The 68632-nt window shown below is 58.0% G+C and overlaps 3 protein-coding genes across 6 annotated transcripts in view; 1 reads left to right on the forward strand and 2 right to left on the reverse strand.

Annotated features, from left to right (window-relative positions):
- The first annotated feature begins 9039 nt into the window (after positions 1 to 9039).
- PRXL2B (peroxiredoxin like 2B) lies at positions 9040 to 15236 on the forward strand. Its single transcript, XM_032262007.1, is given in 12 exon segments — positions 9040 to 9110; positions 9376 to 9517; positions 10788 to 10824; positions 10827 to 10920; positions 10922 to 10989; positions 11418 to 11469; positions 12050 to 12113; positions 12209 to 12239; positions 12242 to 12298; positions 12634 to 12742; positions 13196 to 13422; positions 14984 to 15236. Coding segments are annotated over 11 exon segments (798 nt in total). The 3' UTR covers positions 13269 to 13422; positions 14984 to 15236.
- MMEL1 (membrane metalloendopeptidase like 1) lies at positions 14082 to 46620 on the reverse strand. Of its 4 annotated transcripts, none has more exons than XM_032262188.1 (23): positions 46056 to 46620; positions 33721 to 33798; positions 32868 to 32927; positions 32101 to 32262; positions 31773 to 31853; positions 29660 to 29749; positions 28943 to 29067; positions 28335 to 28400; positions 27613 to 27747; positions 27217 to 27306; positions 22034 to 22170; positions 21607 to 21700; positions 20052 to 20180; positions 19552 to 19650; positions 18906 to 18989; positions 18393 to 18496; positions 18009 to 18067; positions 17462 to 17581; positions 16443 to 16576; positions 16267 to 16332; positions 15702 to 15797; positions 15339 to 15415; positions 14082 to 14838 (listed from the first exon to the last, which is right to left on the reverse strand). In XM_032262188.1, exons 1-23 carry the CDS (start codon positions 46174 to 46176, stop codon positions 14739 to 14741), a joined length of 2307 nt encoding a protein of 768 aa, XP_032118079.1. In that variant the 5' UTR covers positions 46177 to 46620; the 3' UTR covers positions 14082 to 14738. The 4 variants fall into 4 exon arrangements, 3 of the variants coding, with proteins under 3 accessions (XP_032118079.1, XP_032118080.1, XP_032118078.1); XM_032262189.1 differs by lacking the exon at positions 46056 to 46620 and adding an exon at positions 45635 to 45750; XM_032262187.1 differs by lacking the exon at positions 15702 to 15797 and having other exon boundaries at positions 46056 to 46259.
- An 11176-nt stretch (positions 46621 to 57796) lies between these two features.
- The window catches only part of TTC34 (tetratricopeptide repeat domain 34), a 25535-nt gene continuing 14699 nt past the window's right edge, over positions 57797 to 68632 (reverse strand). Inside the window, exons 5-8 of the mRNA XM_032262190.1 lie at positions 67742 to 67908; positions 62660 to 62930; positions 61664 to 61878; positions 57797 to 59469 (exon numbers count right to left, since the gene is read on the reverse strand). Of these exons, the coding sequence (XP_032118081.1) occupies positions 58942 to 59469; positions 61664 to 61878; positions 62660 to 62930; positions 67742 to 67908 (1181 nt within the window). The 3' untranslated portion in view covers positions 57797 to 58941. The remainder of the gene's footprint in view (positions 59470 to 61663; positions 61879 to 62659; positions 62931 to 67741; positions 67909 to 68632) is intronic.

Consider the following 68632-nt stretch of genomic DNA (forward strand, 5'->3'; position numbering starts at 1 on the left):
AGCCTCATGTCCCCAGCGAGGGGCCTGTCTGCGGGAGCGACGCAGATGGTTCCCTTTTTTTTTTTTTTTGAGAGGGGGTTTCGCTCTTGTTCCCCGGGCTGGAGGCAAATGGCGCGATCTCGGCTCACCGCAACCTCCGCCTCCAGGGTTCAGGCAATTCTCCTGCCTCAGCCTCCTGAGTAGCTGGGATTACAGGCACACGCCACCATGCCCAGCTAATTTTTTGTAGTTTTAGTGGAGACGGGGTTTAACCATGTTGACCAGGATGGTCTCGATCTCTTGACCTCGTGATCCACCCGCCTCGGCCTCCCAAAGTACTAGGATTACAGGCATGAGCCACCGCGCCCGGCGGTGGTTCCTTTTTAAACGCAGGAGCCGCTGTCCTCTTTTTTCACCGAATGGTCATCGTGGAAAGTGAGAAGGATGGTGGGGCCCCGCCCACGGAGGAGACAAAGTCACAGGTGGGGAAGCCAGACCCTCGAGCATGAAGTGGGGGGCATAGCCCCATCCTGTCCTAGACACCCCCAGATAGGCCAGCATGGGAGAAGGGGCATCCATCCCTGGCTCTGGGTGGCCATGGCCCGGTGAAGGGTCTCCGCTCCCATCAAAGGAAGTGGAGGCCCCCAGGGGCAGGTTCTGTTCAGCCCACATTTATGGAGCTGTATGTTGGGCAAGGTGAGGGGGCAGGCAGGCTCTGTTCAGCTCACATTTCTGAGGCACTTACTGTATGCCTGGCAGTGAAGGGATACAGGGGCAAGCTCTAGTCACATCCTATCTGTGAGGCACCTGCTGTATGCTGGGCAGTGGGCAGAGGTTGGCTGCTTGGGCTGGCCCCTCCCATGGAGGAGAGACAGGCTCACGGGGGGAAGCCAGAACTCTGAGTGTGAAGTGGGGGGCACAGGATGGGGGTGGCCCGGACCCAGTGAACTGGAGCTGCGCCAGGTGCAGAAGGAGCAGGGGCAGTGACTCACGGCTTCGGGCCGCCCAGGTCCTGCCCAGCGCTGCCTATGCCATCTGCAGGAAAAAACAAGGACTTCCGCCTCCCTGTGCTCCCTACCCCACGCCCATGTGGTCAGGATGTGACTGTCAGCACGGGGACTTCCGCAGGGCTTTCCCAGACAGGTGGCTGCCTGTCTGGTCTCAGCCTCCCCTAAGCAACTTTCCAGGATCTTGCAGAAAGACCCTCCCAGGACCGGGCCTTTCCTGGTCTGTGCAGGGCTGAGGCCGGATGCTGGGCTGTGACCCCAGATGGCAGGCGGGAATGCTGGGGCCACTCTGCCGGAGCCCGGGCTTGTTTGAAACCTACAATCTAAAATTCTAAAACCCTCAAGAAAACACAAGCCTCTTGATGTTGGATTTGGTAGGGAGTTCGTGTAGAAATAGATATACGGGACTTTATAAAAATGAATTCATGTAATGAAAGTCAACACACGGAACAGGAGAAAATGTGTCAGATCAGGCATTCCGTCTAGAATATGTAAAGAGTCCTTACACCCAGCAGCATCAGAAACAACCACTGGATTAAATTGAATAGGAGAATGGACCCGACACACAAATGGCCACCATACCCATGAAACGAGGCTCCACTGAGCATTAGGGAACTGGGAAATGCAAATCAGAACAGTGGGGAGGCCGCCTCAGGCCCCCCGTACAGATAGTAATAAATTTTTTTTGAGACAGTCTCACCGTGTCACCCAGGCTGGAGTGCAGTGGCGAGATCTCTGCTCACTGCAACCTCCGCCTCCTGGGTTCAAGCGATTCTCCTGCCTCAGCCTCCTGAGTAGCTGGGATTACAGGTGCCCACCACCATGCCTGGCTAATTTTTGTATTTTTAGTAGAGACAGGATTTCACCACGTTGGCCAGGCTGGTCTTGAACTCCTGACCTCAGGTGATCCACCCACCTTGGCCTCCCACAGTGCTGAGATTCCAGGCGTGAGCCACCGCGCCTGACCTGGAGAATAGAAATTGCTGAAGAGGAAGGGGAGAGGTTAGAATTCTCCTGTGTGGGGCTGTTGGGCCCCACAGGGTCGTGGGGTGTCCCTTATGCTGTGCTGAGGTGCAGGATCCAAGGAGTAAGGAGACAGGACACTGAAGAACTGGTGAAGAGCATCTGGACTCGGGGGGCCACGCGACCTGTGAGGGGAGATCAGCGAGAGCCCCAAATGCCCAGAAGCATCTGTATTTGTTAGGTGCAGGCAAGGAGAAAGGTCGTGAGTGAGGCCATCATCTATAGGCTTAGTAATTGGGCACATGTAATCATGTGAGTAGCAAGCAAAGGGGCCACCCCATTATGTCACCTGGGCAGAGAGGTGGGCCGTGAGCAGTAGGTGGCCGTGCCATGCGCAGTAGTACAGGGTTGTGTACAGAAAAGGGGTCCACCCCCATTGGGTCACCGAGGCAAGGAGGCGGGCTGTGTGCAGCAGGTGTTGTGCGCAACACTTCTTACCTGGGGGCTAGAGGCTTCAAAGGGTTTCTAATAGAAGGATGCTGTAAGCCAGTGCAGTGGGAGCTGACAGACGTGTGCTCTTCTCTAAGATATTTATGGGAGGATGATTTGAGCCAGCACAGAAGCGAGAAAAGACTGACAGGGTGCACAGCTGCCGTGACTGGTCACACCAGAGGGGTTCTTCTCCCTCGGTTACTTCCAGGATCTCAGGCCTGAGGCCGACTTTCCGCAGGAACTGGATGCAAGGTGCTACAACTCCTTTATCAGGAGGAGAGGCTCCTGCTCCAAGCCTGCCATACGGTGTTTGCCCTTTCAGGCAGGGACGCCACCGCCTGGGTCTTTGGTTCTCGTCCTGGTCTGGCTGTTCTCCCATGAACTGCTTCTGTTCTGTGACTGCTCCGGGCATTCCTCCTAGTACAAACTACTATACGGTTGTATGGAAGGATTCTATAAATCAGCACTAAATGTGTCGGTACAGCTCCGACTACGATACCTGTATGATTAAATAGAAAGATTATATGGAACTAAGTAGATATAAGTATTAAGTATGATTACATAAACTAGATATATGTAAGCAGTAAGTTACACTTCAGGCACTAATTGTTCCGACTATAAACTAATACGTGATTATCTATAAAGAATTATATAAAGGAAATAGCTCACTAATAACACTGTCAACTAAGATATTCTTCAGGCACTAATTGTGCCTGGGGTCTGGACAGTTCTCCTTCCTAGGTGCCCATGGCGGTGTCACCCACACTCCTGTACTCCTGGCGGCAATGTGACATGGAGCAGCCATTGTGGAAACATGAGGGCAGTTCCCTGAGAAATTAAAACTGCAGTTTCCCTGTGATCCAGCCCTTCCACCCTGGGTACAGATCCCAAAGAACTGAAAACATGGATCTGAGCATGTATTTGCACACCCAGGTTCACAGCCGCAGCGTTCACAAGTGCTCCACTGTGGATCCCAGGCAAAAGTTCATCAACAGGTGCGGGAATCAGGCAAATGCGGCCGATAGGTCCAGGGGAAAGTGCTCAGCCTTGAGTAGATTCGGACACAGCTGTACCATCGACGAATGTCGAGGAATTTATGCCACGTGACGTAAGCCATTCATAAAAGGCAAGTGCCAGCATGACACCACGTCTATGAGGGGCCTGCAGCCGTCAAGGTTACAGAGAGGAGGTGGAGCGGAGCGTGCAGGGGCTGGGAGGCTGTTAGCGCTTCACAGGTGCGGGGCTCCAGTCTAGGATCATCAAAAAAACTCAGGAGCTAAATGCTGGTGCTGGCCGCAGCAGTGTGAATGTACCTAAGGCCACTGAACTGACTCTAAAAATGCTCCACATGGCAAATTTTATGTTATGTATATCTTACCACAATTACAAAATAATTTTTAGGCCAGGTGCAGTGGCTCATGCTTGTAATCCCAGCACTTTGGGAGGTCGAGGCAGGTGGATCGCTTGAAGTCAGGAGTTCAAGATCAGCCTGGCCAACATGGTGAAACCATCTCTACTAAAAATACAAAAATTAGCCAGGCGGAACACATCTGTAGCTCCAGGTAATCCGGGGGCCTGAGGTGGGAGGATCATTTGAGCCTGAGTGGTAGAGATTGCAGTTAGCTGAGATTGCACCACTGCACTACAGCCTGGGTGACAGAGCCAGATCCTGCCTCAAAAAGAAAAAAAAAGAAAGGGAAGAGAAAGAAAGAAACTAAAAGAAAGAAAGAAAGAAAGAAAGAAAGAAAGAAAGAAAGAAAGAAAGAGAAAGAAAGAAGGCGTCGATCAAATCCCTGTATATAGGGTGGGACTTGGGGAAACCCAGCTGCCTTTCCCCAGGGGTCCTCTGCACCTGCCCACCTAGTTGGAGTCCCCGAGGTTCTCATGGGGACATCTCGGGCCTTGCAGGAGGGGGATGGGCAGGATGGCAGGGCCAGGGGCCATGTGGGATGGAGCTGGAGCGCTTGGGCATCCTCTCAGCCACAGTGGGGTTGTGATTCCTGTCACTCAGAAGCAAGGTGAGCCGGCTCAGAGTGGCTGACAACCGACTGTCTGGTTGGCAAAGGCGGTTACCAGGGTCTATTTTACAGATGAGGAAACCGAGGGTGAGACAGGGCGGTGACTTTCCCGTGGTGATCAGCTGGGTGGTGCCAGAGCCAGCGTCTGACCAAGCCCCAGTCTGTTTCAGGTCCTGTGATCTCCCCACGTCCTCACAGTGACCCATCTGTGCCTACACACGTGCACTTCTGTCCTGGGCACAGCCCCCCCAACCTCTGCAGGGCCCAGGGCTAGAATCAAGATGTAGACATAAGAAGAGGCAGGAAGGTGTGTACAATCATCAACACAGATGCTGGTTGGGTGCGGTGGCTCACGCCTGTAACCCCAGCACTTCAGGAGGCCATGGCATGGGATCACCTGAGGTCAAGAGTTCAAGACCAGCCTGGCCAACATGATGAAACCCTGTCTCTACTAAAAATACAAAAAATTAGCCAGGCATGGTGGCAGATGCCTATAGTCCCAGCTACCTGGGAGGCTGAGGCTTGAGAATCGCTTGAACCAAGGAGGTGGAGGTTGCAGTGAGCCGAGATCACAACACTGTAATCCAGCCTGGGTTACAGAGCAAGAATCTGTCTCAAAAAAAAAAAAAAAAAAAAGAAAACAGGCTGGGCACAGTGACTGACGCCTGTAATCCCAGCACTTTGGGAGACCAAGGCGGGCAGATCACCTGAGGTTGGGAGTTCGAGACCAGCCTGACCAACATGGTGAAATCCAGTCTCTGCTAAAAATACAAAAATAGCCGGGCTGGTGGCACATGCCTGTCATCCCAGCTGAGGCACGAGAATGGCTTGAACCTGGGAGGCAGAAGTTGCAGTGAGCTGAGATCGCACCATTGCACTCCAACCTGGGCAACAAGAGCAACGCTCCCTCTCAAAACAAAACAAAAAAACAAAACAAAACAAAACAGAAAAAGAAAACAGAGGCAACAGAAGCAGAACCTCAGATGTCAAGATGTGGGTGTCAGCAGAGAGATGACTTAAAAATAACTCATCAACATGTTACTAAAAACAGGAAATGCTGTCTAAAGGGCCGTCTACAACTCCTGTATCAGAGGAGAGGCTCCTGCTCCAGGCCTGCCATACGGCGTTTGCCCTTTCAGGCAGGGACGCCACCGCCTGGGTCTTTGGTTCTCGTCCTGGTCTGGCTGTTCTCCCATGAACTGCGTCTGTTCTGTGACTGCTCCGGGCATTCCTCCTAGTACAAACTACTATACGGTTGTATGGAAGGATTCTATAAATCAGCACTAAATGTGTCGGTACAGCTCCGACTACGATACCTGTGTGATTATATAGAACTAAGTAGCTATAAGTATTAAGTATGATTATATAAACTAGATATATGTAAGCAATAAGTTATACTTTAAGCACTAATTCTATAAACGAATAGATGATTACATACGAAGGATGATATAAAGGAAACAGCTGAGTAATAACACTATAAACTAAGATATTCTTCAGGCACTAATTGTGCCTGGGGTCTGGACAGTTCTCCTTCCTTGGTGCCCATGGGGGGTGTCACCCACAGACCTGGAATACGCCGGTGCCTTGATTTCTCCAGAAATGTGAGAAGTCTTTAGAAGCCACCTAGTCTATGGTAGTTTTTTTTTTTAATAGCAACCTTAATAGACTAAGACACCCTCCCACCTTCAACAGCTGCTGAGTGGACAAGCTTAAATGAGATGACTGTTTTCACGTATGAGGCACCAGGCAGCCCAGGGGTGCCGGCGAAATCTCAGGGCGAATCCCTTTGGCTTCTCATAGGCGCAGCACCTCCTGTGTATGAGGCAATCCTCCACGAGCGTCGCGTGGCCCCCACCTCTCACAGGGCGTGCCAGGAATGCAGGCCCTGAGCACCCCCCCCATTTCGCAGGGCGGTTTTCCCTGAGTGCCCCAGGGACAAAGAGCAGCTTGCTCATTGCTTGCTGCAAACAGCCGAGTCCCCCCCGCAGGGCTCCTCCGTGGCCATGCAAACCCACTGACTGCGCAGTGCCCGCCCAGCCCCACCCACGTGGTACCTGTGGAACCTGGGGGCAAAGAGAGAAGACCAAACACACAGGTGAGCACCTGCCTGCCGTGCCATGAATGACAAAGTCCTTTGTCTCTGACCCTGGAGTTTCATATCTTCTGTCAGCTCCCTGACGCAGTAACAGGCCAGCTCTTCCCTTGTAAGAAAGCTAAAACCCAGTCCCAGAGCTGACACCACCCCCCGAGAGGGAAGCACTCTTTCCTGCCCCTCAGACAGCCTCCTTGGGCACATGACATGCTCTGGCCAGCGGCATGCGAGTGGAAGTGACACATCCCAGCTCTGGGTGGCCCCTGGGAGAGCGTGGCGTGGTTTACCCATCTCCCCTCACGTCCTCCCTGTCAGGAGAATGCCATGTTCCAGACAGCCAAAGCTCGCTCAGCCTGGACCCCAGAATGAAGGAGGCATCAGGAGCTGAGCCAGCCTGTGGCCAACGAGAAACATGAGTGGGAGGTGAAACTTGGTTGCTGTGACTGACAGAGGCTTGCGGGAGAGCTGACCACCACGTCACCGATGACAGAACGCCGACGGGTGTAGGAGCTGTCTCCTGAGGATGTCTGCACTGAATTGTGTTACACCTGAGAAGAAACCTGTCTATTTACTTTAAATTGTGTGGGCCGGATACGTACAGTACGTGGAGCTAGGATGCCACCCCAAAATAGGCTGTTTTGGCATATTCACTATTCGGAGTTCGAGGAGGTTAAAGAAATAACAGGTGCGAAAAGATCGTTCTGATTTCTTTTCTGTTTCTTAAAAGCAGAAGATGGAAATTCCCATGGGAAAGATGCTCTCCCTACACTAGAAAGCTCTGATGCTCAAGGATGAGAAGCTGAGACCAGCGAGCGCTGTGCGGCCCCTGATTAAACGACTCACCTTTCCAGCCTGCCCATGTCATCTAGCAGCTTCCTCAAACCTCACTGCTCTCTGTCCAGTTCAGTACCTCAGTGACTGAGTCTGCTTCTCTGGGTCTTCATTTCCTCCTGAGGGCTCCCGAGCCACACCCGACTTGAATCAAATACACTGGCATGATGACCTGTCTTATCTGGATTTAACTCTTGGGCCCAGCCAGGACCCCAAAAGGATGGAGGTGGAGTTTTTCAGCTCCTACATATGCAAACACATACACGGCTTCCCAGCGTCCTGACCCCTCTGCTCTGCAGCACTGGTGCCCGGAGGCTGCAAGCTTCTTCCCACTCTCCTCTGCCCGGCTTCCTGGGAGGCTCCTGCAACCGACGGCATTGGTGGGAGATGCCAAGAGAGCTGATCTCACATTCTTGTTTCTGGAGATGTCTCTGAAAACGGCTGAATCCCATCGGGGATCCCAGCTTCCCAGGAGGTGGCAGCCCCTCCTGCATAGCCCGAGACAGCAGGGGGCTCTTCCTGAACACCTGGGGAAGGTAGAGGAGTCCCCTCCTGCTCAGCCCCAGACGGCAGAGGGGCCCCTTCCTGCACGGCACGGTCGAGGAGCAGCTCAGGTCTCCGGGGGCTGCACTCCTGGGCTCTGGAGCTGCCACGGGTCCTCACTCCTCGTGCCTCCGCTTCCTTGTTTTGCTTTCTGCCCTTTCTGACATAGTAACACTTCTGTCTGGACCCTCACCACTCCAGCAACCTCTCCCAGGGTGAGGGCACAGGTGGAGGCAGCAGCACCCCTCCTGGGCCCCCGTTTATTTGGGGTCCTGTGGAATACAGTGTGGGGTCTCCCCCTTCCTTCTCCAGCCCGTCCAGGCACCCGGAGCTGTCCTGGAGCCTGGGGAGTGAGGCCTAGTGCCAGATCAGACTCTGCCAGGCTGGGCCCACCCAGGTGGGAGCCCAGGCTGGGTGAAGCTGTGACTCGGCCCTCGCCCCGCCTCGGCGATAAAAGCTATCACAGGGCTGCAGTGGGAGGAGCAGGACGCCTGTGCCGGGTGCTGGACCGCGGCGCCCTTCTGGGAGCTGTGCTTATCTCTCTGGGTCCATTTTGCCCTAGTTTGGGGGTGAAAGCTGATATGCAAGCCACATGAAACGAACAGCATTTTATGATTAAAGACAACTCGTGCATGTATAATTGAGATACCGCTGCATTTGCGGGGACTTTGAAGCCAAAATCAGACCACATGGAAAGGCTAAGCCCTCGAACCCCCACTGCTGGGATCCCCGCCCCGCAGTCACCCACGCTCGCCCCTTCCCCTCAACCCTGAATCCAGCTCAGTCACACGCGAGCCTGCAGGGAGACCCCCACCGCTCCCGGGACCACCCCTGGTCCCGCCCCCCCCCCCCCCCCCCCCCCCCCAAGCCTGCTGCCCGCCCCCCGCCCCCCCCCCGATCACCCCTCCCCCCGCTGCCCGCCCTCCCTCCCCCCCCGCGCCCCTCCCCCGCGCGCCCCTCCCCCCCTGCGCCCCTCCCCCGCGCACCCCTCCGCCGCCTTCCGCCCAGCTCTGCTCCCCGCCGAGGGCGGGCCAGGCTCGCATATGGAATGAGGTGGGCGTTTCCTTCCAACTCTGGGCCCCAAAGGGGAGGCGGGGCTGGGGGCGGGACCGGGATGCAGACGCGGGACAGCCCGGCCGGGAGTGAGGAGGCGGGAGGGATGCGAGCGGGCGGCGGCGGGATTTGGCGCTGCGATCTGCGGGCTTGGCCTGGAGCGGGCGGGAAGACCAGGCGGGACTAGGGGCGAATCCCACGGGCGGAGCGGGGCTTGGGTTGCGGGCCAGGGTTGGGACCCGGCGAGCTGCGGCCATCTTGGGGGCGGGGCCTGGGGCGGAGACTAGCACCTCCCCAAAGGGCGGGGCCTCTGCGGCAGCAAGAGGCGGGGCCAGGTCATCTCAGGGAGGGGGTGGGGGGTAGGGGGGCGGGGCAGGTCATCTCGGGGCGGGGCCAGGTCATCTTGGGGCGGGGCCTGGAGCTGGATCTGGGAACCAGGAGCTGGGAACCATGAAACGGGGTGGGTCGCGGGTGCCCTGAGCACTGTGGACCTTGCCCGCGTGGGCACATGTGTCCTGAAGCATGTGGTGACCGGGGAGGTGAGGCTGGGTGGACGCAGGACATGGTCGCCCTGGCAGCGAGGGGGTGGTGGGGCCACGTGTGGGTAACCCCCCATGTAGGCACCAAGGAATGAGAGCTAAGCAGAGCCCTGGCACAGTTAGGGCTTGAGGAATATCTCACTTTATAGTGTTACTACTCGGGTATTTCCTTTTATATAATCCTTTACATAATCATATGTTAGTTTACAGAAATAGGGCTTGAAGTCTCCCTTTATATAATCCTCTATACATAATCATTAATAGTTGATAGTATGAGTGCCTGAAGAATACTTCCCTACATATTTACCTATAATTATATCTTAGTTCATAATCGGCGTAATGCCTAGAGTGGACACAGTACAGAGCATGAATTAAAGAATAAGTAGCTTATAATTGGAGGAACGCCTAGATCAGACACCGTGCAGAGCATGATTTAAGGGAAAACAGTTATACCAGGACAAGAATCCATGGCCCAGGCGGCAGCGTTCAGTATCGTAAAGATACCCGCTGTATGGCAGGCTGGGGGCGAGAGCCACTCCTCCTGATAAAGGAGTTGTGGGACCTTGCTCCAGTTCTTGTGGAAGGTGCCCTCGGACCGGCAATCCACCTTGGTGACTGTGAACTTTATCAGCTCCTGCTACTGTGCTGCTTGAAAAGCATCTTCCCATAGAACCCATTGGAAGCTGCCAGGAGGTGGCGGTAACCCTGACAGCTCTGTCACTGCTGTGTGACTTAAAGCATCCCCCATAAATCTTAGAAGTAGTTTTCCCATAGATAGAAGTATTGCACACTGCACCCTCTTCACTGCGCACGGCCCACCTTCAAGCCTCGGTGACCTAATGGGGGTGGACCCCTTACTGCACACGGCTCTTGCCTTCACTGGAACGGGCCCCTTGCTGCGCGCTGTCCATCTCCTGGCCTAGGTGCCTAATGGGGACGGACCCCATGTTTTATTGCTCACGACCCTATCACTGTCCTTAAAGATGACTTCACTCACTGCCCTGCCCCCTAACCTATACACAATAAATACTCACGCTTCTGGAGTGAGTGTTCGGGGCCTCGCCTGACTCCACTCATAGGTGGCGTGGCCCCTCGAGCCCAGCTGCATTTTCCTTGTACTTCTGTGTCCTGTCTCTTTATTTCTCGGATCCTGCGCCTCAGCACAGCATAAGGCTCACCCCACGACCCTGTGGGGTCCTCAGCCCTACAGCCGCGGGGCCGGGTGGGGCCAGGGTCGGCAGGGTGCGCCCCTGACCTGGCAGCCCTGCAGGCCGTGGCGCTGTGGAGCCTGTGGCGGGAGCACGTGTGCGGGTGGCCGGGCTGTGGCACTTCAGGTGCGGGTTGTGCCACTGGATCGCCTGGGACCTCAGTGGCCTCGTGGGGTTCCTGGAGCAGCACGGTGTGCCTGGTGGGCTTGGGGCCAGAGGCCCTGGGTCTGCAGGAGTTCCTGAAGGGCAGCTACTTTGCGGGAGGTGCGTCCTGTTTCAGCCGCAGCGGCGTGGAAACTCTTCTCTGAACTCAGGGTGTTCAGGTCCTTCTTGCCAAGCTCTGGCCCTTCTGTCTCCTGGAGCGGCCGTGATATGCCCACAGGTCAGCGTCCCTCCTCTCTTCCTGCCTCCCTGCCGCCGAGCTGGTGGCCCGGTGGTGCCCTGCAAAGACCTGGGCCCAGCAGCAGAGTCTGGGCGAGCTCTGCCCCGCCGGTTCCCCCTCTAGGACTCAGCCCTCCTCTGAGGAGGGGGGACACCCAGCCCTGTTTTGCCCCTCCCGGCCCTGGGGGGGTGGGCTGGGCACGGAGGTGGGCAGAGGAACAGTGGGTGAGATGGAGGAGGGCGATCCTTGGTGGTGGTGGTTGGGGGCTGGTTCCGGGCCTGGGCACACACCTGTGCCTTCCGATTCCCAGAGCTCTACCTGGATGAGAGCAAGCAGCTTTATAAGGAGCTGGGCTTCAAGCGGTGAGTGAGGGCGGGCACCCAAGGGGCAGTGTGGGGTGGAGGGCCCAGGGGTGCCCACCACTCCCTGACACCTCCTGTCCCTGCTGCCCTTTGTGGTGCTGAGCCTTCCGGGGCAGGGCAGCTCTGGTGGCACTGCCGACCAGCCCTTCTGCCAGGCCTTCACTGTGGTGTAGCGAGCCCCCATACAGGTCTTGTTCTCGGTGTCCAGACCACCTGGGGCGGGGTGGAGCCTGGTGCCCCATCAGGGGCCATGCCAGCTTTCTGGTGTCTGTGCCACGGGCCGCCTCCCCTGCTTGGCAGCTGCCAGCTGAGCCAGATCCCTGGGCCCACCCAGCCTGGGGCCCTATCCGTGCTCCCTGAACCCTCTGTGGACCCTTGGCCAGCAGCCACTGGGGGGGGTCCAACCTGCCAGTGGGCTGGGCTGCTGCTGATCCGGCAGCCTGTGCCATCTGTGAGCCCTGGTGAGGCGGGTGGGTAGGGTGGGGTGGGTGGGACTTAGGAGCTGGTCTCATGGCTGCTGGAGCAGGCCCCGGACCCAGGCTTCTCCGGAATCTGGCCGAGCGTGCTGGTGTCTTCGCAGGTACAGCAGCCTGAGCATCCTCCCTGCGGCCCTGGGGAAGCCCGTGCGCGATGTGGCTGCCCAGGTTTGTGCCGGCCAAGGCTGTGCCGGACGGTGGTGGTGGGAGCTCCCAGGGGCCTTCCCTCTAGGTCTGACCCAGGCTCTGCCCTCTCCTGGCAGGCCAAAGCTATCGGCATCCAGGGGAACCTGTCTGGGACCTGCTGCAGAGTGGAGGGCTGCTGGTGGTCTGTAAAGGTAGGTTAAGGGAGGGCCCAGTAGCTGCCTCAGGGAGGCTTGCTGCACTTGGTGGCCCAGCCCAGGCCCTCTCTCTGCCTTGTCAGCCTCATCACACCCCCTCCTCTGCAGCGGGCCAGTTCCGCATGTCTGCTGGGCTGGGCGGGGCTGCGGCAGAACAGCTCACTCATCTGGGTAGGCGGGTGGGGGGCATGGCTGGCCAGGGCTGCCCCGCTTTCCCTCCTCCGAGTGGATGGGTGCAAAATGCAGGCTGCCTCCAGGGCGCCCTGATGGCCTGCCCGCCACTGCGGGTGGTGACACAGGCAGCCTCTGGGTGCCCTGACTGCCCGCCACTGCGGGTGGTGACACAGAAGTGCTGCTGCCTTTCGTCCGGAAGTCTGCAGGCGACTACGTTCCCCGGGAGCGTATCTTGCAGGTCCTGGGCATGTCTGCAGAGGTGTGTGCCAGCGGCCACCTAAGGTGAGCTGGGCCTTGGGGGCACTGCCTGCCAACCCACGCCACGCCCCCAGGTCCCCTGGGAGGAGCTCTTGGCCTGGCTGGGAGCTGAGCCACAGCCTCTCGGGTGTCATGCCAGTTGTGCCCTGGGATGTGGATGCCACTGTGACCCCACTTGCAGAGGGGGCAGGCTGAGAGGGGCAGAAGGGGAGTATGGCTGGATGGACAGACACTGTGGGGCTGTCCTCAGAGGTGGGGGCTGCACACAGGCAGGGGCCAAGGGGCCTGTCCTCTCCGCCTTTGGGGGTTGGGATTGTCTGAGGGACCTGTCCTCTCTGCCTCGATAGGGCTGGGATTGTCTGAGGGACCTTGTCAGGCATTGCTGTGGTCCTGGTGACCGACCTCCTATGTCCTGAATGGAGGGGAGTGACCGACAGGTTGGGCTGCCTCGTGTCCCTCCTGTCCCTGTCCCCGCAGTGTGACAAAGGGTTGTGAGGGGGGTGAAGGCCCTGGCCTCCAGGATCTGGGAGGTGTCTGCTGCCCTGGGTGAGCAGGCAGTCAGCCTGGAAGAGCTGTTCTGGCGCCGCTGGGCCGGGCTGCTGAACTTCTCCTCTGCGGACAGCAACGAGCCTTAGACCTACAGTTCCTGGGCGAGCTCCGAGCCCTGCAGCCCCCGTGGCCCCCACCTCGCTCGCAGGGCAGCTGTGAGTGCCAGGGGTCACCGTCCTGCTTTGCGAGTGTCTCTGGAGACCTTGGGCCTTCAGCTTGTGCGCCACTAGGGAGGGGATGGTGACCTCACTGCCCTGTCACTCCCTTCAAAGGCGACAGACCCCAGCCCATGTTGGGAGAGGAGCGTGGGGTCAGGGTGAGGCTCCAGCAGGGCGGGGTCAGTGCCCGTGTGGTGGGAGTCACTCAGGAGAGTGGGTTTTCAGGGCAGAGATGGGCTTGATTCCACCTGGTGGGGCCACAGATCCTGGGGACCCTCAGGTGATGGGCCAGCCCGCTGTAAGGCCCTTTCCTGATGTCAGAATCACTGCACCCGCTGGGGATGGCCTGGGAGGCCTGTGGGGCAGCAGCCCGGGAGGGTCTTGGTCCAGTTAGGTATGTCCAGCTTCCTGGCCACCTTTCCTTGGGGGTCCCAACAGGTCCAGAGCAGAGCCCCTCACCTCCCAGGTCAGACTCCCTGCTCAGGGCCCTCCCCTCCCATGGAGGCTGATGACAACCGCAGCGCTCCCGGCACCCCAGTCCAGACCTGGGGACCACTGTGGCCTCCTGCTGGCCTCCCGGCTCCCTTCCTGCCCCCAGCCCCACCCTCGAAGGGGCCATTTAAAAAAACGCATAGCAGGGACCACACCCCTCTGTGTTCAGCCCGTCCTCTGGCTTTCAGTTACACAGCTAAAATTCCCGGCTCCAGAGGCAGCTCCGTAGGTTCCCCCGGTGTCCCAGCGGGGCTCCCCGCATCTGAACATGTGGTTCCTGGGGGCAGGCACTTGGGGGCACCCTGGTCACTGCTGACCCTGGACTGGACCCTGGGAAATCTGGCTGGAACCGGCTCCCTCACCCTCAGCTCCCAGCTGTCACTCTCCCCCTACCCCCAGGCAGCCGTCCTGCCCGAGGCCACTGCCACCTGTCTGCCCACCCTACCCGTCCCAGACCAGCAAGGCGTCTGATTTCTTTGAAGCATTTACTTAGCTCAAGTCTGAAGCTGTGGACACTGGGAGACAGTGCGCTTTGGAGGGTGGGCAGGACACAGTGGACCGTCACTGTGGGGCTGTGGTGGGGCGCTGAGCCCCGAGAGTGTCTGTGGAGGGGGCTCGGGGCCGGCACTGCACCGGACACTGCTCATCCCTGGGTGTCAGGCAGGTGGCTTTGCTGGAGGCCAGGCGCAGATGCCTGGCAGGCAGGCTTGGCACGGCCAGCTGGGCGGGGCATACGCTGGGTCCCCGCTGGCTGCACCTTCTCCACACAGAGGCCTCCCAGCGGCGGTGGGCGTGGGCTGCGCAGCGCGGCTGGGCCTTGGCTACCACACGCGGCATCGCTCCTTGGGGTGCATGGGGGTGCCCTGGGCGCAGTGGAACGTGTCTGCGAAGGCGGCCAGGTTCTGCAGCGAGCCCAGCACCCTGTGGGTGTGCGGGTGGGCCGGGGTGACTGATCAGGAGCTGCAGCGAGCCCAGCACCCTGTGGGTGTGCGGGTGGGCCGGGGTGACTGACCAGGAGCTGCGCATTCTTGCACAAGCACGGCCATCTTTAGTTCCCCTTAACTAGAAACCAGCCCAACGTCAGCCTGATGGCCAATGTCAGCATGACCAGAAACATGCCAGCCGTGAGATAAACTCCCTCCGACCAGAAACATGCCAACCCTGCAATAAAGCTTTCCTCACACAGCAACGTTCTGAGCCTGTGATAAGCTCTCCCTCCCTAACCCATTCTCTTACTTGGTCTGTAAGAGAATGCTCCTGAGTCAGCGAGAAGGCCCACTCAGGTTCCTTCCCAAAGTAAACCTGTTTTTGACTGTGGAGCCGCTTTTTGTGCTGATTTTTTCTTTAACTCTTACAGGTCACTGGGGTGGGGGCGAGGGGGTCATGGGTGGCAAGGGGGGTGTGGGCATGGGAGCACTTGCCTGTATTTCAGGGGACTGTGGACGTCCGTCTTGATGGACTGGATGGCATACTCGGGCCGGTAGGACCCGCACCATACCTGTGGGCGTGTGCGGGGCGTGGTTATAGACCATGGGGTGGGGTGGGCGGGAGGGGTGGGGAAGGGTATCCACCATCCCCAGGCTGCCCCTTCTAGGGTGGGGTGGGGGGAGCCAGTGGGTGTCCCCCTCCTCCCGTCAGCACTGGACTCCTCTCCCGCTCCCGCCCCTGCCCCTCATGCTTTTCCCCCAAGGGGCCTTCCACGCTGGGCTCTCGTCCCCAGAGCGGGTCCTCCAGAGATGAGCAGGGAATCGTGGGGACGGTGGGACCAGAACTGCGGCTGCCACCTGGGCGTAGTTGATGAAGAAGAGCTGCTCGTGGGTGAGAGCTAGGCCGGGCAGCTGCTGGTCCTTGCCGCCCTCTGCCATCCACTTGAGGTAGGCCTGCAGGCACCGGACGGGAGCTGGGCTCGGGCCTGCCAGCCTGGACTCCAGAGCCCTCAGGTGTTGGGGCAGAGCAGAGGTCTGGCTCCAGGACCTACCCCTGTGGGGGTACCGCTCCTGCAGGGACCCTGTGCAGGGCCCCTTCGCAGACCCCATGGGTGAGCGCCCACCACCTCAGTCACTCAGGGAACCCTGAGCTGGGCTCTGGGGGGATCCCTGGCCAGGCAGCCCACTGCACAGCACCCGTCCTGAGCAAGCCCTGGCGCCCCATCCCCTGCCGGGGTCCCAAGCGAGCATCCCATCCCCTGCTGGGGTCCCAGCGAGTGCCCCATCCTCTCCTGGGGTCCCCAGCGAGGCCAAGCGCCCCATCCCCTGCGGGGCCCTGAGTGAGCGCCCCATCCTCTCCTGGGGTCCCCAGTGAGCCCCAGCGCTCCATCCCCTGCGGGGCCCCATCCCCTCCGGGCCTCACCTGGTAGGCTTGCCGCACCCCTCCATTGTCCGCAATGTTTTCCCCAAGGGTGTTGAATCCGTTCACCTGCGCATAGGAGCCAGGATTGGGGGCAGCTGCAGCCCTGACTCCCCTCTCCCGCGTGACAGGGCTGGGGCTCGGGTCCCCTCAGCCTCGGTGCTGGTGGCAGTGCTCACGTTCTGCTCCTCCGCGAGGTCCCAGGAGTAGTTGCCGTACTGGTAGATCATGCACTCCGACTGCTCCCGGAAGTGCTGGCTGGAGAAGTTACTCCACCAGTCCATCATGTTGCCGTTCTTGTCGAAGTTTCGGCCTGGGCAGGGGCAGAGGAGGGCTGCCCACACAGTCCTGGCCGCGCTGCGCCTGGTGTCTCCTGCCCCCACTGCAGGCAGTCCCACCACAGAGAGCCCACTGTCCTGAGCAGGCTGAGCCTGAAGAGTGTCTCGGGCTCCAAGGGGCAGCAGCTGTCTGGGGCTACACAGCCCCCCAAAGAGGGAGGCCTTTAGTGGCCTCCCATGCCACCCCCTGAGGCCAGGGCCCAGCACCTGGGTCCTGAGGTCTCGAAGGCTCCGCGGTTTAAGGGCTCCTTCTGTGATGCCCAAACTCTAAGCCCCAGGTGAGGGGAGCACGTGGTCCCTGGGGACATGGGGCTGCCCATGGAAGGTCCTGATGGCTGAGCCACAGGGGAAAACCAGCCGGGGCCCCTGTCGCAGGAAGGGTGGTCCCCCCTGAGTGGCAGAAGTCGGCATGGCCATGGCAGGGCTGGACACCCCCGGAGTGGAGGATGCCGGGTCTGGAGAGGCCCCCAGGCCGGGATCCGGCCTTCAGTGCTGTGCTGGACAGTGCTGTTGTCCCCACGTCACAGGCCGAGGGAGGGAAGTGCCCAGTGCCAGGTGGAGTCAGGGTCACGAGCTGGAGTCCCTGGGTCTCTTCCTCTATGGTGGGAGTCGACGCCCCCATGTAGGACCCCAGCCTAGCAGTCAAGGTCTGCTCTGCCCCCACAGCTCCCTGGGGACCTGGCCTTGTGTCCCCACTGAAGCCACGAAAGGGTTGAATGGGCCCCCCCCCAGACCCCTTTCCGCTCTTCTCCATGGAGGGGGAGGGCGCGTGTGGTCTGAGCGGCCCTCACCCCCCCAGACCCCTTTCCAGCTCTTCTCTGTGGAGAGAGGAGGGCGCGTGTGGTCGGAGAGGCCCTCACCGCTGTCGTCGAAGCCGTGCGTGATCTCGTGACCGATCACCGTTCCGATGCCGCCAAAGTTCAAGGCCTGTGGCTGCTCCTCGCTGAAGAAGGGAGGCTGCAGGATCCCGGCAGGGAATACTGTCCCCAGGGGCGGGACAAAGGACAAGCTGTGAGTGGACGCGTCTCCCGTGTGCCAGGCTCGGGGACGGCGCCGCCAGGGGTTCTGACATTCCATCCCACAGACCGGGAGGTAGCGGTCAAGACCCCTCAATTTACAGATGAGGACACAGAGGTTCAGAGGCTGGGCGGGCTCGTGTCTGGTTGGCCCAGGACCCCCGTTGGGCCTCCTCCCACCTCCTGTGCAGTCCCTCCTGGACCACTCATGGGCACAGCAGCGAATGTTCCCCTGGGGGCAGCAAGGGGTGCCGTGGGAGAGCGGGTGCCTGCTCCCCTTCTGAGAACAGGCTGGGGTGCCCCCAGGAGGAAGGGTTGGCAGGAGTTGGCACGCCGCCCCTTCAGCTCTGGCACCAAAAGGCCCATGCGGGTGGGGAGGGGAGGAACTTACCGATCTGGTTTCGGTTTGGGGAGTAGAACGCATTGACCACGGCAGCCCCGATGATCCAGCTGTGATTGACAAGCCCGTCTCGGGGAGCCGCTTCTCCCGGGACCCTCTGGCCCCTCCCTGCCCCGATGGACCAGAGCCCACCCCAGCCACACTAGAGCAGGGGGCCAGGCCTATCCCAAGATCTGGTTCCTTCCTGGGGTCCCTGAGGAGGGGGAGACTTGGGCCCCAGAAAGCAGACTCCGTCTGAGACGGGCCCCGTGACCGCCCCTCTGAGCTGCCACTGCACCCCAGCCACGCATCCAGTCCCCACGCCCAGCAGGTAGCCCTGCATGCCTTGACGACCACTCCCTGCCCCGCCCTTGCTGCACCAGTGATGGCACTCACAGATTCGGGTCCACCTTTTCCCGAAGCCTCCTGAGGCTCCGCTGGGCGCCCACCTTGAGGTTCTGCAGACCGTTCTCAAAGTACAGGTCCTCTGAGAAGTTCAGCTATGGGAGAGGGCCAGTCACTGCCAGGTGCTTGGGCTGGGCCCTCAGCAGGGCAAGGGGAGAGGTCCTGGGTGGTTGGGGAAGGACCTCAAGCCTTGCCAGGCATCCGCACGTGGGCAGCTGGCTGTGGGTGCAGGTGAACCTTGGCAGTGAGCGTTTACATGACTCTGAGCAAGTCCCTCATCCCCCCAGGCCTCAGTTTCCCCATCTGTACACTGAGGGTAGTGCTGGAGCCACCACCCTAGGGCATGGTGAGGACAGTGGTGTTGATGCCTGGGAGGAGGGCGCAGGGCTTGGCACAGAGCGCCCCCCAGCCAATTTGGGCCCCATGTCCACCATGTGGGGGGTGGTTTGGGACTGGGGTGGCTACAAGGGGACAGGCAGGCAGCAGTGGGGGGGTGGGGCGCACGCTGGAATACTCCTCATCCAGGCGCCTGTTCCTCTCCTCCAGGATGTAGTCAGGGTGGCCGATCTGCTCCCGGATGCTCATGGCCTGAGTGGGGAGGAGGGGCCGGTCAGTGGCTGCCCCACTGCGGGAGGGGTCGGCTGGGGACCTGGTCAGTGGCTGCCCCACTGCGAGAGGGGTCAGCCTGGGGCATCCCAGATGTGCTCTCCCTGTCCTGTGGGTGAGGGGCTGGGGAGGCTCTAGGACTGGGCCCCCACCTTGCAGGCTCTTGGGAGGTTCAATGGGGACAGAACATGGGGGGCTCTGCCCAGCTGACTTAGAACCCAACAGCCCTCCAGGGGTCCGGGTGGGGGCCCCAGAGGGGTCACTTGGCTGCCATCTGTCACTTGGGTCCAGAAGGGCTTCTGGTGGGTCTGACCCTCACTCCCGAGGTCACCGCTACTCCCACTGGCTCCTGGGGAGTCCGGGGGATGTCCCAGGCCTGGTTCCCACTCCCGCCTGCTTTTCCTCAGCTCTGCAGTGGGTGGGTGGTCCTGTCTGTGCCTCCCGGGACGGCCCTCTCCCCGTGGGGGCCGTCGGGCGGGTCTGTTGGGCTGGCTGCCCGTGCCCAGGTCCGGTCGGGGCTGCCCAGCCTCTGGGAGCCGCGCACCTTCTCTCGCGCCTTCTCCTTGGACTCCTCGTCCATCCAGCCCAGCTCATCCAGCGTCTCCACGAACACCGCCCGCACCTTACCAATGAGTTCTCTGACCTGGGAGGCAGGCATGGCCCTCGTGTCCCAGATTCGCCTGGAGCCTTCGAGGGTTTTGGGGAGGTCTAGTCTGACCCCACTGGGGCAAGGCCCAGGGCCGCCCAGCTGTGAGGCCTCTGGGGTGAGGTGTGGGGCGGGCGGGGGATGACCCCCCCTCAAGGGCCTGGGGCAACTTGTACCACCTGTGCTTTTCCCAGCTGGACCTGCAGGGCCCAGGAGTGGGGCCCGATGGCTGCTGGGGTCGGGGGCACGGGGGTGGGAGGGAAGGGCTTCGCTTGGCCTCCCTCTGTCTGGTGAGCTGGAGCAGGCGTGGTTCCCCCAGCTGCCCCTGAGCCTGGGTGGGGAGGCTGCATGTCCCCGTGGAAGGCTGGCCCTTGGTGGGCCATGGATGAGGTGCCCACCATGCTCTTGCTGTCTCCGGGGAAGGCCTCCCTGACGTAGAGGGAGCCCACGGCGCTCTCCATGTTGCTGTTGACGTAGCCCACACACTCACGCCAGCGCGCCTCCTCCACCATCGTGCCGAACAGTGCCTGGGGGCCACCGGTCATCACACAGGCACCTTGTCAGCCTCCCCAGGCCTGGTGGGGTGCCCTGGGCTTACGTGGGGAGCAGACCTACCCATCCTCAGGCTCAGGGTGCCCTGGGGCCTGGGGGGGGACGGATGGTCTCAGCCTCACCTCTGGGTGCCACTGCGGCCGGGGGAGGATGGGGGTGCCATTGTGAGTTGGGGGGCTCCCTAGACGAGAGCTGGGCCATTACCCTGGGGAGTTGGGGGAGTTCCTCCCTGGCCCCTGTCCTGGTTGTCCGGCTGGACTCTGCTCTCCAGGACTCCAGCTCCAGTCCCAAGGCACAGGGCTGGTGCTGACCCCAGAGCCGGACCTGGGACCACGTCTCTCTCAGCCACCAGCTCCTAGGCCCTGCTCCCCCCATTGCTGAAGCAGCTGTGAGAACACCTGCTCATCTGTCCCCAGGGACCCAGGGGCATGAGACTCGGCCCCAGGCTCAGGCCAGCCCAGGGACAGCTGTGCCCATGGTCCCGCCACACCTTGCGCTGCAGGATTTCCTGCCCTCCGGGAAGGGAGGTGGCCGTTCCATCTCCCCAGAGCTCCTAGACCCAGTGCCCCCCTGAAGCTTGGCTCGTATATGTCTCTGACCCCCCATGGCAGCAGGAGGCTTGCCTGTGCCTCAGCCTCTCCATCGCAGTGGGGCCTCTGTCCCTCCCAGTACTCCAGCAAAGGTCTTGAGAGTCCCGACTCCCCTCTGCCCTTAGCCCCTATACCCAGCCCCTCAGCCGCTGTGGTCCACACCTCCCCTGGGTCTGTCTGTCTGCCAGCGCCCTGGCCAAGCCCATCACCTCCCCCGGTGACCACATCGGCCTCTATGCTGACCCTGCCCCCTACTCAGCTCACTCTCCCCAGAACAGCCAGAATGCCCCTAGGGCCTCCGTGTCTCCACCCTCACCCCAGCCCACGGCAGCCACAGTGACCACAGGAGCAGGAATCTGACCGAGTCTCTGCTCTTAGCGCCCCAGCGCCTTTCAGACAGGAGTACAACGCAAACTGGCGGCTGCGGCTGGCGGTCCTCCCCTCCCTCCCTGCCCTCTTCTTTTCCTGTCCCCTGCTGACCCCAGTCCGGCCCCTGGCCTCTGCCTGCTCGGCCTCGGGTCTGCCCTGGCCCTGGCTGTTTCTGCTCCTGGGAAATCACCCGCAGTCACCTCCCTGGAGCAGCGCTCCCGCCCTCGTCCTCCCCGACACATCATGCTCTGTGGTTCTGGCAGAGCCGCGTTCTGCTTCGTTGACTGCTTATGGTCGACCCTCCACCAGGATGGGCGCCTTGCCCCGCCTCGTCCCTGGCTGGGGCCCTGGTGTGGACCTCGGTGCTCACCCACAGCGTTTGCTCAGCACCGTGGCGGGGATGAGTGAGTGATGGGCCAGGCTCGGCGGCGGCGGGGCTTACCCTGCGGTAGTTCACCCGTGTGTCTTTGAACCTCTGACTCAGGCTGCCAATGCGGTCCTGCACCAGGCGCCAGACCAGGTAGTTCTGTATGGTCCTGGGGCAGAAGGTAGAGGGTTGTGGGGGACAAAGGCGAGTGGTCTCTGCAAGGGAGGGGATATGCTTAGGGCCCCTGGCCGGCGTGTTCCACCCCAAGCAGAGTTATGGGTGCTGGAGAAAGCCTCCAGATCCAGCCAGTCTGCCCCGGGGGCGTGGGATGCGACACACCTGTAATGTGAGGCTCCACTGGCCACGGAAACTTAGGCCCTCACGTCCCACGCCCTCAGGGCAAATGCTTCATAGGGTCCCCTCCTGGGAGCAGAAGCTGCGTTGGGGAGGATGGGAGAGCTGGGCCCGTGCTGAGGCCTTCGGAGCCTTCCCTGGGCCTCACCTGGCTGGGTAGGTGTCGAGGATGCTTCCGAGGCTCTGCAGGTAGGGGATGCCGTACACCACCACCTCCTCATCCGGCAGCAGCTCGATGTTCACAGACGATAGCACGGTTTGTATGAACAGAGTCCAGTTAAATCCCTGCAGACAGAGCAAGTGGGGAGAAGAGGGAGAGAGGGAGAAACAGTTCCTGGGAATCCAAGAAAGAAATCCAGCCCCCATTGAAGAATGTCCGAGGAATAAGAGAGAAGGTGCCGGCAATTGGAATCAGGAAAGGGGGGCAGCATTATTCCAGAACCTCCTACAGCTGTAAAAACACAGGCGATTGTGCAGACATATGCAAAAGCTAAGTATAACTGGCAAATTCCTAGAAAAACACAACTTAGCAAAAATGAAAAAAAAAATAGAAAATATGAATAGTCTTCCAGGTTAAATCAATGGAATCTTTAATTTGAAACATTCCCACAAATGAATTTCCAGGCCCATCTGGCTTCATCAGTGGATTCTATCTGATATTTAAGGAAAACTGCCATCTTACTAAAACTTTCCAGAGATGAGAAAATGCTTTTCAACTTGATTTATGAGGCTAAGAATAACCTTAATACCAAAATAAGAATATCAGAAGCAGAGCAAATGATAAGCCAGTCTTATTTATGTTACAGGTACAGATGTTCTAACGAAAATATTAGCAAATGGAACGTAGCATATAAAATGCTAATACATCACAGCCAGATTAGATCTATTCAAGGAATACAAGTTTGGTGTAACAGTGTAATTCACCAGGATAACTGAATAAAGGAGGAAAGTCACAGATAGTTTCAACAGATGCAGAAAAGGCATTTGATAAAATCTGCCATCTATTCATCATAAAAACTCTTGGCAACGTAAAAAGAGAAGGGGCCAGGCGTGGTGGCTCACGCCTGCAATCCCAACACTTTGGGAGGCTCAGGTGGGCGGATCACCTGAGACTAGGAGTTCAAGACCAGCCTGGCCCACATGGCGAAAGCCTGTGTCTACTAAAAATACAAAAATTGGGCCGGGCGCGGTGGCTCACGCCTGTAATCCCAGCACTTTGGGAGGCCGAGGCAGGTGGATCACGAGGTCAAGAGATCGAGACCATCCTGGTCAACATGGTGAAACCCCGTCTCTACTAAAACTACAAAAAAATTAGCTGGGCATGATGGCGTGTGCCTGTAATCCCAGCTACTCAGGAGGCTGAGGCGGGACAATTGCCTGAACCCAGAGGCGGAGGTTGTGGTGAGCCGAGATCGCGCCATTGCACTCCAGCCTGGGTAACAAGAGCGAAACTCCATCTCAAAAAAAAAAAAAAAACAAAAAACAAAAATTAGCCGGGCGTGGTGGCGCACACCTGTAATCACAGCTACTCAGGAGGCTGAGGCACAAGAATTGCTTGAACCCGGGAGGCGGAGGTTGCAGGGAGCTGGGATCACTCCACTGCACTCCAGCCTGAGTGACGGAGCAACACTCTGTCTCAAAACAAGAAAAGAAAACAAAAGAAAAATAGACGGAAAGTTCTATGATCTGATAAAGGAAACGTATGAAGCCGCAGCAGCAGCAAAAACAACTCCACAGCAAACATAAAATGGATTCATTTATTTATTGATTTATTTTTGAGACAGACAAAAATTACCACGCCTGGCTAATTTTTGTATTTTTAGTAGAGACAGGGTTTCACCATGTTGGCCAGGCTGGTCTTGAGCTCCTGACCTCAGGTGAGCCACCTGCCTTGGCCTCCCAGAGTGCTGGGATTACAGGCGCGAGCCACCGCACCCGGCCAAACGTAAAATTTCATGGCAAGGTGCTGCCGGCGTTTCTTCCAACGTCTGCTGTCGTGACATCAGCATTATGCTCCAAGTCCTGGGCAGTCCAGGCAGGGGGCTCATGCCTGTAATCCCAGCCCTTTGGGAGGCCAGAGTGGGAGGATTACTTGAGTCCAGGAGTTCAAGACCAGCCTGGCCAGCACAGAGAAACCCCGTTTCTGCAAGAAGTCTGCCAGGGTGTGGGGTGGGGTGGGGGTGTGGCCTGCAGTGCCGGCTCCTCTGGAGGCGTGAGCCCAGGAGGTCAAGGCTGTAGTGAGCCGTGACCGGGCCACTCCACTCCAGCCTGGGTGACAGAGCGAGACATGTCTCAAAACAAAACAAAAAAACCCAAAGCCCCTGTTGTTTTTCACAAATGCCACGATTCTGTGTATTCTACGCATAAGGGTAAGACTGCCTGTGTACAGTCAGTGTTTCCACATACAGCAGCAAATAAGAAGGTAGACAATGATTCTATGTACGGGAGAAACACCAGACACCCAGGAATATATCTAATAAAATATGTGCAAGAACTTGACGTTGAAAACTTTAAAAGTTACGAAGATAAACTGAAGCATAAATAAATGGAAGCATATACCAGGTTCATGGATGGGAAGACTCAGCCTTGCAAAGATATCAATCTTCCCCAAATTGATACAGAGATTCAAAGCGATTCCTATCCAGTTTCCAGCAGGGTATGTGTGTGTGTGTGTCTGTGTGTGTGTGTGTGTGTGTGTGTGTGATTTTTATTTTACATGAAAACGCAAAGGACCAAGGACTATCAAGACCCTCTGAAGAACAAAGTTGACACATGCTCCGCTGAGTGTCAAGACAGTATAAAGCTGTGGGGTGATGGTGGAAGGGGTTATCACTCGGATAGATAAAGAGACCAGCGGGATGGAAGAGAGTCCAGAAATACACATACAGGCCCCCGCATAGACTCACAGGAGCAGCTGATTTATGACATGTAAGTCGCCCAGACCAGGGGCTCACAGGGGGTTCTTTTGAATAAACGACACTGATTATCTGAAAATTCATAAGAAAGAAACGATGCCTACATCTCACTGTCCATTAAAAAAAGTAAACTCAAAGTAGATTGTAGACCTAAGCAAGCTTGAGGGTAGGCAAAGAGTTCTTCAGCAGAACACAAATAATACGGACCAGGAAGAAGAGATCAGCGCGTCTTTGCTGAGTCAATCCATTGGACCGTTCAATCATTTCGTGCGAAACAAAGAAGCCCTCGTGGGAGGAAAAGAGCAAGCTGCCCGGTGGGGAGAAGGTTTGTCCACATAAGCTGACCGGGCATCACATCGAAAACAGGTAACTCTAATAATCAGTGGGGGAAAGATCACTCGACAGAATGAATGGGCAGGACTGGAACTGACGTTCCACAGCAGGGACAGCACTGGCCGGCTGACAGGAGGTGGCGTTCAGCGTCATCGGATTTGGGGAAAGTCACATGGAACCCAGCTGAAACCCACTACCCAGGCCCAGAAACGGCGAAGACGAGACCGGACACCGCCCAGGCTGGGTGAGGGTGTGGCGCCGGCCACTACCGGGGAACACACGTCCATCCGGGATGACTCTGGGGAAAGACAGCGCCTGTCACTGTTGAATAGACGTGCGCTGCCCCCGGCAATTCCACTCCTGCCCACTTGCCCGCCACAGGCACGCACAGGAGTGGGCACCACGTCACCCGGAAAAGGCCCAGAGACAGCACGGCGGGACCCGAGTTGTCGAATGTTCTCAGAGTCAGAGGCCGCTCAGCAGGTCGAGAGGCCATGGCAGGGACGGGCCTCCCTCCAGGGAGAAGTCGGGGTCGTCTTCTCCAGGGAAGGAGGCGGGCACAGGGGCTAGGCAGGGGCATGTGGGGGCTTCGGGGGTGTCGGTGGTGATGAAGTCTTCATCTGAGTGGTGGTTGTATGGACTTGTTCACTTCAGGGAGATTCTGAACATCATAAACACATTGTAACCAAATGTCCCCAAACCCTGGGCTCCCGGACACTTCTGGAACCTGCCCCTGTGATGTCTCCATGGCAACCTCAGCCACCTGAGCTCTCTCACTTCCATATTTAGTCTGTTCGAATGCTGTTGGCTCTACCTCCAAAATCAACCCCGAAGCCACCTCCACCACGGGCACCCAGCCGTGGCAGAGCTGGGTCCCTTGCCTGGCAGCCCCCGATCGGCCTCTCTGCCACCTGCCCCGACTCCTTCACTCACTCTTAATGGTGAACCAGGCCACCTCCTGTCACACCCCTCTCGGGCAGAGTCTGAGACTCTCAAGTGGCCCCCGAGGTCAGACACGGCTCTCTCACTTGACTTCTACCTGCTCTCTCTCCAGCCCCAGCGCTCACTAGCCGGGAGTCCCTGCCGCAGACCTGTGGGAATTGCTGTGGGGGCCACACTGGCCCCAGGTGGCCATGGCCCTTGGTTCTCCGCAAGGCTTCACCTCCGGCCTGCTGTCCTGTTTGAGCTCATCTGCCCCCTTTCCCTCTTTCCTCTCTCACCCTGGAACCAAGGGGATGAAGACTGGCCCCACTGGGTGGGTTCAGGGAGTGACAGGCTTTGGGGCCGGGGAAGGTGTGTCCCCGCAGGCCAGCCCTGGGGACCCGCACCCATCCAGGGACCACCAGTGCCCTGGGCCGAGGCTTTCCGCAGAGTCTGCCTTGCCCTTGGCGAGAGCTGTGGCCCCAGACACTCAGGGACATCCTTCAGTTGGGGGGCAGGGGTTTGGACCCCCTTCTGCCCTTGCCCTCCCCTCTCTGACTTGGGTGTCCTTTGCGGCAGCTGCACGCCTGGGGACGGAGAACCTCGAGAAGGCCCGCTGCTCCGAGTTGTCTGAGAGGGTGGGGGACTCGCCCCTTCCCAGGCTGGGCTGCTCCTCTCCAGCCCCCACCTCAGATCACAGGGTGGGGCCTGACCTGGGCACTGGGGAGGAGAGCTCTTGAGGGTGTGGCCAGGGGAAGCTGCTCCATCTGGCAGGCAGGGCCAGGAGCCAGCACCATGCTAAGGTTCTGAGTGGGACCCGGGGTCCGAGAGCCCTGGGTGGGACTGCACACCCCCAAACACCAGCAGCCCCCGAGGCCGCCATCCTGCTCAGGAGGCCGCGGCCATCGCAGCACTGCACAGATGGGTGACTCTGTCCCAGGATGGTGCAGTGGGCACTGCTGTCCTGCCGGGTGACATGAGTAACCGTGCTGGCGCTGCTCTGAGCAGCGTGCTGGTGATCAGTTACAGGGACTCCCTGCTCGGGGTGGGGATGTTTCTGAGCTTAAATTCGAGGCAAGGTGCCCCCTCAGAGGGCCGCTTCCATGTCCCCCACAAGTCCCCACCTGCTCAGCACCAGCTTCCTGGGTGGTGTGGGCCTCACCTTCAGGCCAAACTGTCTTTGCAGCTCCTCCAGGCCCATCCGGTGGTACAGGGCGATGACATCGTGCCTCTCCTCCTGGGGGGCTGTGGCCTGCCAGGGACAGGGGTCACACATGTGGGCGGCCCAGATGTCGCCTGGGGCTCCCTACCAGCTCCCTGCCCGATCCCCACCTGCCTGGCCCCTCACCTTGGCCAGCCACACCACCTGGGGCTCCCTACCAGCTCCCTGCCTGATCCCCACCCGCCTGGCCCCTCACCTTGGCCAGCCACACCACCTGGGGCTCCCTACCAGCTCCCTGCCTGATCCCCACCTGCCTGGCCCCTCACCTTGGCCAGCCACACCACCTGGGGCTCCCTGCCAGCTCCCTGCCTGATCCCCGCCTGCCCCGTCCCTCACCTTGGCCAGCTGCGTCTCCAGCTCCAGCACCTGTGCCATGTCCTCCCACACCCGGCGGCTATCCCTGGGCAGGTTCTCTTCCTCCCGCAGCATCGTGGCCACCGACACCATGAGCTGCAGGTACGCTTCCCGCACCTGGGCCAAAGGACGCAGGGCAGGGCTGGGCGGGCTTGGCTACCATGGTCCCCGGGGCCTCTGTGGGGGTGGAGAGGGCGTAGGACATGGGGCAGCCTGGATGCTTGTCCACCCACCTTGGCCAGTGGGCTCCTGGGCACACAGAATGCCAAGCGGGAGCTTCTCAGACACGTGACCTGTGCCCGAGCCTCTGGCCGGGGGACCCACCCCCAGAGCTGCTGGAGGTTTAAACTGTGTGGCTGCCTGTAAGGGTTGGCACGGGGTGGGTGCTGGGGCTGTGGGTGCCGGGGTGGGGGGGTTCTGCATTTCGGGGACCGGGATGACCGTTCTGCCTCATGGAGCTGCCACTGAGCAGAGATTGTCTCTGGGCCTGGCCGGTGTGTTGAGGGAATGTCTCCTGGGATGGTGGCAAGCGACGGGTTACGTCTGCCCACCCTCCCCCCGCCTCAGTGCTGGGCTCACTACACAGGTGCTCACTACACCAGCACCGGGGAGTGAAGCAGGTGGGCGATGGGAAGGCCAGCCACGGGGTGGGGGCCACGGGGTGGGGGCCATGGGGGCCGGCGCTGCAGTGAGGCCCCACCCACCTTCCGGTCGCTACCGACGCTGAAGTAGTACTCTCGGGACGGCATGCCCAAGGTGGGCTGGTCTATCTGGAAACACAGAAGCTGTGACCCTGGCCAGGGGCCCAGGGGCGCCACAGCCTGGCTGAGGCGGGCAGCAGCCACCTATCCCCAGGACAGTGCCCCGTGGACCGGCGTTCTGCCCAGGAGCCCCTGCCAGAGCTGGTGCTCGACTTGGGAGCCCAGGCCCTGCTCTGGGTGATGGTGGGGGTGCTGGGCGGGGTGGGGTGGAGGGACCCGCAGCATCCACGGCTCCTCCAGACTGGGGTGCGTATTTGTTCCGTGTGTTTCTCTTTGGCCTCCAGCCCGTGGCCAGCAGTGGCTCTGCGAGGTCAGGCCGCCTGCCCTGGCCCCAGCCCTGCTGTCCAGGAGCCCCCGCACCTCTGACCAGAGCTGGGTTCTGCTTTGACTGCCAGCTCGGCCAGGAGGCTCCACAGGAACTCCACAGCCCACGGCCGTGGACAGGAGCGGGGAGCCCACCTGACCACCTGGCATGTCCCCCTGCTGTGCTTCCAGAGCCCCAGCCAGGCTTGGGGGCCCTGCCCACCCCTGCCCACCGGTGTGGCGCGTACGTAGATGACATGCCGGCTGGAGTTCTGGTCGTCATTCCAGACGAAGAGGTCGATGAGGACGCGCCTGTTGAACTGCGAGTTCATCAACGCCAGCTGCCGCTCCAGCTCCCACGTGAGGCCTGGGGAGGCAGTGCCCAGGCTGGAGACTGGCGGCCCTGGGGTCCCAGCCTGGCCCCTCGTCAGTGAATCTGGCCTCTGGAGCAGGAACTCAGGGGCAGAGGGTGGGGAGCTCACCTGTGGGCCTTGGGGGCTGGGGGATGTGGGGGACACTTTCTCTAACAGCCCCCAGGAGCAACAGGGGGGCCCCCCAGGGGATGGGGGGGTTGGGCGCAGCACCAGGTTCTCAGGGCTGCCAGCCACGTGGGGCACCACTCCTGCTCCCGAGAAAATGGAACGCAAGCTCAGAGTGGGGAGCCCTGGGGCGGGGGCTGGCTAGGGCCTGGGAATTGATTCCTCCTAGGGGGCGGGGAAGGGCGCCCCTCCGCAGGGCTGGATGGGACTGGCCACGGGCCACGGCCTCTCCAGCATGGAGCCTGAGCCACTTCCCCGGACCCTGAGGTTGCTGCGGCTGGGTTGGGCCTCTTGGGGCTTCTGAGAGCAGGCAGCTGGGGGTCAGGTGTAGGGTCCCCTCCTGGAAGGCCTCAGACCCAAGGAGACCTGGCAGGCGTCTCTTCTGTCTGCCTGTGAGGCTGCCACTAGGATTGGCCTTACCTACAGTCTCGTTCCACGTGTCCATGGCCACCGGCCAGCCTCCCACCACCTCCAAGGTGTCGAGCAGGGGCTGAGAGCCTCGCCTCTCTATCACACCTGAGGAGGGACGCAGCGGTCACTCCCCCAGCCTCCCCGTGGCTCACGCACCATGGCACAGCCCTGGGGACGCGGCTGGCCAGTGCAGGTGCGCACCCTCCCATCACAGACCAGCATCATAGCAGCTCTGCAGCGCGGGAGGTGGAGGCTCAGACTGGATGTGGGTGTGGAAGGAGACCTGGGGGCTGATAAAATCACACAAGCCCCGGGGGAAAGGAGGCTGACCGGTGGGAGCCCCTCGGGCCTGGGAGCCGGCCAGCAGGCGAGGAGGCTGGGAGAGGAGGGGTGGCTCTGGGTGCAGGCCGAGCTTCGGCGAGGACTCAGCGGTGGCACCGGGCATGCTGGCACGGGGCACGGGGGGGGCAGGAGAGCCCTCGGGTCCTGTGTGCGTTCTGTATCTCGGCTCAGCACGGTGGGGCCCCCACAAGCAGCTCAGGAGCACCACCCTCAAAGATGAGGGAAAAGGTGGGGACGCGGAGGGAATCACCGAGGGAATAGGTGACGACCACCAGAGGGAAAAACGAAGCATGGCAGGTGCCCCGTCAGACCAGAGGCCGGCAGGGAGCGGGAGGGCTTCCTGATGGCACAGGGGAGACCCGGGTGGGCGGAGTGGGGGCCGCCGACCTGGGGAGGCTGTGCTGGGCTCACTAGAAGCCAGGCTCCTCTGGGCTTGGCTGGGGCCCTATGCTGGAAGTGGGGACGGGCATTACAGGGGAAGCTGTCAGTTAGGAGTTGGGTCCCTGCTGTTTTGGGCGGGATGCTGTGGGCAGTGCCATCTGACCCCCTGGGCTGCCCACTGAGGATAAAGGGCTGGGTTCCCGCTGGGCTGCAGGATCCTGAGTCGAGTTCCAGGTTTCCATATGGTCTGGCCCCTGCCCTTTGCATATTCAGCCTCTCAGGCCAAAAATTAAGTAAAGATGGGGACTCAGGACATCGTCTCCTTGGGGATATTGGAGATATGGTGCAGACCGGGGGCCTGACCTTCAGTTTCCATTGGGAGGAGACAAGCCCAGTGCACCAGGCAGGGGTCTCACAGAGACACCCCCTAAAGCCAGGGTTCCAGTGAGTTCCACAGTCAGGCGGAGGCTCCACAAGACACCCCGGGGAGAACAGCCAGCTCTGAACCCTGGTGCTCAGCGGAGGCGACATCTCCGCAGCAACCACAGCCACAGGCTGGGCCTGCAGCCCCCAAGCAGAGGAGTTAAAGAGCACCGGGAGGGGTGCATCAAGCACACGAATTCCTTCAATGGGAACCGAAACATGGACGATCTGTCCCCTATACCACGCACACATCCACATGCACATGTGACACACACATATTCACATACACACAATACACACATAACACATACACACATGCACACAACATACACATATACACATACACACAAGTACACGCAGTACATACATACACAATACACATACATACACACATACATGCACACACAGCACACTACACACATGCACATGATACACATACACCATAGGCAATACACACATACACGTTACAACACACACGTGCACACACAATGCACACACACGTAAACACATGCATGCATATACATATATGTGCATACACAACACATGTACCCTCATAGACACATGCACACATGCACAAACCACATATATACATATACCCAGATACATGCATACACACATATGTATGCACATCTACATATGCACACATACATATACACATAACAAACATACACTCATGCATGCACGTACACATACATACTCATATACATATAATACACACACACACACACACACATACAGTCTTCCTGTAACCTGGAATGTGTGGCCCGTGCAGGGCTTGGGGTGTGACTGAGGTTGCAGGCCAGCTGGCATTACTGTGAGCCTGGACCCAGTGGCCGGGTGTGGGGTGCAGCACACAGGCCCTCTGGCATGAGTCCTGAAGGCACCCTGGGGGCAGCCATGGGGTCCTCGGGCTGCACCAGGCCCTGGCAGGGCAGCCCCCCCCGGTCCCCACCTCGGCCCCTTCCTGACGACCCCCACTCACTCTCGTTCATGCAGGAGCGGTACAGCGTCTTGGCCTTCTCCACAGCTGGCCGGTCCTTGGCCGTGGAATTCTCCAGCACCGCTGTGGGCACAGGAGAAGGTGGGACAGAGGCCTGATGAGGCCGCAGGGGCCAGGTCACAGGTCCCCACACCCCTGCAGCGCTCGGTGAGAGGCGGCTCCCAGGCTGCTGGGCCCTTATTCCCTCTCTTCTGTGCACACCGGACCAAGGAGGAAGCAGAAACAGGGGCGAGACACAGCCGGGCCCAACTCCTGGCCCAGTGCCGTCCCGTGGGGCGTCACCCGCTGCGCCCCCGCCGGGCTCTGCCACCTTTGAGGATGACCTCCAGCTCGTCGCGGAGGATGTCGAAGATGCTGTATCTCGAGTTGGTCTCGGGGATCACGTGGTGCCGCAGCCAGCCTCCGCACGCGAACTGGTAGAAGTCGTCACACGGTTCCGTGGTCGGGTCCATGTTCTGGAGGATCCTGGCGGCTGCTCGTCCCCATGGCGTGGAGCAGGGAGAGGAGAGACCGAGAGAGTTGTGGACAGCCCAGGTGACAGCCTGGTCCCTTGGGATGGGGCTGCTGTCCATCCAGTGCGGCTGTGGGCCCTGAGAGAGTTAACCACCCTCTCTGAGCTGCAGAGACGGCATCACCCAGCCTGGGTTCAGTGCTAGGGTTTTCACTCATTTATTTTTTGAGACAGGGTCTCACTCCGCTGCCCAGGCTTGAGAGCACTAGCATGATCAGCTCACCGAAGCCTTGAGCTGCCAGGCTTAAGTGATCCTCCCACCTCAGCCCCCCAGTAGCTGGCATCACAGATGTGCGCCACCTTGCCTGAATAGTTTTTTTAAAAAATTTTATTTGTAGAACTGTCATAGCAGGGCCTGGCTGCTGGAGGCTCAGGACTGGGGACCCAGTGGGTGCCAGACGCCATTAGAACACCAGCTCCCCCCGCTCCACAGCGAGTCCGGCCCACGCGGCTTACAGCCAGGTCTTGGAGCTGCTCCCCTGGGCCTTGGACAGGGCCTGTGCCCATGACAGCCAGGAGCCCCCAGCTCCAGGGCAGGCTGTGGAGGGCAAGGGGGCGGGGCTTACCTGCCATCACGCAGCCGGGGGTGGTGCAGACCTCGCTCCCCTCCTGGGACTCCGGGATCCCTGCGGGCAAGGAGCAGCCTGAGCACTGGAGCCGCGGAGAGGGCGGGGCAGGACTGGAGCGGGTGTGGGCGGGGCAAGGCCCGGTGGGTGTGGCATGGGGATGGGCATAGACTGGGGTGGGCGGAGCAAGGCCAGGGTAGGTGGGGGCATGGGCTGGAGCCAGTAGGGCGAGGCCCGGGTAACAGGGCATAGGCTGGGGTGGGTGCGGCGTGGACCTCCACCCCATCTCCCACTCCCATGGGTGGTCCAGCCTGGCAGCCCAGGTCCTCCCCAGGTGGCCTGGGCCTGAGGCCTTTCTGATGGTGAGCTTCATTCTTCGTCCTTGACCCCTGCAGGGACCTGGGAGCCCCTATACACCCTCTCTGCCTCTGTGGACCCCCACAGCCGCCCTGGGCCCCACGGACTGAAGCTGGCCATTCTCCCTCTTGCCTTCTGCCCAGCCCACGCTCACCTGCTGCTAGGACCAGCTCCTCCAGGCAGCCTGCCCAGCTGCCCTCTCTGCACGCCCTGCCCAGCCTGCCTCACCCCTGTGCCAGCCGGCGGAATTGAATGTGCCGAGGCCACGTAGGAGTTGGGCGGAGCGCCCACAGTGGCCAGCAAGCCTCCTGCGCCCAGCAGATGCACCCGGCTGTGGTCCCTGCCCCTGTCTCTCCCCAGGCCCCTCCTGCGGCATGTGAGGGTTGGGCAGAACCCAGCCTGGCCGCGGGCTCTCTGCCCCTCCACGAGTCCCCCGCCCCATGGGAGGCCTGCACCCACCTGCCAGGGCTACTTTGGAAGGGAAGGCCAAGGCTACCTCGGGTTTTTCGATTTACGAAGGTCCTCTCCTCCTGTAAGGGGCACAGCCGGCTAGCAAGGCGTGGCAGCTGCTTCCCTGGGGAGAAAGTCAGAGCTCAGCCGGGCCTCCCTGGAGCAACTCCCTGGGTGCTGGGTCCTCCCTGGGGCAGCACGCCGTTTCCCCACGGTGCTGGGTGCTGCAGCCCCGCCCCTGTAGTGAGGGCTGGTCCCCGGGGCAGGGAGACCGGAGGCCGCAGAGGGCGTGCAGGGGCTGCTCCACTGGCCTCCCGCTGGGCTTGAATGGGGGCGGTTTGCCCTGCCTTGCCACCCCCTTTCAATTCTGCCTCCACCCACCCCACGGTCCCAGATGTCCCAGGGCCTAGAGGGGTCCTGAGGGGCTTTCTCCTCCTGATAGCCTCGTCTACCTCAGGATCTTTCTGACCCCGGCCAGGCACACACAAGGTGGCATGCTCCTGAAGTCCCACGGGGCAGGCTCGTTTAGAGGGACAGGGCTCCTTCGGAGGGGGTGATTTCCCGCTGACTGATGACCCTCAACCGCAGCCAACCACCCTCACTGCCTGCTGAAGGTGCCAAGCCACCCTCCCCATGTCCCTCCACTGCCTGCTGGGAGGGGCCTGCCTGGTCAGCACCGGGGGCTCCTGGGATGGCCATCAACTGCCTGGAGAGAGGCATGGGAGAGGACGGAGGGCCGGGGAGAGGAGGGACCCCAGGTTCAGAGAGTTGATAAGCCAGGCCTGGCTACCCTCAGACCTGGCTTGGGGCTGAATTTCCCCAGCAGTGAGGCATGCAGAGGACGGAGTGGAAGGAGGGAACAGGGCTCGTTCGGGTCAGGGCTGTTGGCAGGCCTCGAATCTGGCCTAGCCCTGGGCAGAGACTGCAGAGAGAGAGAGCTAGAAGCCACAAAAATATCAGCCCCTTGGGGGCTTGGCCACTCGAAGGGTCATTAATCCAGCATTGGACGATGGCTGTGAACAGGCCACATGCTGGGCACTGGAGTTCAGACGTGAGCGCAGCAGGGCCCAGCCCTCAAGGAGCACCCCCTCCCACCAGATGGAAACAGAGAAAGGGCTGCGTGCTGCACACGTCAAGGCAAAGTGCTGAGGGCAGGGCTGAGCTTCAGAGCACAGGAACCCCAGGCCGGCAACGGAACGGGGTGAGTGCCAGTGGAAGACACGGGGTCCCCCTGTGGGGTTGCCAGTGTCGGTAACCCGGAGCCCGCGGACCGGAGACTGCACTGTGGACCCCAGAGGGCCCCACCTCAGCAAAAGAATGGATTAGAAGGACATGTGACCTCCGACCACAGTGGTAACAAGGACAGCAGGGGCTTTCTGCTTCTGACTGGGACGTAGAAAGTTGAAATTGACTGTGGCCCCCACCCTAGCCAGGAGAGCAAGCTGGAGAAGCCACAACATGGGCACGTTTAGAAACCACGAGCACCGAGGACACGGAGAAGCCAGCATGAATCAAATTCCAGAGAGGAACGAGGCCGTCCCAGGAGAGGAGAGGCCTGTGGCTGCTCTGCTTCTGGACTGAAAGCATGAGGAGGGGCAGACATGCCAGGCAAGGCCGTTCAAGCATGGCAGGACACGTCTGCATTTCCAGCTACTTGGGAGGAGGAGGTGGGAGGATTGCTTGAGCCCAGGAGGTTGAGGCTGCAGTGAGCTGAGATTGCATCACTGCATTCCAGCCGGGGAGGCAGAGTAAGACCCTGTCTAAAAAAACCCCAAAAAAACCAAAAACCAAAAAAACGCTATGAGCTACACGCTGTCTGATTCCAATTATGTGGCATTCTGGAAAAACAAAACTTCAGATGAGAGATGGTGAATCGTGGCTGCTAGGAGTTTGGGGCAATGGATGTGGAATAGATGAAGGACAAGGGGCTTTTTAGGGGCAGTGAAGGATTCTGTATGACACCGTGATGGTGAATGGTGAATGCTTTTGTCAAAACACACAGAACTTTATAGCACAAAGATTAAACCTTACTGTATGCAAATTAAAAAATCATTTAGACAGTCAGGAGATCCCAGGATGAAATGCAGAATGAGACTCGAGGTGCATGACAGACGTATTAAACAATGTGACGGAAATGAGCAGGGGAGTAAAGTGTTGGCCTAAGTCACTTTAGAAACGAGTAGAGTCTGTGACAGTAAAGGCAAAAGGAACCGTAGGTAAGTGCTGCGCTCTGGTTGAGAGGGCTGTTCTTCGTGGGGTCCCAGCTTAATTCTGAAACCACTACTTGTTAATGGAAAAAACAAGCAGAGAGCAGGTGGCGGGGCTGACTGCCGCTGCAGTGAGCAGTTACAGACAAGGAAAGGAAGGAGGTTGGCAGGGTCCATGTGGTGGCGGAGACATCAGTGTGAGCTCATTTTCGGCTTGATATAGAGGCAGATGGTGCACACAGAAATATTTACAGAGATGGGTGTCTAGATACCAACGCATTCCTGTGCTCTGCCAGGTGAGCTAGGCCAGGAGCAGCAACGAGCAAGGACTGGCGCTGAGCAGTGAGTAGGACCTGGCCCTGGCTTCTGTTGGTTCGTTTTTCACACACCACCTTATCCTAGAAGCTCTTGGTTTCTGATACCATTATCCAATAAAATGGGCTCCTTGGAAAATGGTCGATTGTACAACTAGGCAACTAGGGCAGGAAACATATGGGATGAGCTTGGGGCATGTGGAAGTGTCAAAAAGCAAGAAAGGGCTCCCTCCCCAAAACTCACCCCAAATTCACAGTAATGGGGATACGCAGACGGTCACGGAAGCAGCTGACAAGTCTCAATGGCCAGAGTCGGGACCGTTTGAGCAACGCAAGGTAGTAGTGGGTTATGATGCAAAGTATAAAATAAATCATTCACAAATCACCGAGCAAATAACCGAATGAGGGAGAGTAGACGAATCTCTCATACGAAGAATTCCAAACGCTTATGTAGACCCTCTGCCTCTAAGGATGTGGCACGTACCTGCCCGCTCCTCAGGGGTGGAGTTACGCTCACTGCACACAGTGACTTCCTTTCCAAGACTGCACTATGAAGAAGGGGAAAAAGTAACACTCAGTGCAGAAACCAGACACCACCTCCAGCCAGGCGATTAAGGTTCACGTCAACAGTGAGAAGTCAGTCACTGAGGCTGTGCCTTCCTCTCGAGCGTGATTACCCAGTCCAACCACGAGAAGACCATTCGGCTAATTCCAGCTGAGGGTCATTCCACCTGATCAGTAATCCTCAAGACTGACAAGATCATAAAAAACAAAAACAGACAGAAACACAAAGGAAGTCTGAGACACCATCACAGCCACGAGGAGCCTGAGAAGATGTGGTATTCTGGGTATGATCCCGTGACAGGAAGAAGGCATGAGGGGAAAACCGGAAAATCTGAATTGAGAATGAATATTAATTAATGGTAATCTATCACTATTGGTTTATTACTTGTGGCAAATGTATCATACTAATGCAAGATGCAAATAACAGGGGAGACTGGGTGTGGGGTGTGCAGGAATGTCTGTGCTGTCTTCGCAATGCTTCTGCAAATCTAAACTTGTTCTACATTTTTGAAACATTACTGAAGGAAACCTGAACAGAGGATCTCAGACCTGCAGGACAAAAGTAAATGGCTTAACATATACGTAACTAGAGACCCAGAGAACAGTCTTTGAAGAGAGAATGGCCAAGAAATCTTCAAAGTTGGGAAAAGATATAAATCTACCCCAAGAAGTGCAGTGTATCCCAAGCTGGGAAAACACGAAGAACATCATACCCAGCAGCATCGTGGTCAAACTGTGGAGGACTAAAGATAAAGAGAAATCCAGAATTAAAAACGTCCAGAAATACTTAAAAGCAGTCAGGGGAGCAGGGCATGGTCGCTCACGCGTGAATTCCAGCACTTTGGGAGGCTGAGGTGGGGGGATTGCTGGAGTCTGGGAGAGGGATGTTCTAGTAAGCTGTGATCACGCCATTGCGCTCCAGCCTGGGCGACAGCGTGAGACCCTAGCTCAAAGAAGAAAAAGAAAAAGAAAAGGCAGAGGAAAAAAAGAGACATAGTGAGGAGAACAACAGTAAGAATAATGGTGACTTCTCATCAGAAACGATGGAGACCAGAAGACGATGGAATGAGAACAGTAATACACCACCAGCTAAACACATTTCAAAAGTGAAAGTGAAATAAAGGCATTTTAGACCGAAGCCGAGAGCATTTGTCTCTACCAGAGGCGTACTGCAACGGATGTGAGCCAAAAGGTCGTCACTCAGAAGGGACGCAAAAACGGTGGGGAGACCAGATTGGTGGGCAGGAACGAGGGCATGGGGAAGGGCAGAGGGGGAGCAGCAAAGTGTGATTGGAGGCCCGGATCCAAACAGCGCCTCGCGTTCTTTCTTTCCCATCCAGTCAGATGTATCCAGAACAGATTCGGATAACTAAGGAGGCAAGTTGGTGCCTCCTTCATGCCCGCATCCCGTCCCTGCTGCCCCCCGCTGCGCCCCCAACATGGGATTTCCCCTGACCTGGTCGGGGGAACCCCCACGGAAATTCACCAGACGCTGCAGATCAGGGGCTGCCCGAGGGTGCGGTGGGCTCCTGCGGCAACGTTTTCAACACGGAGTTAGCTAGGCACGTTTTTACCCTTCACTTACAGTCTCATTTAAGGCAGGCAGATCACTGGAGGCCCGGAGTTTGAGACCAGCCTGGCCAACATGGCGAAACCCCGTCTCTACTAAAAATTCAAAAATTAGCCAGGCGTGGTAACACACGCCCGTAATCCCAGCTACTTGGGAGGCTGAGGTGGGAGAATTGTTTGAATCCGGGGGGCAGAGGTTGCGGTGAGCCAAGATGGCGTCACCGCTCTCCAGCCTGGGTGACAGAGCAAGTCTCCCTCTCAAACACAAAAACAAAAAAGAAGCTTGTGAGGTTGCCCATCTCTACTTTTCTTGGGAAACCTGTTGGGGAGGCAAGATCATACACCCAAGGTCACTTTCCTGGGGGAATGGCAGGGTTTGGACCTCCAGACTCCATACTGGTGTTCAACATCTCTGTTCGTCTAGGAGAATAAGCAGAAACAGTGAGACCCTCTGACACGATGGCTGAGAAGAAACAAAGTCTTACCCTGATGCTAACTACGGTCACCGGAAACACCACCAACAAACTCTCCAAAAGCATATTTTCCTTTTCGTAATTCCAAAAAGGAGCAGCTTTCCTTAGCGCTCCACTGACACGGGGTCTTCTCTTTGTTCCTTCGTATTTGTGTGGATAACATCTGCAATAGGCCACTCATCTTCACAGAGGCTTTCTGCATTTTAAGAACTATTTTTGACACCTCCTCTGAACATTTTGTTTTCCTAAAGCTTTCCGAATTCCTTGATTGGAATAACACCCCTGCCACGGTTTGGATACGGTGTATTTTGCCCCACGGAGTCTCATGTAGAAATGTGAGACCCAGTGTTGGGGGTGGGGCCTGGCAGGAGGTGTTTGAGTCCACTGAATGGCTTGAAAAGAGCCTGGCACCTCCTCTCTCTCTCTCTCTCTCTCTCCCCCTCCATCCCTCCCCTGAAGTATGACCTGCCCACATGGGCTCCCCTTCACCTCCCACCATGAATGCAGCAGCCTGAAGTAGATGGGAGCCATGCTTCCCGAGCCGCCTGCAGAACCGTGAGCCAAATCAACCTCTTTTCTCTGTAAATTTCTCAGTCTCAGGTTTCCTTTAGAGGAACGCTTATGGACTAAAACAACCTTGATTTAAATAATTTACATTTTAAAATTTCTCCTCTCTTCTCAATCCCTCTTTCAGAAAGAAAAAGCACCAAGAACTTCACAGAGTGGGGAAAGAAGCACCCTCCCCTGAGAGTGGGTGCTCACAGGCTGGCTGCCATGCAGTTGTTGGGTATGAGTTTACGGAACTGCGTGGCCAAGGAAACCTTCCTCTGAGAAGCCAATTTAAAGAAACTCCAGGCTGGTCGTGTCCCAAGGTTCCTGGGGGAAACAAACACATGTTCTCCAGAGGAAGCATTTCTCAGCCCAAGTAACTCAGGAGCCCCATCGATAAAGCCAATCTGAATTTGTATTTACATTTTCTAAAAAGAAAACCTTACATTAGTGAGAGACAACCAACAGCAAAACTAGAACCCAAAAGATTGCCCGTTAGGAATGGTCAGAGCCAGAATGTGTGGAAGGCGGCACCACGGGCCCTGGGTCCTGACCCCTCTCTGCATCCGTGTCTTGGCCACGTGGCTCCACAGTTGCTCCCACAAAAGGGGCAAAGGGTATTTTTTCTTCTGTGTTGTGACTGTGGGTGGCCCATGTGACTTGCTTCGGCCAACAGAATGAGGGGAGGGTCCATCAGCCACTTGGGAGGCATAGTTTATTTCTGGTTTACACTCTCTTCCCAGAGGCCACACGCTTCTTTAAATTTTATTTTATCTTTTAAAAATGTGTTTCTACTTCAACACGCTGGTCTACCAAATGGCCACCTTCTTGCTGCATCCTTGCATGGTGGAGAGAGACAGTGAGCTCCAGAATTTTTCCCTCTTCCTGTGAAGGCACCAGCCTTGCTGGATTATGCGGCCCCACCAGCCCTGCCCGCTGAGCTGATATTCAGACCTCCTGTCTCCAGTCACATGAGGGGTTAGGGCTTTAAACGTGAGGTCAGTCCATAACTGGACCTGAACAGAGTCAGACCTGGGAATCTTGAATGGCCCCCAAACACAGTGAGGGTAAGACCTCTGAATCCCACACACATTCGAAGCCTTTCTTGTGATCAGACAAGTTGGGGGGCTCTGCTTGAAAATAATCTCAGCAGTCAACTCTTAGCTCTCATCTACGTGAAAAGAACTTCACCTGGCACTCATCCTTCAGTGATGGTTTAACTGGTTAAATGAGTCTGGGCTGTTATTTTCTCTCAGTATCTTGAAGGTTTAGCTTCCACGTCTTATGACTCCCCTTGCTGCTGTTCAGAAGTCTGCTGTCCGTCTAACTATCATTCCGTTGTGGGGTGAACGACGTTTCCTCCCTGAATTTTTACTGCGAGTTGTCTAGCTGTGAAATCATTTGCATTTAGTCTGCTGTGGGTTTGTTGTGATTCCTGAAGCTGAACGCTGATCACGTTTATTGATTTTAGAAAACTGTGCCCATTGTCTTCCTAGACGTCCCGTCTCCCACGCCCTCTCTTTTCTCTCGCTGCACATTTTCCACTGCAGTCCGCTCCGTTTCCCCCGTCCTCATCTTTCCCCTTTTCTGTCATCATTTCCACCTCTTGGACTCTGTCCCGCGTTCTGGGTCAGTTCTTTAGAACTACATTTCATTCCACTAAGTCTCTCTCCAGCCCCAGGTACCCCAGGCCTGCCTAAGCCTGAGACTGGGCCACGGCACCAGAGAGTCCCCCCTCCAGCACGAGCTAGTGCTGGGCAGCAACAGCAACAGTGGCCCAGCACTGGCAGAGGGACCCGGGTATGGAGGGGACGCCTCTGTGTCCCGGGCATCCAGGCTGCCGAGGGCCAAGGCTGGAGCAGGGAGGGGGAGAGAGCCATCTGGTCCCTAGGCTGACTTCTCTAAGCACAGAGAACAGGAGCTCACTGCTGCGGAAACGTGCATCTGTGCTGAGAGTGACAGCAGCAAAAGAACCCCCAGCATGACTCTGCCGACAGGAGTTCAGTCCCTCGCTCCGGCGCTGGCAGAAGAGGAGGGGCGCCCCGTTCTGTATGTTAGGAAACCCTCCTGCCGCGACCACTTTAAAAAGCCCCGTAGGCCAAATGGAAACATGTGAACACGCTCGTGAAGCTCCTGTTGAATCCGTCAACCTATTTTACGTTTCGACAAATACCAGAGTCTGCAGAGAAGCGTCTCAGCGCCTCCCCCAGCGGCATCGGGATGATCCCGTGGATGACTCGGGCAGTGCACGATGACAGCAGGGGCTCACGTTCTCACCCGGAGCCCCAGGCCCAGCGCAAACGCTGCTTCTCTCCGGCTCTGTTTGCAGGCGTCCGTCCTCACACTGCTGGAAGGACCTACCCGAGTGGGTAATTCCCGAAGAAAAGGGGGTTCACCGACTCACAGCTCCTCAGGCTGCGCTGGGAGCGTGGCTGAGCCCTCAGGAAGCTTACGGTCTCAGCAGAAGGCACAGGGGATGCAAGCACCTCTCGCCACGGTGGAGTGGGGGGGACACGCAGGAGGAGGTGCTGCTCACTTTCACACCACCGGATCTCGCGAGAACTCACTCACTACCACGGGAGCGGTGAGAGGGAAGTCCACCCCACCGTCCAGTACCTCCCGCCCGGCCTCTCCCATGGCACGTGGGGATGACAGTCGGACAGGAGACCTGGGTGGGGACACAGAGCCGTAACGCATCATTCTGCGCCGGCCCCTCCCAAATCTCAGGTCCTCCTCACGTGGTGAGACCAATCGTACCTTCCCAACAGTCCCCCAAAGGCTTAACTCCTTCCAGCACTAACTCAAAATTCCAATCCGAAGTCTCATCTCAGCCTAGGTGTCTCAGGCCTGATGGGCCTATTTGGATTTTGGAGGCAACACATTGCTCCCTTGGGTGTGTTACTCCGGCCTATTTATCCAGTGACCCAAAAGGCTGCCAGCTTTGAGTGGGGTCCACGACAGAGGCTCTGCAGCAGGTCCGGGCTGCGGTGCCAGCTGCTTTGCCATTTGGGCACATGACCCAGCAGATCCAGTGGTGCCTGAGGTGCCTGCGGCAGACAGGGATGCTGTGTGGAGCCTTCGGCGGCCCCCAGAGGTGAATCACAGTGGAGGCCCCCAGGATTCTGGAGCAAGGCCCCGGCGTCTTCTGCAGATGACTACTCTCTTTCCGAGAGGCAGCTCTTGGCCTGTTACTGGGCTTTGGTGGAAACAGAGCATCTGACTCTGAGTCATCAAGTCACTGTGCGACCTGAACTACCTGCCATGAAGTGGCTGCTTTCTGACCACGCAGCCACAGAGTGGGTTGTGCCCAGCAGCGTTCCACCATCACAGGGAAGTGGTTTACAGGTGATCGGGCTTGAGCAGGTCCTGAAGGTACAAGTCAGTTACATGAGGAAGTGGCTCAGACACCCGTGGTCTCCACTCCTGCCACCTGCCTTCTCTCCCCCAGCCTGCACCGATGGCCTCATGGGGCGTTCCCTATGATCAGTTGACAGAGGAAGAGAGACGAGGGCCTGGTTCACAGATGGGTCTGCACGACAGGCAGGCACTGCCTGAAAGTGGACAGCTGCGGCATCACAGCCCCTTTCCAGGACATCCCTGAAGGGCAGTGGTGAAGGGAAATCTTCCCAGTGGGCTGAACGTTGAGCAGGGCACCTGGTTGTGCACGTTACATGGAAGGAGAAGTGGCCAGGTGTGTGATCACGCACTGATGCATGGGCTGGAGCCAATGGTTTGGCTGGATGGTCAGGGACTTGGAAGAAGTATGATTGGAAAAATTGGTAACAAAGACATATGGGGAAGGGGTGTGTGGATAGATCTCTCTGAGTGGTCAAAAACTATGAGCCTGGGTGTTAATCACAATCCGGTAATGCCTCCTCATGATCTAAACTGTATGATAAAGAGAAGTGCTCATGGATGAGGTTTAGACACATGAGGGGTACTCTGGTCTGGGGGCTGGACTTTCTGTAAAGGGCCAGATGTAAATATTTAAGGCTTTGAGGGCCACACACTTGCTCCATCTCACCTGTTCCACTTTGCTGTTCTAGAAGGAAAGTAGCCATAGATCGTACATAAATGAATGAGCGTGGCTGTGCTCCAATAAAACTTTATCTACGAAAACAAGCAAGGGGCCAGATTTGGCCCAGGGGCCATAATTCGCCACTCCTGTGCTAGGAAATTAAAACAGTTGCTTCGGAGGAGTAGAATTCTGGGATGGACATGAGACTGTATTTCTCACTGTCGTTTTTGTAAAAACGTTCGTTTTATGAAAGAAGGTTTATCTATAACTTTAAAAATAAATAACTAAAACAAAAAATCTAAGATAACGGTCAAAAAGGTGGAAATAAAAATCTTCTAAGTTAGTGGAGGGAAAGTAGAGGAAATAATGACAGGCCGATCCCAAACAAGGCGAGAAAAGAGGTGCACAAAGAACACAGCCGACATTTCAGTCGGCTGCCAAAGCCTCCGACCAAAAGAAGACACACCCCAAATCCAGCCACACGCTATTGCAAGAACCACATCTAACGCTAAGGACACGAAACGTTTCAAAGAAAAAGAATGGGGAAAATAGACAAAGCAAATGCTGATGAGCAGCCAGTAGGCACGTCAGACTCAACAGAATTTAAGGCAAAAAGCCTTGTTAAAACAGAAATGTCGACTACACGATGCCATGCGGTGAAAGGCATATTAACTTCGTATGTGCACTAAATAGAATATTTATGACATTGATGAAGCTAATTTTATAATTCATACCTGAATTTGCATTCACATAGTAATATAGCCTTACATAGGTAAATTAGGTAAGATTTGATATAACTACCAGAATGGGTAATTCTTTAGTGCAAGATTTTAACATGTACATGTCAATACATTATTTCAAGAAATCATTCTCTTGATCGTTCAAAGTCTTTCATTCTTTTGAGATCAAGAGATGGAATAAAAGGCAAATAAATATATAGAAGACTTGATTGATCTAGTGGATGTGCGCAAGCACTGTCACCGGCATTTAGTGACGGAGCCTGTTCCGCAGCACAGAAGGGTTATTTATAAAATTGATCAAGTGTTAGCCCCAAAGCAAGCCCAGCAAATATCAAAGAACCACATAAATAATGGCGCAGACCATGGTTTCTGACAACACAATTAAGTTAGGAATCAATAATTTTAAAAAGGTAACTAAAAACTCATGTCTGGAGATTAAAAAATTTCTAAACGACTCACAAGTCAACGAAAAAGTCTTAATGGAAATGAGAAAATATGTAGAAATAAATGATAATAACCGCTTAGAAAACCTTCCGCAAAGAATCCTAGACTGAGGCCGAGGTCAGCGGTGGGGTCACTCCTGGTGGGGGGCACAGGGGTCTTGACGGGGAACAGAGGGCTCTGCCGCCCTGGAGGGAGGAGGTCAGGGGCCGGTTTCAGCTTTGGAGTGGGCGGAGGCAGACTTTGCTGAGCTCCATGGCACCAAGGGGCACTCCCGGGCACTCCCAGCTGGGCAGGGAGGGTCTCTCCAGGAGGGGTGGGCTCAGGCCTCTAGGCAAGGCCCAGAAGGAGAGAGGGCCCCCCTCCCAGCCCACAGCTGGGGGTGTGTGTGATGGGGGTCAGCTCTGTTTCATGAAAGCTGGAAAGCAGGTGTTTTGAGCCCAGCAGGCTCTGAACGGGGCTTCCCTGGGTTCTGGGCTCCTCAGGGTGAGGGAGCCTTTCCCTCCCGCACTGCCCACGCCCATGGAGGTATCGGGGCCCCTCTCTGCCAGGCGGAGACCCTGGAGGGCCAGGGACGGCGGCCTGGGAGCAGCCACACTGCACATGGGCCCCGCCAGGCAGCCCCGGGCAGGGACCCCTCCGCACCCACCGCAGCACCCACTTCTGCTCCAGAGGCAGCCTCCCGGGGATGGATGGGCGGTCCCAGGCCGTGCGGAGGGCTCCAGACGTGAGGGGCGTTCTAGTCACACAGGCTGGGCGCCCCGTTGTGGGATCTGGGGTGCGCAGTCCCCGGTGAGCTCTGAGTCTCCCGCCTGCCCGGGCCCCCTGCACCTGCCCCGAGGGTGAGCGTTGCTCCAGATGCGGGCGCTGCCCAGGCTCCGAGGGACTAGGGCTGGGCCTGCGGAGGGGCTGGCCGGGGCGGCTGGAAGGTGGCCAGGTCTGCGGGTGCCTGGGAGCCCCTCACCCGAGAAGGGGGAGCGAGGGAGGGGTGGGGGGGCTGTAGTTCCTGGGACAGCCGAGGCCCCTCGTGCAGCCCTGGCCACGCCTCTGTCCCCGTGTGACCCCAGCCCGGCCCCTCCCCGGACCTGACCCGGCCTCGAGCGGGGCGGGGGCGGGAGGCCCCTCGGATCTCTCCGCAGGTTGGCAGCGGGGAGGAGGCGCCAGGTGCGTCTGGCGGCGGGAGGGACACGAGGCTGCGCGGCCAGGCGGGGAGGGGGGGCGGAGGGGCGGGGACGGTCTGCGCCCTCCCGGGAGTTCCGCGAGGCGGAGGCGGGTGCGGAGCGGCAGAAGCAGAGCGCGCCAGACCGAGCCGGGGCGGAGCGTTCTGGAGGGGGCTGCGGGCTCCCCGCAGGTCAGTGCCCCTCCCGCCGCCTCTGAGTCGCAGCTCGGCCCGGGAGCCGCTGGGTGCCCCGCGCAGACCCTCCTGCCCCACCTGAACCCGGCAGCAGGTGCAGCGGGGGAGCGCGAAGAGCGGGCGGGGGCGCGCGGGGGCGGCACCGCACTCACCTCTGCGGTCTGCGTAGAGGACGCCCAAGGCCACCAGGGCAGCGGTCACCAGCAGCAGCAGCAGCCCCCCCTCCAGGAAGCCCGGGCGCTTCTGTCGTGCGCGGCCCGCGCTCTCCGCCATCCCCACGGGGCTCTGGACGGGAGAGCAGGGAGGGCGGAGGAGCCTGCGGCCCAGGCCAGGGGACAGGGCCAAGGCGGGAAGGGCCAGACGCTGGCTGGGAGTAGGCGCTGGGTGCCTTTGCAGCGCTCTGTTCCCGTCTCCCTCTCCAAGCCCACAACCCCGACCCTGGGCGCTGGGCCCCGGGACTTTCCACACCGCCCCTGGGCCGGAGTCTCTGAGTGCATGGAGATTCTGGGACTGAGATGCTCCCAGCTTGGGGTCTCCAGCTGGACCCAGGAGGCTCAGCTCCTGAGCAGTCAAGGGACCCCCCTGCAGTGCAGCCGGCCTGGACTCTTCGTGCTGGGGGTCCTGGAGCTGCCGGCCTGGATGCTGGGTCAGGGGCGCTGTCAGGGAGGCCACTCGGGCTTCTAGGCTCCCAGCCCACCCGTCCTGCTGGAGCCCAGCAGCCAGTGAGGGGCGAGACTAGAAGACTCGGTGCCCACACAGGCAGTGACTCCGTGGGCCGGGAAGGGACCTGCAGGGCCAGGCAGCCTTGAGGCTCAGCCCTGGCAGCCACTTGGCTGGGATGCAGCTCTCAACATCCCCTGACCTGTGACTATGGAGGGGTTCCCTCCTGGAGCTAGCTGAGCGGCGGGCAGCACCGGAAGACACACAAGGCTGGGGACAGGGGACTGCTGTAGGCAGGACAGGGAGCCGGGCAGGCAGGGCTGGGGGCACAGGACAAGGACTCAGAAGGCTCCGAAGGCTGCGTGCTCCGATGAGCATGTGAGTGTGAACCGGAGTATGCACCTGTGTGCAAATGAGTGTGTGCACGTGGTGGGGCATGTGCATGTGTATGACTGTGTGTTCATATGTTCTGGTTTGTGATTGTGTGCACACACATGTGTATGTGTTCTGGTGTGTGCATGTGTGTGACTGTACATGAGTGTGCACATGTGCATGTGTGACTGTGTGTGTGTGTGCGTGTGCATGTGCTCTGGTATGTGCCTGTGTATGTGTGCCTGTGTGTGCATGTGTGTGACTGTGTGGGTGTGCACGTGTGTGTGTGCTCTGGTGTGTGCCTGTGTGTGAGTGTGCACGTGTGCATGTGTGTGACTGTGGGTGTGCATGTGTGTGCGTGTTCTCTGGTGTGTGCCTGTGTGCCTGTGTGTGACTGGGTGTGCGTGTGTGTCCTCTCATATGTATGATTGTGTGTGGGTGTGCACGTGTGTGCATGTGCTCTGGTGTGTGCACATATGTGAGCACATGCATGCGCGTGCACATCCTTGCTGGCACTCAGAGCCCTGCCAGGAAGCTGTCTGGCGCTGGGGAAGCCGCTGGGTGCTTTGGGCTGTAGCACCTTCAGTTGTCACACGCAGCCACCTGCTGTGCTGAGCCCCAGGCGGAGCCCTGTACCAGGCAGTGTGGATAATTTGGGAGCAGCAAAAGGAAGCCAGGCACAGTCCTGCCTGCGGGCGGGTCAGGGGAAGGCTGCTGAGACTGCCCGCTCCCAGGCTAAATGTGCTTCTGCCTCACCCCCGCCCCCTCAGTGGCCTTGCCTGGGTTCTAGATGCCCCTTAACCTCTCTGGGCATCACCCTGCAGAGGTGGCACGAGCAGCTCATTTCGGTGACTCCTCCAGGGCTCCCTGACCTCTGGGTGTGTGAGGAGTGGGGACGGGGACCTGGGCCTCACTCCTCTCTTGTTCCCTCTCTGCTCCCGTCCTGTCCCCTTGGCCACCTCTCTCAGTCCCTGGCCTTGCGAACAGTGGCATTCATGTGTCAGCACACTCTCAGATGCTTCCTTTGATGGCCTGTGCTGTGCCCCTTGACAATCCCGTCCTGCCAGTGGCTGAAGGTGAACTTGGGAGTTACCTGCACCCCTTGCCTGCCTCCACACCCGGCTCTGGTCCTCAGGCTCCAAGTCCATCCCACTTGGACCCCTTTCTCCCGCCTGTTCCAGGCCCCTCACTACCCCCTGAGGGGTCTGTCTCCCCCACTGGTCCCTGGATTCCTGCCAAGGTCCCCTTCCCAGTGGGGCTCTCCCTGGCCCGGCCTGGGTTCAACTCAGGGAGCCTCAGCCCCTCCCCTGCTCTGTCTCTCTAGGGACTCCTGGCTCCGCCTCCACGTTTCCTCTCTACTTCTGTTGCCCCCTGGGAATATCAGCTCCATGGGGGCGGGGGCTCCCTCTGTGGGGCTGCCTCACCTAGGCTGGCACCCCCACCCCAGAGACCTCAGTCAGCCTCTGTCGGGTGTCTGAATGAATGAATGAATGATCAATGAGTGAATCAATCATTTGGACAAGTCCGAGCTGGGCTTCCACGCACTTCTTACTTTGATAGGAATTAACGAATCTGCTATGCATTCTGAGTTCATTGTGTCCTGCAGGCACCCACCAGCGTCTCCATGTGCCCCAAAGGCACACACAAAATAAACACCTTCAAATTGAGCCGAAGGCCCCAGGGCAGGTGTGGAGTGTCCGCTGAGGTGAAGACCCTGCGGCTGCCTGGGGACACTCGTGGCCTCTCCACGTTACTAAGGATGGGGGACGGCAGGTCCTTTGGGTAAGGGGAACCATATGCCAGAGGGGACTGCCTGTCTGGCACCTGCAGGATATCCCCCTGGCCTCGTGAGAGGGGCTGGTGCTTGGAGAGGGTTTCAAGGCCCAGGACAGCGGGCCGGGCCCTCCTTCCACAGCTCACCTTTGCTCACTCAGGAGTGCCGCTGCCTACAGGCAGGTCCCTGGAGACTGGGTCCCGGTGGCTTGGAGTTGGGGTGAGCTGGGCCAATCGGGTGGATTTCCAGGGACCAGGATGGGAGGGCAGTGGCTTGGGGCTGGGTTGAGGCTGCCTGCAGGTTTCCAGGCCTCCTTTGTGATGTAGGCATGGGTTTCCTGGAGGCATGACTCCTCACAATCAGGTTCCGCTGCGGCTGTGGGGGGGGGAGGGGCAGAGGGCAGCTTCCTGGCACTGGGCTGCCCTGCCGCATGGGTGCCCTACTCAGGGCTTCTGGGCCCTGCCTCCCAAGCCTCCCTCCTCCCTTGCTTTTGTCTTTTGATCTGTCAGTCCAAAGGGGCCCCCGGGGCTGCTGGGAGGAAGGCAAGGCCCTTCTCCCCCTCCACACCGTCTGCTCTGCCCCGACCACCCAGTGAGGGGCTTGCAAAGGCCCCACCCTCGGTGTTCTTTCCCTTCAATATCCAAGGAGGATTTTGGGTTCTGGGGGCCTTGCCTGGAAGCCTGCCCCCAGGGAAGGGAAAGGGGTGGTCCTGATGGGGTGGGCGCCGGCTGCCAGGGCATTTCCCACGCAGAGATACTAGCCTGGGCTTAGCTGCCTCCCTCTGTGTATGGAAAATTCGTGAGGTTCAGACCTCAAGCTACAGAGGGCGGGCGCCCTGGCCGAGGAGCTGACAGAAGGGCTTTGTGGCCTGGGAGGGGTCCCCAGTGATCAGAGCGTGAGCCCCCACCCAGCCCTGCTTACAGATGGGGCTTCCATGCAGAGCAGGCCCTTTCTGATTCTCCAGGCCTGATGAGGTTCCCAGCTTCTGTTTCAGGATCTCCAGAACGAGTCCTCCTGCCCAGGCCCTGGTATGTGTCAGGGTATCTGGGCGGGGCTGGGCCACAGAGCCAGGGGTCCCATGGCAAACTCCCCATGCGGCCTTCCCGGCTGCATCTCCCACGCTGGTGCTGCTGGAAGCTTTGTCCCTAGCCCTTTAGTCTGGCCAGGCCTAGGGGGAGAAAGGCTTCGAGCTGCAGTCAGGCTGGGATCCCATCCCAGACACTATGCCCCAGCCCGGGAAGCTGCTCCCTGGGGCCCGCTGGCTCTCCTGGCAGCCCCTGACCTTAAGCCCAGAAACCCGCCCAGGAGCTGCAGTCTAGCCTGGAGGCTCCCTGGGCTGCTGGCCCACATGGAAACATAGTCAAGGGGAGCCAAGCAAGCAGCTGGGGCTGCCCTTTCTGGGGAGCCGGGAGTGGGCCAGGGTGCAACCTGGATGGAGGCTCCTGCCCTGGGGAGAGGCCAGAGACCTTCCCAGCCCACCTGCCTGACAGCCCTGGTGCCAGCAGGCCCTTTCTGGATGTCACAGTGTCACTTGTCTCCAAGGTACAAAGCCACAGAGGGAGAAACAGACTCGGAGTCTGGCCTACTCTCAGGAGGGGCTCCCTGGACTCTGGACCCCGCAAGGCCGGCCCTGCACATGCTCCTCCTTCCCGAACCCCAGGCTTGTCCCAGCCCAGCAGCCCCCACCTTGACCCAAGGCCACCTGGTGACCTGGGCTGCCAAACTTAGGATCCCTTATTCCCAGGTTCTCCCTGCTTCTAGGTGAGAGCAGGAGGCTCGGGTCCTGGCCTGGCACCTGCCAGCCAAGAGAGATGGGGAAAGGAGGGGACAGGCCAAGGGGCTGCAGGGCCTGAGACCTAGCCCAGTCACACGACACTCGCAGACTGGCCGGTGCCACAGCAGTGCAAACCCAGCCCCCCAAAACCTGCACAGACGGCTGTCCCCCCAAACACCCTCACAGATGGCTGTCCCCCAAAACCCATACAGATGGCTGTCCCCCAAAACCTGTACAGACGGCTGTTCCCCAAACACCCACACAGACAATTGTCCCCCAAACACCCACACAGACGGCTGTCCCCCAAAACCCGTACAGACGGCTGTCCCCCAAAACCCGCAGACAGCTGTCCCCCAAAACCCATAGACAGCTGTCCCCCAAACACCCGTACAGACGGCTGTCCCCCAAACACCCGTACAGACGGCTGTCCCCCAAACACCCGCACAGACGGCTGTCCCCCAAAACCCGTACAGACAGTTGTTCCCCCAGACACCCACACAGACCATACCCCCAGACACCCACACAGAGATACCTGCCAGACCATCTCCTCAAACACCTGCACAGACTGTCCCCCTAGACACTGGCACTGACCATGCCCCACAAACACCCACATCGTCCCCCCAGACACTCGAATAGCCAGAGCTCAGCACGTCAGAGGTGGACATTAATCCTGTCTCTAAGGGGGTTGGGGGAAAGTGGGCGTTCCCTGCCCGTCTTGCTCTCGGCATAGCTGTGAAATGTGGAGATCTGGGGAGCAGCCCCAGCTCAGGGGTTTAGGGAAGCAGGTGGGAGGGGGGTTGTCGAAGTTCTTCCTGTAGCAGCCCTGGGGCCAGGGTGTGCCTTGAGGCCACTAGCCTTTGTCCACACTGCTGCGGGGGCTGCCTTCATCCACCCTGATGCATCCACCCTGCTGTGGGGGCTGCCTTCGTCCACCCTGATGCATCCACCCTGCTGTGGGGGCTGCCCTCAGGCCCTGCAGACACCTGCCTGTGACTGCCCCACACTCTTGGGCTGGGCTACTGGTGGCAGGGCCTGTGCTCTGCTGCAGCCCAGCCATGCCCAGTGGGAGCAGAGCCTCTCCCCCAGGTTTGCCCAGCTACACTCGGGAGGCATGAGGTGCCCCACTTAGAGAAGATGCACAGGTTGGAAAAAGGCCACTGACGTTTCTGAGGCACGCAGGGTGCTGGGACCACAGCCAGGCCTCTGGGGTCCCCCACCTTCCTTGCCAGCTGCCTCCTGAAGTCAGGCCCTGGGGATCCAGGACAGGAGGGAAGGGGCCTGTTGGCTCTGCTGCCCCAAAATCTGTGTCATTGAGCTGCCAGCCCATCCCCAGTAGCTGGAGCCTCTGCTCCCTCACCTGTCATCTCCAAAAGTCTGAGACAGGCCTCAGTCAATTTAGGAAGTTTATTTTGCCAAAATTAAGGATGTGCACCTGTGACATAGCCTCGGGAGGTCCTGGTGACTTGTGCCCAAGGTGGTCAGAGCAAAGCTCGGTTTTACACGTTAGGGAGACCCGAGACATCAATCAACACAGGTCGATGAAGTTGCTTTCTTCTGAGTTTCTGATTAGCCTTTCCAAAGAAGGCAGTCAGATATGCCTCCATCTCAGTGAGCAGGGGAATGACCGAATAGCAAGGGAGGCAGGTTTGCCTTAAGCAGTTCTCAGCTGGATTTTTCCCTTTGGCTTTATGAGTTTTGGGGCCTCAAGATTTATTTTCCTTTTACTCTCCTGAAAACCGGTTTTTCTCCTTCCTCTTCTTCTTCTTCTTCTTCTTCCTTCCTTCCTCCTCCTCCTCCTCCTTCTTCCTTCTTCTTCCCTCTTCTTCTTCTTCCACCTCCTCCTCCTTCTTCTTCCTTCTTCTTTTCTTCATTCTACTTCTTCTTCCTCCTCCTTCTTCTTCTTCCTCTTCTTCTTTCTTCTTCTTTTCTCCTCCCCCTCCCCCCTCCCCCTACCCCTCCCCCCCTCCTCCCCCTCCTCCTCCTCCTTCTTCTTCTTCTTCATAGATTTATTGCAGAGTTGAATGCGGCTGAATGTGTGCACAGTGCCAGGCAAAGGTGTGGTCAAGATTCACCTGGGAGAGGAAGGGGGCAGGTGCAGAGGAGTGTGGCCACCTGACCTCAGAGGCTGTGTGGCAGGTGACCATTGTCACCGGTGCCCCGGCCATGTCACTTGTCTGAATTTTGTGGTTGCAGCCTCCATGATTCCCTAGAGCTGTTTTTACCCAGAGCTAGTGAACAATTCTGCACATTGAATTCATGCTATTAGAATCACTGTTGTGGCTTCCGTCTCACAAGTAGACCCCCAAGTGACACATAAACTTGTACTTAGAGGGGTACCTGGAGACAGACCCTCAAAGTGACACAGTCAGGTACCTCTTTGGTCACTTTGCCAGCCAGGTACATCTGGCTGGTGAAGCCCCCACCAGGGCCTCGCTTGACCACGCTACCTGCTGCAGGAGGTGGCCCGCCCATGCAGCCTGCCTGGGCCACACATGGCTTGTGCACCAGCTCAGCTTGTGGCTGGGCTGGGCATACCCCAGCCCGCTTGTGTTACAGTTTGTACCCATGAACAGTGGTTCCCAAGCTCTTGTCCCATGTCCAGGAAGAATGAGGAGATGCTGCCAATCGAAGGGTGAGGAGGGCAGAGAAGAATTTTACTGAGTGACAGAACAGCTCTCAGTAGAGAGGCGATGTAGGGGTGGTCTCTCACCTGAACTCAGGTTATGGGTGGAAAGTCTCATAAGTGCCAAAGCACGAGACTGAAGCCTCGGCAGCTTCCTGTTTAATAAATGCAATATAGAAAGAAGAATCTAGTTAGGAATAAGTAGCGTGAGTGATTAAATATCAATCTTATTAACATTAAGCCTTGATTAAAGCCTTCTTGGACTTCATCCATGATTAGGAACTTCGAGTTGCTGTGGTCAGGGACTGATGGGGACACTATGGAATGTGGCATGAGGCAAGAGCATTAATACCTGTCAAACATCGACTGGTGGTGCCCAGCGGAGATAACCTGTTGAATGCCGAAGCCCAGCCCTGTCACACCTGCATCAGGGCTGCTGGAGGGCACCTAAAATCTCTGCGTCAGCGCCAGTGCTTGGGGAAGCAACTGCTGCTCAGCAGACCTTGAAAGGGAACATTCCTATCCTTGGGCAAGTCGGAGAACACTCCACGCCCCCAGGCTCTCATGGAAGGGCTGCCGTCAGTCAGCCCGACCGCAGCTACCCGGGGGCCCAACGGTCTCCGTGTGGTGCTGTGTCTGTGGTTACAATCTGTGTCTGCTTTCACTCCCTAATTCTGCACCTGGTTCCCCTTTTGTAGACAGTAAGAAGTCGTATAGTTCTTAAAGTCTTTGTTCTTACTCTATGGGCATAACGTAAAGTGCTGACGCATCCTGCTGCCCCCCACTTCGGCTTCTTGCAAGCCCTGGGCCCCTTGTTCCTTTGACATGTGATTGGCTTGACCCTGTCAGTAACTGGAGGACTCACCCTACTTACCCTGCCCCCCTGTTTTGTACCCAGTAAAAGTCAGAGTGTCCAGGCACTGGGCCACTCCCAGTCTCCGCGCACGGGTGGTAGTGGTCCCCTGCGCCCAGCTCTTTTTCTCTCGATCTTGGTGCATGTGTCTTTATTTCTATGGTCTTTCGTCTCTGCACCGGTAGAGAATACCCTTGAGACCAGCGGGGCTGGAGCCCGCACTGCTGGTTTCTCTCCCAGTGTGGCTGGGTCTGGGACTTTTACGGGCTCAGAATGGGGGAATATATGCTGAGTGCTTGTGATAGTGCAGAAAAAGTCTGAAACAAAAGCACCCCTCAAAGGTGGGCACGACTGTGCAGAAAACCAGTCAGGGAGGGGTGGGGCCTTGTCATGTGAAACAGGGGAAGGGTGGGGTCAGCCGGAGGAAAGCATGCTCAGTGCTGGACAGGTTCTCAGTCTGGTCTGAGGATTTAATTTGTAGCTTGGTGTTATGGTGAACCCCAAGTTTCTCTTCAAAGAATCAGTATGTCAGTATGTTCAGCTCTCTTATTCTTTAAATCTCTAAATTTTAACTTCCTTGTAATTCCGGCAAACAGCCTTCTCCAAACTGAATGTTCACATCTGCTCCCCCCCCACGCTCCATCCTGAATCACCCCGGTCACCTGGTCACCCCCGGCTACCTGCTGCCTGACACGCCTGTCACCATCCTTTCCGCCAAGACACCCACCCTGCCACTCCAGCGTGGACCTCTGCTCTTTTCAAAATAGCCAATCAGGTTAGTTTGTGCCGTCTAACCCTAGCCAATAGGGGATGCCATGGCCATAGAAATGACCCCCTGTGGGGTGTAAGTACCCCTCCCCGCTTGTCCAAGTGTGCAGCAGCCACCTTTGCTCTGTCGGTGCACCCTGCGTCCGTCCTTCTGTAGAAGTAAACTGCCTGGCTGCGAGGACATGCCTTCAAGTGCTGTTTCTTTTGCGGCATTGAAAAGTCACTTACCACATTGGCTTTCAGGCTTTAAACTGTCTTTGGCGTGGACATGGAGTTTCTCTGAGAACCTGCCTGTCTGCCTAGGATTCGTCCGTCTCCTGCCACTATCAAAAGGTGAGGTCTGGGGGTTAGGTTAGTGTGCTGGTTGCCTGGGCTGGGCTGCAGGCCCGAGCTCCTGGCCAGGGGGATGGGGAGGCTCTTTGCCCACAGCGTGAGGGAGCTTCACGGTTAACCAGGCTGTCCCCTGTGCTGGCCACAAGGCACCGACAGAATCGAGGGCCTTGGGAACCCAGGTGCTGCTGCATGAGGCTGTCGCAGCCACGAGGAGGGCCACCACTGCCCTAAGGTGGTGTCCAGCAGCACTAACAGGAAGGAGCCACACGTTCAGGTCTCAACTCAGCTTAAGTCACAGCCAGAGCGTCCGGACTGCCACGGCCACAGAAGAGTCCTTTGTTCCTTAGAGGCTCAGGGCTGCTGCTGCTGCGGAGACTCGGACACACAGTTTAATTCTGAGCATGTGACTGCAGTGCGGCTCACACTCACAGCATCACCACTGAAACCAGGGCACTGAACCTCAGACACAGTTTAATTCTGAGTGCGTGACTGCAGTGTGCCTCGCATTCACCGCCTCACCACCGGGACCTGGGCACTGAGAAGTAAACTCCCCTCACAGTCTACTTCTGAGCGTGTGACTGCAGTGTGAGCAGTGCATTCACCGTGTGAGCATTCACCGCCTGACCACCGGGAACTGGACGCTGAAGCTTGCAATGGGGATGTCCTTTTGGGCTCAGATGAAGCTGGGAATCGTGAACCTCCTAGTTCTCTGAGCCTCTCCTTCCAGGGGAAGCAGCTTGTCCTCCTCAGTCTGAGAGTAGCCTTTATTTATTTTTTATTTTTCGCTGAAAAACCCTGTGATAAGGAATGATGCTCGTTCTCATGAACTGCCAGAGCCACCCCGTTGCCTCTGGAGCCTCAGCCTGCTCCCAGAGAGGGGAAGGGTCAAGTACCAAGCCTGACGCAGGAGGAAACCATTTCCACACCAAATGCGTGTCAGATGTCTCAAATTCACACATTGATTCCGGGGAACCACATGGGAATGCAGGGAGCGAATTAACGCAGCGGGAGGGCTTGGCGTTATTGATACGGGTCCACTGACTACAGATTCTGAATTTAATGCGCCGGCTCACATTAGTGGCTGAAGATGACTCCACCAGTTTACTTGGTTGAATGAAATCTGGATTTGCTGGCGGTCAACGGTTACTGAACGTCCCTAGTGTCATGTCAAGGCAGGAATTGTGCAAGGCAAGGCATACTTCCTTCCATCCAGGCCTGATTTCTCTCTGCCTCCAGCGGAGCGCTGAAGAAGAGGCAGGCCGGGGACTGCCCAGGGAAGTGGCCAGAGGAGCCGTGGACATGCCCCTCAGGTGCCACACCCAGGCCTCAGGGACAAACGCATCCACACCTTCCTGGAACCCTGCTGAGCGCGCGCACCTGAAGGGATCCCCACGGAGCACGGAGCACGCTGAGGGGCTGCTGATTGTGGGTGTCTGCTGAGTCCTGGAGCAGCTCCCTCAGGCAAAGCCAGGGCCGGAGCCCAGCAGGGATGGGATAAGGGGAACCGAGACTCACCCCCTGTGCTCTGGGCCAGTGTCAGGGCGGAGGTGGCGGGCCAGGGAAATGGCATGTCTTGTCTGTCTGGGCTGCCCCACCAGCATGGCAGAGACAGGTGGTTCATCAACAGATGTTTATTTCTCTCAGTTCTGGAGGCTGGAAGCCTGAGACGAAGGCGCCAGCTCGCTCTCTGGTGAGGGTCCCTCCTGGTTCACAGACGGCTTCTCACTGTGTCTCCACGTGGCAGAGGGGCTGGGGAGCATTCTGGGGTCTCTTTTATAAGGACACGAATTCCACTCATGAGGTTCCACCCCAATCAATCACCTTCCCAAAGGCCCCGCTTCTGATACCATCACCTTCAACACATGAAGTTTGGGGGGACGCAGACACTCGGAGCATAGCAAGGAGCCAGGCCAGGTAGAGGCTGATGAGAGAGACCCTCCTGGTGAGCCAGTGGCAGAGGGGGCAGCCCCTGGGGAGGGAGAAACAGAGGTCCCGAGGCCCTGGAGGAGCCTCAGCGGGGCTGGCATCTGTCCTCAGCCTTGCATGGACAGACAGGACAGGACGAACCAGGTGAGGAGGCTGGGAGGAGCAGGGAAGGTGGAGGGAGGGCACCCCCAAGGGACCCCCATGAAAACACCCTGAACGGTCACCTTGGGATATGGGCTGGCTGGGCCCATTTGGGAGCTCTGTCAGCGGGGAGGGCCCAGGCTGTACTGGAGGCTGGCGCAAGGCTCAGGCCGGGGTCTGAGCAAAAGGCAGCTTCGCACCCAAGGAGGGGCTTCTGGGGCTGGCACCACCTCCCCAAGAGCTCCAGGGGTCTGACATCAATCCTGTCCAACCTGTAGGACCCCAGGCCATGGACAAGACCTGGGCCTTCTTCTTCAAGGTCTGAGGCCCAGGTGTGGGCGCCCCAGCTTCAGGGACAAGGTTGCTAGTGGTAGAAGGACTGTGAAGCTTCCAGGATGCTCCCTCAATGCAAGTAGGAAGCTGTCCCCTCCTTCCCAAGGCAAAAAGGTGTGGGGCTGGGGGCTGGGAAGCGGGGTGTGAGGAGGGCTGAGAAGCGGAGTGTGGGGGGGGCCGGGAAGGGGGGTGTGGGGAGGGCCAGGAAGCGGGGTGGGGGGGGGGGGGGGGAGGGGGGGGGGGGGGGGGCGGGGAAGAGGGATGGGGGAAGAAAGCTGCCTAGATGCCATGGCACGAGACTGAAGGCATAATCTGTCCCAGTGTAACAAATGATTACAATTATACCAAATAGATTTACTGATTACTTAGTTATAGCATGATAAATAACTGATTACTTATAGGGAGAACACCAATTAGATACAATCACATAATCAATTATATGCTCAGTCTTATTACATTACATTACAAACGTTATTAAGCTTTGCTTTAGTATTCCAGTGGAGGAACACTTTTAGCCTTATAGTATAGAAATAATCAGGTGAAATGCAATTCGGAACTGAAAGGACATTGTGAGAAGTGATCAGGAGGCGAGAGTAAATGCCTTGCATTAGCGCCAGGTAAGATGCCCGTTACTTAGCAGGCAAGCCTTGCAGTAACGCCAGAGCCTGGTGTTTTACACCTGTTGCTTTGCAGGCCATGGGGGGTGTTTCCCTTTCACTGGGGAGTTCAGAGAACACTCTGCACCGTCCGGCTCTTGAGGAGGGTCGGACACTAGCCAGGCCCGCAGACATCCGGGGGCTTAAACACCTCTCCGTGGTGCTGCGCTCCGATGGTCACCATCCTCGTCCACTTACACGTTCCACTTTCCCACCCGATGCTCCCTTGTAAATTCTTAGAAGTAAGAGTAGAGGAATCCTAAAAGCCTTTGATCTCCCTGATAAGCGCATAGAAAGATACTGACGTATGTGCCTCCCCTCCTTGCAGTGGCTGCCTGAGAGGGAGAGGCCCTCTGTACTGTACCCATGTGACCCCCTGAACTGTACTCACACGGCCCCCCTGTATTATCAGTAAGTGATTTGCTTGGCCCCTACCAATCATGTCAGATGAGTCACTCTCCGGCCCTGCCCCCTGCCTTGTATACAATAAATACCAGCATGTCCAGGCATTGGGACCACTGCTGGACTCCGCGTCTTGGTAGCAGTGGACCCCCGACCCAGCTGAATTATCTCTGTGTCTTGTGTCTTTCTTTTCCATGATCTGTCTTCTCCACACACAAAAGAACACCCACGAGACCCTGCCGGGCTAGACCCTGCAGTGGGGAGGGCTGGGAAGAGGGATGGGAGAGAGCCAGGAAGGGGTTGTGGGGAGGGCAGGGGGGGTACCTCCCCAATTTGGGGAGCTGGGTGCACTCCAGGGCCTGGACATTGGGTGCAAGTCCTAGGGTGGCCCCGTGATCAGGGCTGGGAGACGGTCGAGCCCCGTCACTGGAGCCAACAGCCTGAGGATGCCTCCCTCCGGATTCTTGCCTTCAGCCTCTTCAGGCCGCGGTGGCTGGGGTCCACCAGGAGGCCGCTCTCGGCCGCTGTCCAGGCCTCCGCGTGACGCTGCCCCTCCAGGCAGCACTGGCCGAGGAGGAGGAACATGTGTGCAGTGGGACCCCGGCCTGGCCGCTCACACAGGCTGTTCTGGGCCAAGGTGGGAGCCAACTTCAGGGCCTGGGCAAAGGCTCCTGCGGCCCCCGCCTCATCCCCCAGGCTGAGCAGCAGGCGGCCCTGACAGCAGAAGTCCTCTGCCCGCCTTGGGAGGTCACTGTCCCCCACAGCCTCCTGTAGCACATGGTCCAGGTCCCTGAGGGCCCGGTCAAACTCCTGCAGCTCAGCCAGGCAGGTGGCCCGCAGACGCAGGTGACACGCACTGCCGCCACCAGCCAGGACAGACAGTGAGCAGTAGCCCAGTGCCCGCCCGGGTTGCCCTGTGTCCAGGAGGGTGCCAGCTTCCTGGGCTGCGGCCTGCACGGGGGACACAGAGAGAGGGGGGAGTGCGGGGTCAGCCCCAAAAGCCCGGCAGCCCCTGCCCTGCAGAGCTCCTCTGCTGGCTCCCTGGGGAGGGTGGGCCCCTGGGCTGCACAGGAGCTGCCCACTGCTTCTGGAGGGGCTGGCTGACCATGGACAAGGGCGGGAGGCGGGGGCGGGCATGGCAGAGGACCCCTCCCTGTAATTCCCACTGCCCTGGACTGCAAAGTGCTGTTCAGACCCTTGGGGGCCCAGCGGCAGCCCAAGGCCTGCCATCCTTGCCCACTGCCCCCCTCCCTGGGCCTCAGGTCAGGCACCTGGATTTCCCTCTCTCTGTCCCCACCCGCTGGGCCCAGCTTCCCTTGCCTGGCAACCACAGGGGCCTCCTGCCTCCGCCCCTCTTGGCCAAGCCACCTCTCCAACAGGCTGACAGGGCTGCTGCCCGGCCCCTCCACTCTGCCCAGCTTCTGAAGGCTGCCCCAGGCCTCAGGACAGTGGCAGACATGGCCCTTGCCCGGTCTCGGAGCACATGCTCCCTGGTCCCTCTCCCTGGGGCTGCTGGACGGAGGGTATAGCCTTGGCTGCGGGCTGCGCCTGGCTGTCCCCCCCCCCAGGCACTTTCCTGAGCCCACCCAGACCTAATCGTCTCATCTGAGACCCAGTTTCTTCACAGAGTCAACCACGACCAGAAATCCGCCTGCCTCACTGGGTTCCTCCTCTGCTCAAGAACCTGCAAGGGCTCCCCACTGCCTGCGGAACGCCGCACGGTGCAGGCCCCGCCTTTCTCCCTGGCCCTGCTGCTGTCTTCCAGCAGCCGGGCAGCCCTCGACGGTCCCTCCCCACCGGGGGCGCAGCCGCCAGGGGCGAACGAAGCCCAGGCCTCTGCCCGGGGTCGCGGCTTTGCGGCTGGGCTCCCGCGGGGCACAGTGTGGTCTCCGCTGCCAGCTGTGTGCGGCACCAAGCAGGGCAGGGGCTCGAACCCCCGTCCCTCGCCTGCGCGGCCCGCGGGGCCGCCCCTCTCCCGGCCGACGCGACTGACCTGACGCGCAGCCCACGGCCCGGGTGGTCGCGAAGCCTCGGCCCGCGCAGGCCCCGCACATCTGGGCCCACGGGCCGCCTCCGCGGGGGACGGCGCTCGGTCAGACCCCGGGGTCCGGGATCCGGCGCGCGGGGAAAGGCCGCGGACCGCGCAGGCGCAGTGCCACCCGGAGGGGGCGGCCTGAGCGGGGCGGGGCGCAGGAGGCGGGGCGCAGGAAGCGGGGCGAAACCACTTCCGGCTCCCTTTCCGCTCGGCCCCTGTCTCCCGGCGACCGTCCGCGTCCCGCAGTTCTTGCCTCCGCCGGAAGCGCAGTCCCAGTCTGCGGCCTGGGAGGCCCCGCCAGCCGCGCTCCGGGCTCGGCGACCCCGCTCTGGAGACCGCGTCCGGCCGCCGCCTCTGGGCTCCGGGGCCATGGACCCAACCAGGCTTCCCGCCCCCGCCAGGCCTTCCTCCGCCCCTGACCCCAGCGCAGCCCGGGAACGCCCCAGTCGCTCCGGGGAGCTCTGAGCCCCCAGCCCGGCCTCCGCCTCTCGGGCCGGGGAGCCCGACCCCAGCCTTGCCCTCGGCGCGGGCGGCTGCGCTCCCTCCGCGGCACCCAGCTGCCCCTCGCGCTGGTGCAGCCCGACTCCCCCGTGAGACGCCTCTGCGCCTCCTGGGGTTTCTGTTTCCCACGTGGCCCCCGAGTGCTAGAACCCGCTGGTGTCAGGAAGCACTGGGGGGTGAAATCCTGCCCAGGCCCCACCGGGGATGGTTCTGAGTCCCGGGGACCCCAAAGCCCGCTGTGCTCTTGGCCTCCCCGCCTGCCTTCTCCCGCCTGCACTGGGCTTGGGGTGGGCTTCCTGCCAGGCAAGGTGCCCCCGGCTGGCTCAGTCTGCCCTGAGGGCAGGGTCCCCTTCCCTCTCGCACTCAAGTCACCTGTGGCTCATACGCCCCAGATAAAGAGGCCGAGAGGTCGGTGGGATTGTAGGGCTAAGGTGGCCAGAGGCCGTCTTCCTGGGCCAGAACTGGGTGCCTCTCACCCCACCCCAAACCCTGCTAAAATCAACCCAACTGCAGAGCGAAGATGGGCTGCCGGAGCGGCGGGCCCAGGGGTCTCAGGACTGTGTGCTGGGGAAGGTCGGGGTGGGAGATGTGTGGGGTTCTTTTGCGCACCTGGGCAAGGCTCTGCAGCTCCGAGGCCTCCAGGAGACGCAGTAGGCAGCTGAGGTCCGAGGCATCTGCCTCGGCCAGGCCCTGCAGGTCCCGTGCAGCCCCTGGCACGTCTCCCTTCTTGAGCCGGAGCAGACCCAGCCGGGCCCGGGCTGCCTCTGACGCTGGGGCAGAGTGCAGGGTGTTTTGCAGGTGGGTGCCAGCCTCCTCGTACCTGCCTGTCAGGGATTCAGGATCACAGTCAGTGCGTGGGGTGGGGCAGAGGTGCAAGAGAGGTGAGACTCGCTGGCTGCTCCTTCCCTGCCCTACGCTGGCTTGGGGGAGCTGCTGACGGCTCAGCCCCAGGAAGGAGGAGCCGGGAGCAGAGGTGCACCGTGATTCCAGTGAGATCACACGGAGTCACCACTGACCCCACTCCATGATGCTGAGCCCCTCACCATGGGCACTAGAAGGGGCTGCTTCCGGGCAACTAGACGCAAACTCTGGGCCTACGGGAGCAGAGTGGCACGGAGGGAGCAGCCCTGGGGCCCCCAAAGCCCTTGGAGGGGGCAAATGCAGACTGCAGAGGGAGCTCCCTTCAGAATTAATGGACCAGGGGATGTAGAACCTGCGGGAAAGACCTACATGTTGGCACACGGGGCTTACGACAGTTCCTCCTGGAACAGGGCCTGACATCCTGTGGGCGCCCGGGAAACAATGGCTGGAGGTTCGTGAATGAATGAGGGGGCGAAGTATCTGAGGCCTTTTATGGGCCAAGATCACCCCTCAGTTTCTTCTCCATGCAAGCAAAGAGCCAGCTGGGTAAAGCAGCGGAGAGCTCTCTACGCACCAGGTCTCACAGCGGGCAGGGCCAGAGGTCATGGGATTGGGCTGGAGGGGACCTTGGAAGCAGCTGTGGTCCGGGTTTCTTTCCCCCATTTTACAGAAGAGGATACAGAGGTCAGTGGAGCGGGGATGGAAGCCCAGGCCCCGTGTTCCCCTCTTTGGGGCTGCGCATACCCCGTGCCGTGAGAACGTCTGCGAGGAGGAGGTGCCAGTGCGGCTGCTGTGCATCGATTCTGATCAGCGCCTCCGCCACAGCAAGAAGGCCTTGGGAGTCCTTGTCCTCGAGAGGGGCCCCAGGGTGCAGCAGCTGGCTCAGAAGAGCCCGGCAGCGGGAGTAGAGGCCCTGCGTGATGAGGGCCCGGGCTTCTGGCTTCAGAGAGCGGAGCTCGGGGACCACTGTCTCGGGGCCAACCTTCAGAGCAGACACGAAGTCGTCCAGGGCTTCCTGTAAGGAGGGCGGGCGGGGCGGGTGGAGAGACTGGGCAGGGGGCAGAGCAGGAGGGCTGGCTCCGTCCTTCTCATTCCCTGGGGTCCTAGAGGGTCTGAACACCCGGCTTCCTGCCCCTTCCCGCTTCCCTGTGGCTGCAGCCTCCTGCCATCACCGACACCCTTAGGTGAGTGTCTTACAGCCTGAAACATCACCGACACCCTGAGGCGAGTGTCCTACAGGCTGGAGCAGCACCTGGCACCCACAGGTGACAGCCTGAAACATCACCGACACCCTGAGGCGAGTGTCCTACAGGCTGGAACAGCACCTGGCACCCACAGGTGACAGCCTGAAACATCACCGACACCCTCAGGTGAGTGTCCTACAGCCTGGAACAGCACCCAACACCCTCAGGTGAGTGCCTTAGAGCCAGAAACATCACCGAAACCCTCAGGTGAGTCTTACAGCCTGGAACAGCACTGACACGCTCAGGCGAGTGTGTGACAGCCTGGAACGGCACCCAGCACCCTCAGGTGAGTGTCTTAGAACCTCAAACAGCATCCAACACCTTCAGGTTAGTGTGTGACAGCGTGGAACAGCACTGACACCCTCAGATGAGTGTCTTACAGCCTGAAACAGCACTGACATTCTCAGGAGAGTGTCTTACATCCTGGAATGAAACCCAGCACCCTCTGTTGAGTGTGTGACAGCCTGGAACAGCACCCAACACTGTCAGGTGAGTGTGTGACAGCCTGGAACAGCACCCAACATCCTCTGGTGAATGTGTGACAGCCTTCAACAGCACCCAACACCCTCAGGTGAGTGACTTACAGCCAGAAGCAGCATCGAAACCCTCAGGTGAGTGTCCTACAGCCTGGAGCAGCACCCAACACCCTCAGATGACTGTATTACAGCCTGGATCAACACCCATCACTCTCAGGTGAGTGTCTTACAAGCTGAACCAGCACCGAAACCCTCAGGTGAGTATCTTACATCCTGGAACAGCACCCAGCATTCTCAGGTGACTGTCTTACAGGCTCAACCGGTACCCAACACCCTCAGGTGAGTGTCTTACAGCCTGAAATTGCAGAGACACCCTCAGGTGAGTGTGTGACAGCCTGGAACACCACCGACACTATCAGATGAGTGTCTTACAGCCTGCAACAGCACTGACACCCTCTGGTGAGCGTGTGACAGCCTGGAATAGCACCCAACACCCTCAGGTGAGTGTGTGACAGCCTGAAACAGCACCCACCACCCTAAGGTGTGTGTCTTACAACCTGAATTGGGTTTTGGCTTTATTCTTGTTGAGCTTTAGGACTTCTCTGTGGATTCTGGATATTAATTCCTTATCTGTGCCTTTCAAATATTGTGGTTTTCTTCTATCCTGTCAGTTGTCTTTTTCCTGTTATAATAAAGTCCTTTGGTGCATAAAAGTTTTAATTTTCATGAAATCCAACTTTATTTTTTCTTTTGCTGTGTGTGCATTTGGTGTTGTGGCCCAGAAGTCATTGCCAAATCCAACGCTCTGAAGCTTCCCCCAACCATGTTTATTTCTAAGAGATTTATAGTTTTAGATTTTTTGATCTATTTTGAATTAATTTTTGTATGTGGTGTTAGGAAAGAGTCCAATTTCATTCTTTTACATAGTTTTCCCTGCAACATTTGTGGAAAAGACTGTCCCTTCCCCATTGAATGGTCTTGGTCAAATCATTTGACCATATATGGGAGGGTTCATTTCTGGACTCTATTCTGTTCCATTGGGCTCTGTGTCTGTTTTTGTGCCAGTACAACATTGTTTTGATCACCGTAGCTTTGTAGTAAGTTTTAAAATCGGGAAGTGTGAGTCTTCCAGCTTGTTGGTTCTTTTTCAGGATTGTTTTGGCTGTTTGGGGTCCCCTAAGAGTCAATAGGAATTTTAGAATTTAGCTTTTTCATTTCTGTAAAAAACATTATTGAAATGTTGACAGGGACTGCATTCAATCTGTAGATCACTTTGAATAATACTGACATATTACCAATATGAAGTCTTCCAATCCATGAACACAGACTGTTTCTATTTATTTACATCTTCTTTAATTTCTTCCAGCAATGTTTGTAGTTTCCACCTCATTGGTTAATTTCTAAGTGTTTTATTCTTCTTGATGCTATTGTAGATGGAATTACAGTTGACCCTTGAACGACATGGGTTAAAACTATGTGGGTCCATTAATATGTGATTCTTTTTCAATAAATACAGGCAGCCTCTTGTATTGGTGGGTTCTGAATCCACAGCCAAATAAATGCAGATCAATTCTTGGGATGTGAAACCCACGTATACGGAGGGCCAACTTTTTGTATTTAGGGGTTGGAGGTTCCACAGGGCTGACTGCAGGACTTGAGTATGTGGGGATCTTAGTATCTTAGTATCTGTCCTGGAACCAATCCCATGTGGATACCAAGAGATGACTGTATTTTATTAATTCCCATTTTGGGTTGTTCATTATTAACGTATAAAAATGCAACTGATTTTTGTGTTGCCTTTGTATCCTGCTACTTTGCTGAATTCATTTATTAGTTCTAACAGTTCTTGTGTGTGTGTGTGTGTGTGTGTGTGTGATCTTTAGGGATTTCTACATATAAGATCTGTGAACAGAGATAATTTTACTTCTTTTCAAATTTGGATGGTTGGTAATTTTTTTCTTGCCCAGTTATCTGGCCATAACCTCCAGTGCAATGTTGAGGAGACTCACAAATTCACTCATCCTTGTTTCATTCCTGATCTTAGAGAAGCTTTTCTTTTTCACCAATGAGCATGATGTTTGCTGTGGGTTTTGCATACATGGATTTTATATTGAGGCAGTTTCTTTCTATGCTTAGTTTGTTGAGTGTTCTTATCATAAAAGGGTGTTGAATGTTATCAGATGCTTTTCTGCATCAGTTGAGATGATCATTTTTTCTTCTTCATTCTGTTAATGTGGTATATTACATTAATTGACATTTGTATGTTGAACCATCCTTGCATTCTAGCAATAAATCTCACTTGGTCGTGGTGTGTCATCCTTTTAACAATTGCTGAATTTGTTTTGTTAGTATTTTGTTGAGGATTTTTGACTCAATATTCATATGGGATAATGGTCTGTAGGTTCTTGTAGTGTCTTTGGCTATGGTATCAGGGTAATGCTGGTCTCAAAGAATGAATGAGGAGGTGTTCCTTCGTCTTTAACTTTTTGGAAAAGTTTGAGGATTTGAGGATTAAATGTTTGGTAGAATTCACCAGTGAAGCCATCAGGTCCTGGCCTTTGGTGGGAGATTATTGATTACTGACTCAATCTTTTTACTAGTTATAGGTCAATTCAGATCTTCTATTTCTTCATGATTTAGTCTTGGTAGGTTTTGTGTTTCTAGGGATTTGTCCACTTCATCCAGGTTAGCTGATTTGCTGACTTACAATTGTTCCTATTACTGTCTTATAATTCTTTTTTATTTCTGTAGAATTGGTAATAATGACTTCATTTTCATTTCTGATTTCAATGTTTTGAATTTTCTCTTCCTTAGTCCACCTGGCAAAAGGTTTGTCAAATTTTATCTTTTCAAGGAACCAACTTTTGTTTTCATTGATTTTCTCTATTCTCCTCTGTTTTGTTAATCTCTGCTGTAATCTCCTTTCTCCCTCCCTCCCTCCACTCCCTCCCCCCTTTTCTTTCCTTCCCTCCCTCCCCCCTCCTTCCCCCTCTTCCTTCCTCCCTCCCTCCTTCCCCCCCTTCTCTCTCTCTCTCTCTCTTTCTTTCTGTTCATTTGTTCTTTTTCTGGTTTCTTAAGTTATAAAATTAGGTTGCTGACTTGAGATCTTTCTTGTTTTTTAATGGAAGCGTTTACAGCTCTGCATTCCCCCAGCACCGCCTTCCCTGTGTCTCGTAGTGTGGGTGTGTTGTTTTCCTCTTCACGCGTCGCTAAGCATTGCGTGACTTCTTCTGTGATTTCTTCTGTGATTCGTTGGTTATTGAGTCCCTCCTCCTTTTATAGTGGAGAAACTGAGGCCTGGGGAGGTGAAGTGATTTGGCTGCGGTTGCTTAGCTGGACCTGGACCAGACTTTTCTGGGCTCCACAGAGACAGTGCTCAGGGCAGGAGGCCTGGGCTGAGCACACAGGTCCAGTGTGAGTCCCTCAGAGTCACACAACATGGAATTCAGTGCAGTTGCAAGACAGGAATGCTCATTAACAAACAGAACAGAAACCATCTTCCAGCCACAGGCCTCCCCAGCTGGATGGGATCTGTCCTTTTGCCACTGCCCCTCTCCCAACTTTTAGGTTGGAGCAGTTTCTGCAGAAGAGTCTTAAATGCATAGATACTGAACTTCAGAGCAGGTAAATGGAGCTCAGATCAGGGTCCAGGGGCTGCAGCCCTGCCCCTGTCTGTGGCAGACATGGCTGACCCAGGCCAGCAGCTACCCTTCTGTGCATGTCCTCCAAACCCCTCAACACATGGGGCCAGGCAGCCCCCACCAATGCAGCCAAGGGCACACCTCCTGGCCAACACCCCTAGAGGGACCCCTGCAGGCACTGAGAGTTATTTAAGCTGGGGAGGACCCCTAGTACCTCTGAAAGCTTGCATGTCTATGCAGACGGAGGCTGGGAGGACGAAAGGGCAGGACTCCCAGAAACTGGGTTTGTGGGGACCAGGCTCCCACGAGCCACAATACAGGTGGGGATGGGAGCACAGGTTTCAATGGGCATCTCACTGTTCAGGACGGCTTAGCCGGCTCCCTGTCTCCTTGGGGTAGAGGAAGGCAGCACCCTGGGTCCCCCACCTCTGCTTGCCCAGACCCAGGTGGGGAGTGGGGCGGCACCTGCAGCTGGTCCAGGGCCAGGTGCACCAATGCCCGTCCGCACAGCCCCTGCACGTTCCCTGGCTCAGCCCGCAGCACTGCGTTGAAGTCGAACATGGCTGTCTTCTTCTGGCCCAGGAACCCATAGCATCGGGCTCGGGCAAGGAGGGACTCATTTGCCTCGCTTCCTGCAGGAAGAGGGTATGGGGTCAGGACAAGACTGTGCTGCCCCCCGCAGTGTCCCCCCTGCCCAACCTGGGGAGAGCAGAGGGTGCATGAGCTTCAGGGCCCACCTTGGGGAACCTCAGGCCACTGGGCCCCAAGACACACCGAGATAGGGTGGACTTGGGAGCATGGGCTGCAGGGCAGGAGGAGTCCAGCCAGGACTGGAGACAGCGGGGGGCTGCTGAGAGGAGGGCACACCGCAGCTGCCTCTGAAGTCGGGCAAGGGCAGGGATTCGGGCTCCTGGGGTGGGGCCTGGAGTGGCAGCAGCAGGAGGGTGGGGGCTTGGATGTGGGGCAGGCTGGGAGGAGCCCCCTGGATTCCCGGCATAAGAGACCCCTCCCCAAAAAGGCTGTCATTACCTCGCCCCTCTGGGTGTCTGTCCGGTAATGGACATGGGACAACATGCTGGGCCGCTCTGGGCTTGCAGGCCAGATACCGTCCGGCTGACACGTGCAGGGTGTGCGCTCTGTGCCCGGCACTGTCCCCGAATGAGCTCACCGAATCCCCACTCCAACCCCACGCGGACTACTCTGCCACCCCGCTCTGAGAGAGGACAGCGAGGGTGCTCACCAGGTGCACGGCCAGACTCTGCAGCCCCCCGATCTAGGTCCAGGCCCTCATGCTCCCTGCACCCCGGGAGATCCCTGCGAGTCCCGGGGAACCTCCCCTTCCTTCCAGGTGCCTGG

Source organism: Sapajus apella, unplaced genomic scaffold, assembly GCF_009761245.1.
Source record: "Sapajus apella isolate SASKATOON/1434 unplaced genomic scaffold, GSC_monkey_1.0 scaffold127, whole genome shotgun sequence".
NCBI classification, from domain to species: domain Eukaryota; kingdom Metazoa; phylum Chordata; class Mammalia; order Primates; family Cebidae; genus Sapajus; species Sapajus apella.

What these genes read in the sequence shown, in the direction of transcription:
- MMEL1 (XM_032262188.1), bottom strand. Translation starts at nt 46,176, where the DNA reads ATGGCGGAGAGCGCGGGCCGCGCACGACAGAAGCGCCCGGGCTTCCTG. An exon ending in CCTCTACGCAGACCGCAGAG is followed by an intron (nt 33,799 to 46,055) that starts GTGAGTGCGGTG and finishes CTTTCTCCCCAG; the next exon opens with GGAAGCAGCTGCCACGCCTT. An exon ending in CATGGACACGTGGAACGAGA is followed by an intron (nt 29,068 to 29,659) that starts CTGTAGGTAAGG and finishes TGGGCACTGCCT; the next exon opens with CCCCAGGCCTCACGTGGGAG.